The 66,828-nt window shown below is 40.8% G+C and overlaps 2 protein-coding genes and 1 long non-coding RNA gene across 3 annotated transcripts; all 3 read right to left on the bottom strand.

Moving 5' to 3' along the window:
• Window positions 1-37,347: 37,347 nt before the first annotated feature.
• LOC127532928 (uncharacterized) lies at window positions 37,348-38,207 on the bottom strand. The gene is made up of 2 exons (XR_007940575.1): window positions 37,789-38,207; window positions 37,348-37,685 (listed from the first exon to the last, which is right to left on the bottom strand). It is a non-coding gene; the product is annotated as an uncharacterized LOC127532928 (long non-coding RNA).
• A 4,169-nt stretch (window positions 38,208-42,376) lies between these two features.
• Window positions 42,377-44,079, bottom strand: LOC127532930 (TOG array regulator of axonemal microtubules protein 1-like). Its single transcript, XM_051944833.1, has 3 exons — window positions 43,842-44,079; window positions 43,571-43,729; window positions 42,377-43,451 (listed from the first exon to the last, which is right to left on the bottom strand). Exons 1-3 carry the CDS (start codon window positions 44,045-44,047, stop codon window positions 43,307-43,309), a joined length of 510 nt encoding a protein of 169 aa, XP_051800793.1. The 5' UTR covers window positions 44,048-44,079; the 3' UTR covers window positions 42,377-43,306.
• Window positions 44,080-56,174: 12,095 nt separating this feature from the next.
• Window positions 56,175-58,748, bottom strand: LOC127532929 (TOG array regulator of axonemal microtubules protein 1-like). The gene is made up of 5 exons (XM_051944832.1): window positions 58,386-58,748; window positions 58,018-58,123; window positions 57,640-57,881; window positions 57,369-57,527; window positions 56,175-57,249 (listed from the first exon to the last, which is right to left on the bottom strand). Exons 1-5 carry the CDS (start codon window positions 58,703-58,705, stop codon window positions 57,105-57,107), a joined length of 972 nt encoding a protein of 323 aa, XP_051800792.1. The 5' UTR covers window positions 58,706-58,748; the 3' UTR covers window positions 56,175-57,104.
• Window positions 58,749-66,828: the final 8,080 nt, after the last annotated feature.

Here is a 66,828-nt window from a genome sequence, read left to right as displayed (position 1 = left end):
GTATTTTTGTGTGTTTGAACTTAAAACAAAGACAAGTCATTGTAGTTATATTTAAATTTTACTGTATTTTCTGTGGAAAAATTTCAGAGAGCTATTTATTTAACCTTTTATTCAACTTTATAAGAGATGTTTCTGAGTCCAGGAAATTCAGGCGCTTCTGGAGCTATTATTTTCTATTTGTGTGATTCAATAAACATGCTTTAGGCATTTCAATGAAGTTCAGTGTTTGCATTATTCAATTTTTTTACGCCAATTTTTACACTTTTACTGCAAATGAATATCGGCTCCAAATATCGGTTATCGGCCTCCTCTAACTACTAATAATCGGAATCGGTATCGGTCCTGAAAAACCCATATCGGTCTATCTCTAGTTGAACGCTCTGCTTTAATTTCAATTTCTCAGTTAAAATGCGTAGATAAAAACATTCCTTTAAGTTCTTTGTATCACAGCATATCAATAAGAAACTCATTACAGTTTTCAATGATTTTGAATGTCTTTTATGAGTGTAGTTAGTATTTAGATCAGTGTATATGCTTGTATTTACCATATCGGAGGCTAGAAAATTGTATTGACGTACCTATTAAAAACCCATGGATATCTCACATAAAGCTGCCCCTTGTGCATGTCTATCATACAGGAATGGTTACTAGGGATATTGTCCTTAACAAAAATGCATATGAGAATTTGCCCCCCAAAGTGGTACCGATGACCCCAATTTTAGCCACTTGGCTCATGGACTAATATGCTACATGTATAACTCTACCAGCCCATCTATTCCGTATACGTTTTACATCCGGGTTGTCAGGTGGGTTTCTTGAAGGAAAATTATCTTGGACTTAAGCTCTTTAATTCTAGTCATGACCTGTTTTAGTTTCGTAACATTTTTTAGTCCCCTAACATTCCAGCTGGTGATTTTAAAGTCATAGTTTCTTTGTGCACCTGCCTGCTCCATATTTCTTAAAGGTAACATAGACAGGATAAATAGAAAACACTGCTGTTGTGCTGAGCACACGAAACGTAAATAGAAAAGAAACAATTAAAACATACATAATAATACACATATTGAACTATAAGTTCCCCTCGCTCCCTTACTCAGTAAAAACAACTGAGGGGCTTGTGCTGATCCACTCTTCTGGGGAGCAGCTAAACTATGGAAGCCTGCACCATTAAACATGTCACGTAATAAATGCTTCACCCTATTACTTCAACTCAAAAAAAGCCAACTGTTATCCGTCGTCATAAGTACTCATTCTTACATAACCTCCTCATAGAACTACTTAACAAAGAGAGGTGGTCACATCTACAGTATTTGAAGCTGCCAAGATGTATAAAGCAGAGATGAGAGGTAGACCGAGCAACAGGTGATCACCTCTAACAAGTACTTACATATATTAACTTATCAATCAGTCTGTCAACGTCCATTACTCATCCTAAATGTAAAGGTGAACCATTCTTACCACTGCTTTAGTTAGGATCTCTATCAAGTCCTCAAGAAAAGTCCTCTGCTTCTTTAGGTGTTGAAAAGAGACGTACTGTCCGTTGTGGAGGACCCTCATTCGGCATGGGTTGAACTGAAAACCGCGGATCATTCCTTTATCCGTGAATTTCTTCCTGACGGCGTTGAAGGCGCTGCGCTGTCTCACTGTTTCAGCTGAGAGATCCTGGGCAAGAAAAGTTTGCTTCCTTCATGTATGATATCACGGTACCTGGTCAACTCACTCCCCGGTTAGGTTTAGGGATAGGGTATTTCAGCTTTCAGTGTAAAAGGATATCATCCATGGATTTCAGCTAGTTATAGGTAAGTAACCTAAGCATATGGGGAGTGAGTTTTCTGGGGAGTGAGTTGACCAGTATCCGATATCACGCTGCTTAGCGGAGCGGAAAACCAACTCCCGGTCTTGAAGCTGTGAGAATCGGATCAGGACCGCTCTGCCCTGGTCTGGTTTCAGCGGAGCTAGGGTGTGATGAGCTCGCTCTAGTACGAAGGATCTCCTGGTGCCCAGCTCCAGCCATTTCAGTAGCATGGATTGTATGAACTCCGTCAGCAGCTGGCCTCCATCTGCCTCCTCGCGGAGACCAAACAGTCGCAGATTCTTCCGTCGGCCGTGGTTCTCCAGGTCCTCAGCCTTGGTTTCCAGGTATGCAAGTCGCGTCATCGCGCTTCTCAGTTCCGTTGCGGTCTTTCCCAATTGTTCTTCGGTTGACCTTATCCGGTTTTCAGCCTCATCCACCCTTGTAGTGTTAGAAGCCACATTCTTTTTCACTTCTGATGTTTTGCTTTCTAAAGCTGCAACAGAGTTGGCCACCTTGTCGAGGCGGTCGTCAATAGAGCTCAGTCTGGAGGACAATCCTCCAAACTCTGAGCGGAGTAGCTTTAGCTCAGCTAGCACCGCCGCTATGTCCGCCATGTTGCTAGCAGCCTCCTCGTTTTGTTGGGCTTGTGGAGAGTTAGTTCTCTGTTTTTGCGGGCCGTTCTTGCGAGAGAAAATATCGCAGTCTTTGACTGTTGTCGTTTTGGACATGGTCCATAGAAGATTCGTATGACCAAATTAGGGTTTAAAGGATATTCGGTGCAGGATGGTACGGAGCATTAACGCTGAGCAGACACCTCCTTCTGCGGCTCCGTAGCGCCCCCACCAGGGCAAAAGTTTTCCACATTTACCACCATTAACAAACACATTTATGGCAGATTCGTCCAGCTTTCTATTGGAGGGTTTATAAAGATAAACGACATGACAGCACAATGTGAAGACCAAATATCTTGATCCAACTCTGGTGGCTGGGTGCAGTATAAGTCAGAACAAACCTGTTTTCTCCAGCTGTACTGATGGAAATAGCATTTCAGTACAATTGTCAAGTAAATTTGAAAGTTTTAAAATATGAAAAAAATGTACAATAGAAAATGTAAGGTAGGTTTGCTTCCATCACCTGCTCTAAGGCGAATGAACTTGGCTCCATAGCGTTGTTAGAAGCTGTTGGAATTGGTAATGTCACATATAAACTGAATAGAAGTAGGCATAAACAAAAAACTTCAAAGAGGAAGAAGAAAGGAATCAAATTTTGCCCTTTTATGAGAAAAAAAATGGAGATAAGTCTTCAGGAACCATTTTAAATCAAGAAAGTTGGAGTTATTCTTTTGTGTCACCTGGTATTGGAGATGTTTGAAGCCGTCAGGGCCGGCCCAAGCCTTCAGTGGGCCCTAAGCGAAATGTACCTTGGGGGCCCCCACAAACGACTTCAGTGCAAATTCTGAATATATGTCAACAGTGTTTCCCCTTGGTTGAAATGGCTGTGAGGTGGTAGGTTGCGCTGGAGGCGCGAAGCAACTAGGGGGGTCCAGGGGCATGCCCCCCGTAGAAATGTTGAAAATCAAGATGCAAAATGGGGCATTCTGGCACAATTTGGAGCACATTTTGTTGTATTTGTAGCCATTTCCAAAAACTAAATGAAATAAAATTTTCATGTTTCTTTTCTAGAAATTAGTGATAGGGAGAAAATATGACAAATATAAACCCACTTGTCCTTGCGATCAAAACATGTCAACTAGTCCAGTCTGTTATTTTCTGGTCAGATTTCCACAAGCCATTCCAAAATGCCACATCAGTTCTTTTTACAAATTTGAAAAAGATGACAAAGGACTTGAATCTGGAATCAAGTGGTGACTTTTACTTTTTTTCTAAAAACAACTACATGTTAGGTACCAAATTCCCACTTCATTTTTATTTAGAATAAAAAGGTTATGTCATGACCTTCATTTTACTTAAAATGTGAAAGAAAACTTCAACTCTGGGTGAACAACTGGTTTTCTGAAGGAGTTAGTTCTGTTTTCAAAACTGTTACCTTTTTGAACACAGAACTAGAATTTGAACACAAAATTTGTTTTGCCATTGAATGATGTAATTTCGGGCACTCTATAAATCATTTTATCAAAAGAAACTAGGAACTTTATATTCCGTTGAAATCATTTGTCTTGTTCGTAAGAACGGGTTTTGTCGTGCCTAAATGTTTTAACGGGAGCCATTTTTGCAGTCACTGTCAATTCGTATCGCTGGTCAAGTAGTGATGGGCAGATGAGACCTCATCGTGTGTGTCACACTTTTCCCTCATTGTATCATTCATGTATCACGCAGTGTCGGTTTGACTAATTGGTGCCTCGAGTGGATTAAGAAATGTACTGCAGCCAATGAACAATAAAGTTTGAAACAATTTGTGACGAATGAGCTTGACTGAAGGTAATGCAACTATTTTTTAAACTGTATGTCTAAAAATAAATACAAATAGACTTGAAAGTGTTTTTGTTTGATAGAGAAAGTAGGCCTACATGTGATAAATTGAATGCTATATTATCATTAAAATGTAGGCTTCAGTGCTTTGTGCCTGTTGTGACCACAGTCAATGTCAAGTGTTGTTTATAATTTTCTCAATAAACCCAGTTGTGTTACCATGCAGGAAATCATACTGGTAGTAATTTTTAAGCCCCAAAATTATAATTCATAGCATGTATTTCAGCAGTTTTTATGCTTTTACTTTACAGCAAATGCCTCTTTACTTTCACTTCACTGAATTACTTTTACATTTATTGGGGTAAATTTTGACCCAATTTACTTTTACTCAAGTAATGTAATCAAGTTCTTTGATCATTACTGACTATGTTGATGTTGGAAGTTCATTTAGATGTTTTTTTTAAAGTTTCCTTTATCTTTTAACAGAAATTACCTGTAAGGTTGCTTAGCTTACTTTTTATTACAAATGATTGTAAAACAGAGTATAAAAGTACAGATTGGCATGCCAGAAAAACATATTTTCATATTTGAAAAGGCACATGACATGTTTATATGGTTTTATAACATACATAAAAAAACAAGTTCTCTAGAACACTAAAATCTTTGCTTTCTTTTTGCTTTTCTGCTCTCTTTCTCTTTTCATCTGTGTGTAATAATGAACCCGCAAATGTGAGTCGCGCTGTGTACGTTAAAGCCGTGTACAGAGAACGGAAGGATGGATATTGGTTGTTTGTTGGACAAATGTGTTTATATTTCCCGCTGTGGTAATCACATCTGAAAGTGGTTTATACCGGCGGATTCGTGAGAATTTAAGCTTTCCATCGGTGTATAATGTTTCTATCATCGAGTTGGCAGTGTTGTTCTATTTCGAAAAATGCTAATGTAAATATCAAAACGGCCCGCCCGCGGGCCGCTGAACCTTAACGGGTTTTAATTCCGGTTATGTTTAGAGTCGAGGATTTAGATCATTTTGGTTTAAGTGAAGGGATTTGTTATATATTAAAGGTTAGAAAATGTAATTGCAATTACCAAATATCCAACCGGAGGAGAAAAAGGCACCGTGGCAAACAAGACTCAGACTGAGCCCTAAACTTGATGCTCACAACATTTATCAAAACAAAAAAGTCATACAACCTACCTTTATCCTTGTTTTTCTTTTCCTGCTCCTCCAACCGTTTTCTCTTTCTTTTTTGTGCCCCTGAGAGGTACATTTTCTTGGACAGCAACATTTCTGTTTGCTTCTGTCCGCCATTGAGCAATGACACTGTCACTCTAACTGTCACTGAACTTGCGCAGCCGCTAAGGTATTCTGCCGCAGGAGTAACTAGGTCCACTTATTGATACCATCGAAGGTTGACATACTTGGCAGCCTAGCTGGCATTAGAAAATTATACCAAAATTATTGTTGTACAACCGGAACAATGGTTATTCATTGTTGTGTTTTTTTTTCTAAATTTTTTTACAATTACACTTGCTTTTTATTAAGGACTCTGGGGGGCCCCCTGGTGGTGGTGGGCCCTAAGCGACCGCTTAACTCGCTTATGCCTTGGGCCGGCTCTGGAAAGCTGTCCAGAGATGAAGACAACAAAAGAAGTGGAAAATTTAGTTGAAATGTTCCGCTGTATCAGAACTTACTCAAAAAAGCTGTATCCGTCTCTGATTCTACGCATCAGCTCTTCTTCAGAAAAATCAAAAAACACCTTGAGATGTGTGAAAATGGCGACTTTTAAAAATGTTTTTCTCCAAATTTTGCTGTTTCCATTTTCTATTGTGACACTTCCAACATGAAAAAAATGCATCACAGATGTGATTAATAATTCATATTGTGTTAGAATATGTGAATATAATGTTAAAATAACACAATATTATGTTAAAAATGTTGCACTATAGTAAAATACATGATAAAGTTTGCTAATGATAACTGCTACTTTCCATGTGGGAAATGAAAGTGTTTTTCTAATTATGATTTGACAGAACTGGTCTGGTGGTAATAAAACATTTTATTATTAACATTGATTTTGGTTTTTTATCGTAAAGCACCTTGTGATTTTGTAGCTGTGAAACGTGCTCTAGAATTAAATTTTACTTACAGCAAAAGTAATTGCAGTTAAAATGCTCACTATATCAGAACTCATTTAAAAAAAGCTCTTTCCAGCTGTCATTCTGTGCAACAACGCTTTCAAAAGAGTAAAAAAAAAAAAAAAAACACACCTCTGGCAAGTGTAAAACGGCAAATTTTTAAATGTTTTCTCAAATTTTGCTGTTGAAATATATTTGAAAACATATTATGTTAAAATAGCTGCGTATCAGTAAAAATATGACATTTACAAAGGCTGGTACTCATCTCCTATTACTCTAAGTAAAGCTTTTGTTCATTTTAATATTACAGAATATGGTCAGGTGGTAATAAACATTTTTAAGTTAACATGCACTGTTTTTATTATATTGGATCAGTTCTCTATAGCTGATGTGCAACAAGAATATCAAGTTGAGTTAATGTGGCATTTTAATTTACTTTTGCACCTATCTTACCAATAGCATAATCTAGAGCCAAGATGGATCCTATTCTGTCCTGCTGAGCTTGTTGGTGATGCAGCTGTAACGTCTGCAGCATTAGAGCTGCTGGTGCTCTGGCTGAAACTAACTTCACTGCCGTGCCGTGCACTGCCAAGGCATGCTTTGTTTTTAAAAAGTCTTCAAAATGCCACACTCTTTTTAGAGCCACAAACTGTAAAAATGGAAAGAGTGGTTCAACTTTCCGACTGTTTGTAATAAATCCATCAGTTTTGTGTGGTTACATAGAGAAAACCATTGAAAATAAGCTTAAAATTGTCAGATTTCATTGTAGTCACTTTCTTTAAAACGTCAATTTAAAAATTCACCAAAAATAACGATGGAAATTGTGAAAAAGAAACCCAAAGATTCTCTGCTCTGCACAGCACTGAGAGCCACGACTGACTCAGGGCAGATGTGAGCATCAACCATGTGACCAGAATCCAGACACTTTTGGGGTGAACCTTTCAGTTCATTTTCAATCAATTTTATTCACCAGTTCAAATGTGTGATCTCAAGAGACTTCACTTAGAAAAGTAAAGACAAAATTATAGAGAGAAATCCAACAAATCCAGTTTCCTTTGATTCCCTGTCTGAGCAAGCACTTGGCGACAGTGGGGAGGTAAAACTCCCTTTTTCAGGAAGAACCCTCCGGCAGAACCAGGCTCAGACAAGGCGGCCATCTGCCTCGACCGGTTGGGGTGAGGGGAAAGGGGGATAATAGATAGAGAGAATATGATAGTAGATAGAAAACAACTCATGAGATCAAAACACAAGAGAACAATCAAACCCAGCGAAGGATACTGAGGTCATGATGACTGACAGCAAGAATGAGGCTTTCTTGTTGTCCTGTGTGGTGAACAACACCCTGGATTCATATATGGATTTTGATATTCTTCACCACATTCCTCAGGACCTCTCCAGTGAGTGGCGATCTTTTCCGCCACATTTTTCTGCCACAGCTTCATGAAGTCCTGTGGAGGGCCAGTTTCTGAAGGATGGCACGTCCATGAGGCCTGTACAGATGCATGTTTCTTATTTAACACTTTAGTGAGTAAACACAAGACTGAACAAAGAGGAGACACAAACCAGAAAGCAGCAAGTCTGACCTCAGTGAGCTACAGTGATAACTGACCTGACTTCAGAAGCAGCATCCAGAGACATCTTACTGACAGCAGTGAGGAAGCGCTGGGTGAAGCTCTGCCTTGCCTGTCAGGACTTTAGTCGCTCCCAGTCTGTCAGCCAGCAGGTGGAGCAGACGAGCAGTGCTGGCTCTTACTGCAGGGCTCAGGTGGCTGACGAAGGACAAACACAACCAAATTCACTATGTGATGACGATTTGACTTCTTTTGATTGCTGGTGCTACTACACTTGTTCATAAACCATCATCCTCCACTGTGCTCTACCTCTGCCCTGTATTCAGCAGAACAGGCAGCACTCGACCAGGGCTGCAATTCTGCACCAGAGCCTCCAAGGCCTCACTGGCCTGCTGCTGGAGAAAGGCATTTCCACACGCCTGTGAGATTTTCAGCAGCAGAGCCTGACCTGTCCAATTTGCCTCAGTGTCCATGCCCTTCTGTAGGTGGACATAAAGACAGCGGATGGTGTCCATGGCTGCACAAGCCACTGAGGGGCGTAGGTTTTTTAACCTAGAAGACCAAGAATGACAGCAGTCAGTAATCATACTTGTAACACAATGGACTGATGTGCCGTGGACTCTTACAGACACATGTGGACAAAGACGAGCACAGGAAAAGAGACAGAGTGGAAAATGTTTTCAGTACCTCTTCTATCACAACCAGACAGACTTCATGCAGTTTCGGCATTAGTGTGTCTGGGGTGGTGTTGCGCCAGAGCTGGGATGCATCGCAGCCCTTTAACCTTCGTCATCCTGTGTTGGAAAAAAAAAAACAGTTCTCATGGTCCGACACTTTGAAGCTCCAGCACGTTCAGTGTCCATTACTGAGCTGTGTAAAGTAGCTGCTGGCAGTTGTCAATCACTGGACCAATTAAAGACCAAACTCAATCAGAGCTCTTTGACAATAAACCGTTTTGTTGTAGCCGACACACCTTAACACGGTAAAGTAAAAGTTGCTGTCATTGCAGGCAGAAATGTGTCTGCTGTCTGCAGTTAGAATCTTACCAGTCATCTGAGCTGAGCTGTTTGAAGCACAGAGACAACTCTCTGCAGGGTTAGAGAGCGGCTGCAGATCGTCCTGATTCTGACTTTCTGCTGTCTGGAAGCTGCAGGTAACATCTGTCCTCTGGTCCCTGCTGACTGTCTTTGCAGGCCGCACAGACCTCCCATGAGTTGCTCTCTTCTTTGGTAGGAGGGTTTTGGAGGAGGAGCTGGAGTGAGAGGTGCTACTACAGGTTTCCTTGTAGCTGGTGCTGGTGGTCGTGGCAACAGGGCCAGCAAGAGTTACCCTGTAGTTTCTTGACTTTTTCTGCGACCGCCTCCATATGATGTTGAGCGTCGTCAGGAGTCTGCGTCCACCAGCTACTTCTTTATCTGTTTAAATTAAGCCATTACGCATTTGTTTGTTTACATCTGAGAATGGACAAAGAATAAAACGGTACAAACTAAAAGAAAAAGAAATGTATGTTTGTCACTAAGTCAACTGACATTTTAGTGACAAGCAATATGTAATCACTGGTATCAAAACTGTAAAAGTGTCTGTCTGCACAGTGAAGGCTTTTAGTTCTGTACTGTAAGTACATATACATCAGTAATTGTAGTTAAAGCAAGAATTTGAAGGTATTAATCAAGGTGTAATAAGGTTTTCAACTGGTATTTCTACTTGTCCTAAAATAATCCATCAAACAATATGGACTTAAATCTGGTTAGAAACACATTTAGGTCGTTTGAGACTCAGTTGTAGCCTTAAATGTCTTCAGCTGTGTCGTTGTGACTTTCAGTTTGGTCTAATGATGAACTGACCTGGTCCCCTGAGCTTCGTCGTCATCACAGAGAGACGGTTTGCTCTTGTTTTGGGTAGAGGAGCTGATGGTGGTGGGGGAGGGGATGGGGTGTAGATGAAGCGGGATGTCTTCAGCCACGGGGAGTGTGAGCATCCACCATGCTGAGGGAGTCCTCAGAGCTCAAGAAGCTGATGGGCTGGAGATGTGGTCTCTGCCTGGATTCAGCTGTACCCCTCCCCGTACAGGGTGTCTGGACTCCTCTGACATCTCTTCATCTCCTCTGTGTCTCCTTCATCAAATTAGGAAGACTGACTGATGAAGCGGGTCTCATCCTCCTTCGTTGGAGCGGTGATGCAGGCCTGCATCTGAGAGCATCTGGGGGTGGAGGTGAAGGGAGGGGGTCCTGTTGGCTGCAGAGTCCCAGCCTCCGCAGCACAGAGTTGGTTCGTGCTAACTCTGCAGCACGCAGCCTCTGTGTTTGAAGGAGGAAAGCCTCCTTCTTAGCCTCATCCAAGTCCACAATTCTGGACTGGCTATTGACTCCAGGACACGCTGTACTCTGTGATTTAAAAAAAAAGATTAATTTCAAGTGTGAACTTAATTGAGGTTAAATATTATGACAGGATTTTGCTACTGGTTTGACTTGAGCTTGTTCAACAAGCTGAATTCTCAGCTTTAAGGGCAAATGTTACACTGTCACACTCGTTCCAACACAACACAGTTGAAATGCTTATCAGAGGATGTAAGAATCCCTGAATTAATTCAATATGAACTTCACATTTCTATTGCTGTTGGGTTTATTCAATGCTCATTTACTGTTTCATGCTCTCCGTCATAGTGGCGAGCTGCATGCTTTCATGGTTCAATCTATAACTATATGTTAGACGCAGAACCTGAAACAAAAACTGATAGAAAGCTATTTATTTTGCTTTGTATAAATGTAAGATGTGCCATTGTTATTCTACAGGATTTTATCTATAATGTCACATAAATTATAATACATTTCCATTCGGCACCATTCGGGCTCCTTTGTAGCCACGTGCTCTTCAGTGTTGTTTTCAACACATTCCAGCACTGTTCCATAGCTTCCACCTACCAGTTCTTTCACCAACGTGTAGTCTGTTGGGTCTCTGAAACGCTGCCTTGTGGTACTCCCCTCGGAGGAAGATGATGTGGATGAACTTTGAATGTTCATTTTTATCTTCTCACAGAAGACTGAAGGTGAAACAGACACAAAAGAGAGCCACAATCTATGGATGTCTTGTTAAACCATTGGTCATCTACCACACTGTTGTGATCTCACTTTTCTATCATATTTGCTAAATATTGAACCAATTATCATAAAACAACAGCACTGAGTGTTACAACCTGTTCTGACTCACGGATTTCATTACAAATTGGACAGAGTTGTAGAAAAATAGACTTTAAAACTTCCTTCTGAATGTTTCCTCTGGTGTTTGCTTCATCAAGCAGAGCAGTGAAGTCACTTACCTCAAAAATGTTGGCTTCTTTGGATTTTGATGAAAGGTTGATGGTTTTATCTCGATGTCCTGCTAATTTCAAGTAGTCCTGTTGTCCTCCTGAAATCCGTAAGACACTGTCCCCAACTGTCTGCACACTGACACTTATATGCAGCATGAATTCTAGAATGTCTCATTCTGAACTATTTTTAGGGGTGTTCATTCTGCATAGAAACCATTGCATATCTTGACAACGGTACTTCAGATCATGCTCAAACTTGGTAGGGGTATTGCAGGGGTCCTGAGGAAGTGCAGTGGGGAGTTTGAATCAGATTGGATGAATGGTGGCGGATTTTCAATGCAATGAAATCAAGGTAATCACATTCTGACAGCAGTCTGAGCACTACTTCGTTTAAATGTAAACAAAGCAGCAGTTATTTTTTAAACTTTTAACTGTCATATTTACTGTACAGAAAGCACACAGTGGATGGGTTTGGGTTCATGTCAAATGCTGAAACACTGGTGTACTCATTTTATATGAGGAATATGGCTTTCCAAAGGGAAAAAAAAAATGTTCTTGTCTCAACTTGGAGTTAGTTGAGCTTTGCAGAAAACATGTTGGGGGTAAATTATGTTCAAGTACAATTTAAAATGTTACATCTCATATAATGTAAGATCTGTCTCCATTTGTTCATGTATGACCTGATGGGCTGAAAAGTCCTTCTGTGGATCTTCATCTGCCACCTGACGTATGAACTGGCCCTTCTTTCTCCTACAGCTCTCTCCAAATCCTTCAGAGAAGCTGAAGTCCTGTCTGTCTTCCACTAGTCTCAAAATTAAAATGTCACATCATTTTGGTTCTAACATGTAAAAATACCAAATAAAAGTAATAATGTCATTATTTACCAATAATCAAATTTGCCTTCATCCACAAAAATACATCATCCAGGCGGTACTGGTGTGAAGCAATCCAGCACCGCCAGAAAGGCGTGAAGTGAGCAAGCGCTCGTATTTAGGGGAGCCTGTGCATACTTCACATTACGGTAATATGGAACTGCCGGGAAATCTGCCAGTTTCCACAGACTCATTCCACCTCACTCTTGAAGTAGACCAGTCCAGGAAGACCCCCACTCAATTGGGGGCATTCTGATGTGTCATTTTCAAAATAAAAGATCTCTAAATCTTCATATCTATAGTATTATTGAAAAATTATGATTCATATTACAGGAAAACTGCTAGTTTCCACAGACTCATTCCACCAAATCACTCCAGGAAGACCCCCACTCAATTAGGGGTCAAGCTGATGTGCCATTTCAAAATAAAAGACCTCTAAATCCCACATATCTAGGACTGTATTATGGCAAAATTATGATTCATATTACAGGAAAACTGCTAGTTTTCACAGACTCATTCCACCTCAGTCTTGTAGACCACTAAGGGTTATCCATGTAAGACAGCCAATAAGAAAAGAAAGAAAGAGAAAGAGAGAGCTGGGGGGTCAGTGGAAGACATGTAGTTTGAACTTGGAATGTGGTAATCTTAATGTATTAATGTTGTGGTTTTGCAGTTCAGGAGTGTGGGGTGCTGGGATGTGTAGTGTTTGTCTACATTCAGGAAGAAAGAGGTACAGCTAGACAGCCTTAAAAATGTTGCAGTTTTCCAACTGTGGGCCTCAGAGGGTTAAAGGATGTGCAAAACCATGGTGTGCAGGGGTTTAGTGAACGGTGGGTGAAGTGAGTGTCATGTGTGCTCAGTTGTTTAGAAGGTAGCTGTCACAAAGTGTCAATAATCTCTGTTCTATTATTTTAGTATGTATTTGTTCAGGTTTGTTGTTTTAGCTTTTACTCTGGTTCCTCATGGTCTCTTTTATGTAGCAGGTTCTTGTATTGTCTGGGTTCCAATGACATGGACTCTCTCAATTTCATTTTGTGTTTTGTGTATGTCTTAAATGTTCTGTCTTTTTAAAGGATCTTGTTCTTTGCTGTCTCTCTTGTGCTGTGATGCCTTCATGTTCCTGTCTGTGTCAAAGCACTATTTGTAAACCTCAGTTTTTAAAGGTGCTATACAAATAAAGTTTATTATTATTATTTATTATTATTATAAGGTAGCTGTCACAAAGTTCAAAAAATGCTCTGCGTCTGTGGTTCACATTTGTGATTTCCCATCTAACGTGTTTGGTTTGTGTAACTCATGTCCACTGGTTAGTACAGTTCATTTAAGCATGGTGTGAAAATGTCATGGAGAGCTTTTAGTTTCAGAGCAGAGAACACTAATTTACTTCTTTTTTTTTTTAAAGATTTTGAAACCTAACTTTATATACTTGGCTTTTTTTTCAGATTTGGCTGAGTGGTTAATAACAGGCTTCTTTGTAGTGTGACAGACTCAGAAGACTTTTTTTACTGGTGTAGACAGATTTTAAATCACTGCTGATAGATTTATCTCCTAACATCATCACAGCTTCTGTCTGAAGCTTTCTCTCTTTATTGTCATCGGTGTGTCACAGCAGGAGGACGTGGTGTGATTGGATGTGGAGGATTAGTTTGTGTAACAAGAAAAATGTTCTACTATATGTGCAGTTATCGTGCATTTGATCTGTGGCCACACTAAGTTTGTCAAGTTCATGAGTGAACACTTGCACCAAAGTCACATACACTATTGTTGTAGGCTTGTATTCTACTGAATTCCTTAATATAATGCTCTCATATAAATTATATTAGAAGCTTGAAGTTATGCATGTTTAAGGGTGAGGCTGACTGGAGTGACAGTAGATGTGTCCTAGAGATGTTTTCATGGCAAATCTTAGTTTGCGACTTTGTCATTTTGGATTAGCTGGAGTTTGGCGATGTCAAGTACTGCCAAGAAGGTTAAGGTTAAACTGCTCACAGGAAACATACAAACGGTTGTCACAGCGCTTCATCCATTATTATAGATATTGTTTATATCTGTCAAGTGGGGCCTAGTTATTTGAGATCCCAGGAGCAAACCACCACCTAAATAGAAGCTTTAAGCAAAACCAATGAAAAGTTTAAATGAGAAACTATATAAGTTAACCACATGATTATGCTTATGCTTGATGCAAGAATGATTTTAATAGGCTGATATATATTCTGGAAATGATGATTGCTATAGAAGAGAATTATTTAAAATAAGTTATTTGATCATGCTAAGAAAAATGATTTAAAGAAGTGATTCAGTGTAACTAAGTGAGTTTTGAATGGAAGTAATCTGTGCTGTTCTGAGCTGTGTGCAGACAGGATGGGAAAAGCAGAAGTCTCCTCAGAAATGAGGAACTTGGAGTTTCCACAGGATGACAGGATGGGCTCAGGCCTACATTGTCATGACAACTGAAGTGTGTGTAACAAGTGGATGTGTTAACAGAAAAGATTGAAAGAATGATGTATGCGTGATAGGAAGAAGGTTGTGTCTTAAACCTATGAATAATTACCTGGGCGTACCTATTAGTTAGAATTGTGTGTGAAAATGTGTATGTGCTAAGCTGAAGTCGAGCTATGGGTATAAAACCCAGAGACACAGACACTGAATTCGGAGTTCTCCCCCGGAGGGGAGAGATGCTGCTCGCCGGAGCTGCCGGGGAGCATCGCCAGAGTTCTGAAGAATCTTCACCGGACCTTTTGCCCAAGAGACGTGAAGACAACGCAGGACTTAGGCTCCAGAGTTCGCTGAGAACATCGTTGGAGGCAAAGTCTTTTTCTGACTTTGTTCAACAAGCGAGGACCACACTCTGCTGAAAGGAGAGTCCTGAGAGGTATACAGTTGTCCAAAGAGATGAAGAGAGGCAAGCACCCATGGCATCCAGAGAGGCACAGGAGGCAGCAGCAGAGGGCTGCTCCACTCCAGGGGCTGGAGGACCCAGTGACCCACCGCAGCCTGATGAGACGGGGGCTTTCCACCACCACCATCCGACTGAGAAGACAGCTGAGATGCCCGCACTTGTGTTCCAGCTGCTACTAAAGATAACTGCCAGACCAACGATTGGCTATCGGGACCTCTCCACTCCCCCTGCCTATGAAGAACACTCTCTGCCCACAAAGAAGACTTCGTACCGAGTCTGCTGGTCCACGGAGGAATTCAACCAGATGCAGGTCAAGACCGGACGTGGCAGCTAAGGGCCTGCTGTCCGCTCTCTCTCCTAAATTTACTAATTAGAGAAGATTCTTAGGTACGCTCAGCTTAGTTTAATTTAGTTAAGTTAGAAATAATCAGAAATAATTAAATTGTTTAATCATGAATTAATGCTGTGCCCCTGCTAATAATTGCTTAATAAAACGCTATATTGCATTTAAAGAGAAGTCTAATGAAATGATTATGATTCACCTATTCTGCATAGTGGTAAAAAGTTAAGTTGATTGTGTGCATTAAATCTAATGGTTCTTAAAGGTTACTTTAATCCAACTAGTTATTTAAACATTACCCCTGAGGTTAGTTATCCAAACCTCTAAAACGAACCTAGGAATATCAACAAGTGCCACAGTTTTAAGAGGAAAGCTGTCGTTAACAAACGTGTCAATAAATCAATTCTACTACTTAGGAGGCTGCTTAGTAAGCGAGTATTTATTGGAGTAAGAGGGGTAAGACGTTTGGAAGAAGACAGTTAGGACCTAGGCGAGTATTCCTCGACACCAGCTTAATTATTCTGCTGAAAACCTGTTAGGTGGAATACTAATAGGCAGATAGAATCTAACCCTTTAAACGGAGAGCTGGTCCTGATTTAACCTGAGGCAAGGGTTAAAGAAGGCTATACTGAACGACATTATCGAGCCAATGACTTCCATTCAGTCTATGGCTGTTCTAGAGTCAAGAGAAGCTCTGAGCTGAACATCCACATGCTTGTAATGATTATGCTAACATCCTAAAGTTTACCATGTATAGGTGTAGTTTAGCTTGGTAGCATTTGCACTGGCTAATCTGTAGCATACTTCATGGAAATCCATCCAATAGATGTTGAAGCATTTAGGGTGCTTTCACACATGCGCCTTTCGGACTGGAGTCCGCAACACCAGCAAGTACGGTTCGTTTGGGCTGGTGTGAAAAGCAGACCAGATGTTTTGTGGCGGACTAAAGAAGCAGACTGAGACCACCTCTCGAAGTGGTCTGGTCTGCTTCTATGTGAACTCCAATTCGGTTCGCTCGCTGGTGAGAACACACCCTGTCTTCATTCGGACCGGCTTGATGGCGCAGCAGACGTTTTGGTCTACGGGAGCTTTCCCGTCGCCAAAAACGACTGTGTAATGTTTTCGTACCGAATCCGAGCTTCATGCTGGAACAACAGCAGTATTGGGTGCTTGCTGCATAAAGCCATGATACGAATATATGGCAACAAGAACGAACAGGAGAGCATAGTTCGTTGTTTACGAATACCTCGATCCATGGAATGTTTTTCTTCCGGGATTTTTCCCTCTTCACATGCTGCGCCAATCAGCGTTCACTCGTTATCTAAAACACCTTATTTTTCTGAACAGCGCCGCCAACGACTGGGGGGAGATATAACATTCATCGTAGTTGGTTCAACTGCGAAAAACACTGGTGTGAATGCGAACGCGAACCAGTTGAAATTAGCAACATTGTACAACTTTTGGTCCAAACGAACCACTCTAACGGACTACAAGGTGTGAAGCACCCAACACAAATAAAAGGTTAAAGAAGCGTAATCACAAATATAAGACAAAGATGAATAAAAGGCCAAACAGACCAAAACACATAAAAGAGAAGACAAAAGACGATAAAAGATGAAAAGATAAAAGACGGCATCACATAAAAGCAATTCTATAAAAGTGAGTTTTTAAAAGTGACTTAAAGGAAGCTACAGACTCCGCACGCCTTATCTCCTCCGGCAGGTCGTTCCAAAGTCAAGGAGCTCTGATGGAGAAAGCTCTGTCACCTTTGGTTTTGAGCCTCGACTTTGGAAAGGACCAGGAGGCCTTCGCCAGAGGATCTAAGGCTGTGGGCTGGCTGATATGGAATTAAAAGCTCTGAAATATAGCTGGGGGCTAGGCCCATGAGAGCTTTAAAAGTTACCAATAAAATCTTAAATCAATTCTAAAACTGACAGGAAGCCAGTGAAGGGAGGCTCAGACTGGAGTGATGGGATGCCGTCTGCTAAAACCAGTTAAAAGCCTGGCTGCTGCATTCTGAAATAGTTGGAGGTGAGAAAGGATTTTTTTATTCAAACCGGGGAGGAGAGAGTTACAATAGTCCAGTCTAGAGAAAATGAAGGCATGGATTACTTTTTCGAGGTCTGGTGGGGAGAGTAATATGTTCTATTTTTGAAATAGAGCGCAGGTGAAGGAAACAGGACTGGATGGTTTTATTGATGTGTGACCTTCTCAAACAAACTGAGCACACATGACACTCACCACACCGTTCACTAAACCCCTGCACACCATGGTTTTGCACATCCTTTAACCCTCTGAGGCCCACAGTTGGAAAACTGCAACATTTTTTAAGGCTGTCTAGCTGTACCTCTTTCTTCCTGAATGTAGACAAACACTACACATCCCAGCACCCCACACTCTGAACTGCAAAACCACAGCATTAATACATTAAGATGTACCACATTCCAAGTTCAAACTACATGTCTTCCACTGACCCCCCAGCTCTCTCTTTCTCTTTCTTTCTTTTCTTATTGGCTGTCTTACATGGATAACCCTTATGGTAACCCTTAATACTTCCATGTCAAGGTCAAAGCCCAACCACAGAGGTGGGAAGGATGTTAAAAGTTGTAAAGACACATTTTCCCTTGCTCTATGTCACACTAAGATGTATTTCATAAAAGATGAATGTGTTGCAATCTACCAGAAGGATAATGACAAAAATTAGTGTTGAACGTAGAGATCGACCGATTATCGGTCGGGCCGATTACTGGCGCCGATATTTGGAACTTTGACGTATATCGGCATCGGCCTTTTTTTAATCCGACCGGCCGATATGAAGAAATCAATTTAAAACTGGGTTATTTCGGCTCAGATGCAGCCGCGCCTCTCTCTCTCCTGCCTGCTGTCTCTTGCACTATTCACCCCGTCCTCTGATTGGTTAAGCGGCAGAGGCGGAGCCTCCGAAGAAGAAGCTGTCCTCACACACACTGGAGAGTGAGAGGAAAAGTTTTCTTGTGTGAGAAGCTCCGGACAGAAAACACGTGTCAAAGGTAAATGCAGAAAGCTCTTCCGAAATTGTAATAAACATCCCAGTACTCTACATCTCACAACTACTACTAACGTTGCAGTGAGCTGCAGAATAGCGTAAGAGCAGAGTAACCTTAGCGGCAGCTCTGCTAACTCGTATTACGTCCCAACATGTCTGTGAATTATTTAACCCGTTGCGCTTCAGTTGCGCTTCAGTGTCCCGCCCGCGGTACACTTTGAGATCTGCATAAGCAATTTGCTAAATGTCTGAAACTGCAAACGCGATTATACAAACACTATATGTGGCTGGAAAGCTTAGATTCTCATGAATCCGCCGGTATAAACCACTTTCAGATGTGATTACCACAGCGGGTAATATAAACACATTTGTCCAACAAACAACAAATGTCCATCCATCCATCCGTTCTCTATACACGGCTTCAGTGTATAGTTTGTTTGTCTGTCTGTTTGTGTGTTTGTCTGTTAACAGCATAACCCAAAACGTAATGGACGGATTTAATTTAGTTTTAACAGTTTGTGCACAAAGCATAACATTCATGTACAGTGTAACAGCACAGTGTTTTGACGGCGGCGGCGCCGCACGCACGTAACGGTAGCGTTGCGCACGCACGTGACGGTACCGTACGCGTCGCCGCCGCTTCGTTTCGTCGGTCCCGACTCGCTCGGGCAGGCCCAACCGGCCGCGCGGAATTCGGCCGTCGCCTGAGATTGATCCGGCGACCTCTGTCTGTACAATTGAGAGATGGCCGTCCTTCGACCTTCAAAAAAATCCTGGATCCAGACGGTGATCCGGATCACCTCCAAAATCTAATCGATTGTTACTCTTGCTCTTCCGGACATCCTGTAAAAATTTGGTGAAAATCCGTCCATGACTTTTTGAGTTATGCTACTGCACGTATTTATTTTGAGATCCGAATATTCGGATCCTTATATTCAGGTGCGCTCAATAGTCTGGAAATCACGGTATGTAATGTGGAGAACAGTATGTAGTTAAAGTCACGTGAACAACTCTACAACTCAGACTACTAACGTTGCTATGAGCTTTCTGGTCCTATGATCTGAAAATGAACGGGAAGATGAGAGAGTAAAATTCAGAAATAATATTACTTTATAAAATCTCTGGAAGCAAGTTTTTATTTACATTTACTGGAGATACTGCTGAGCCTGAGAACTCCTGCACTTTTTGTTTGAAGTTAAAACAAAGTTAAATTATTTCAGTTATACTGAACTTTTACTTTATTGTGGAAAAATTCAGGGAGCTATTATTTAAGTTTTTATTTGCATTTACTAGAGATAATGCTGAGCCTGAGAACTCCTGCACTTTTTGTTTTTGTTTGAACTTAAAACAAAGTTAAATTATTTCAGTTATATTGAAATTTTACTTTATTTACTGTGAAAATAATTCAGGGAGCTATTATTTAAGTTTTTATTTAACTTTACAAGAGGTGCTGCTGAGCCTGAGAACTCCCTGTATTTTTGTTGTGTTTGAACTTAAAACAAAGACAAGTCATTGTAGTTATATTTAAATTTTACTGTATTTTCTGTGGAAAAATTTCAGAGAGCTATTTATTTAACCTTTTATTCAACTTTATAAGAGATGTTTCTGAGTCCAGGAAATTCAGGCGCTTCTGGAGCTATTATTTTCTATTTGTGTGATTCAATAAACATGCTTTAGGCATTTCAATGAAGTTCAGTGTTTGCATTATTCAATTTTTTTACGCCAATTTTTACACTTTTACTGCAAATGAATATCGGCTCCAAATATCGGTTATCGGCCTCCTCTAACTACTAATAATCGGAATCGGTATCGGTCCTGAAAAACCCATATCGGTCTATCTCTAGTTGAACGCTCTGCTTTAATTTCAATTTCTCAGTTAAAATGCGTAGATAAAAACATTCCTTTAAGTTCTTTGTATCACAGCATATCAATAAGAAACTCATTACAGTTTTCAATGATTTTGAATGTCTTTTATGAGTGTAGTTAGTATTTAGATCAGTGTATATGCTTGTATTTACCATATCGGAGGCTAGAAAATTGTATTGACGTACCTATTAAAAACCCATGGATATCTCACATAAAGCTGCCCCTTGTGCATGTCTATCATACAGGAATGGTTACTAGGGATATTGTCCTTAACAAAAATGCATATGAGAATTTGCCCCCCAAAGTGGTACCGATGACCCCAATTTTAGCCACTTGGCTCATGGACTAATATGCTACATGTATAACTCTACCAGCCCATCTATTCCGTATACGTTTTACATCCGGGGTTGTCAGGTGGGTTTCTTGAAGGAAAATTATCTTGGACTTAAGCTCTTTAATTCTAGTCATGACCTGTTTTAGTTTCGTAACATTTTTTAGTCCCCTAACATTCCAGCTGGTGATTTTAAAGTCATAGTTTCTTTGTGCACCTGCCTGCTCCATATTTCTTAAAGGTAACATAGACAGGATAAATAGAAAACACTGCTGTTGTGCTGAGCACACGAAACGTAAATAGAAAAGAAACAATTAAAACATACATAATAATACACATATTGAACTATAAGTTCCCCTCGCTCCCTTACTCAGTAAAAACAACTGAGGGGCTTGTGCTGATCCACTCTTCTGGGGAGCAGCTAAACTATGGAAGCCTGCACCATTAAACATGTCACGTAATAAATGCTTCACCCTATTACTTCAACTCAAAAAAAGCCAACTGTTATCCGTCGTCGTAAGTACTCATTCTTACATAACCTCCTCATAGAACTACTTAACAAAGAGAGGTGGTCACATCTACAGTATTTGAAGCTGCCAAGATGTATAAAGCAGAGATGAGAGGTAGACCGAGCAACAGGTGATCACCTCTAACAAGTACTTACATATATTAACTTATCAATCAGTCTGTCAACGTCCATTACTCATCCTAAATGTAAAGGTGAACCATTCTTACCACTGCTTTAGTTAGGATCTCTATCAAGTCCTCAAGAAAAGTCCTCTGCTTCTTTAGGTGTTGAAAAGAGACGTACTGTCCCATTGTGGAGGACCCTCATTCGGCATGGGTTGAACTGAAAACCGCGGATCATTCCTTTATCCGTGAATTTCTTCCTGACGGCGTTGAAGGCGCTGCGCTGTCTCACTGTTTCAGCTGAGAGATCCTGGGCGAAGAAAAGTTTGCTTCCTTCATGTATGATATCACGGTACCTGGTCAACTCACTCCCCGGTTAGGTTTAGGGATAGGGTATTTCAGCTTTCAGTGTAAAAGGATATCATCCATGGATTTCAGCTAGTTATAGGTAAGTAACCTAAGCATATGGGGAGTGAGTTTTCTGGGGAGTGAGTTGACCAGTATCCGATATCACGCTGCTTAGCGGAGCGGAAAACCAACTCCCGGTCTTGAAGCTGTGAGAATCGGATCAGGACCGCTCTGCCCTGGTCTGGTTTCAGCGGAGCTAGGGTGTGATGAGCTCGCTCTAGTACGAAGGATCTCCTGGTGCCCAGCTCCAGCCATTTCAGTAGCATGGATTGTATGAACTCCGTCAGCAGCTGGCCTCCATCTGCCTCTTCGCGGAGACCAAACAGTCGCAGATTCTTCCGTCGGCCGTGGTTCTCCAGGTCCTCAGCCTTGGTTTCCAGGTATGCAAGTCGCGTCATCGCGCTTCTCAGTTCCGTTGCGGTCTTTCCCAATTGTTCTTCGGTTGACCTTATCCGGTTTTCAGCCTCATCCACCCTTGTAGTGTTAGAAGCCACATTCTTTTTCACTTCTGATGTTTTGCTTTCTAAAGCTGCAACAGAGTTGGCCACCTTGTCGAGGCGGTCGTCAATAGAGCTCAGTCTGGAGGACAATCCTCCAAACTCTGAGCGGAGTAGCTTTAGCTCAGCTAGCACCGCCGCTATGTCCGCCATGTTGCTAGCAGCCTCCTCGTTTTGTTGGGCTTGTGGAGAGTTAGTTCTCTGTTTTTGCGGGCCGTTCTTGCGAGAGAAAATATCGCAGTCTTTGACTGTTGTCGTTTTGGACATGGTCCATAGAAGATTCGTATGACCAAATTAGGGTTTAAAGGATATTCGGTGCAGGATGGTATGGAGCATTAACGCTGAGCAGACACCTCCTTCTGCGGCTCCGTAGCGCCCCCACTAGGGCAAAAGTTTTCCACATTTACCACCATTAACAAACACATTTATGGCAGATTCGTCCAGCTTTCTATTGGAGGGTTTATAAAGATAAACGACATGACAGCACAATGTGAAGACCAAATATCTTGATCCAACTCTGGTGGCTGGGTGCAGTATAAGTCAGAACAAACCTGTTTTCTCCAGCTGTACTGATGGAAATAGCATTTCAGTACAATTGTCAAGTAAATTTGAAAGTTTTAAAATATGAAAAAAATGTACAATAGAAAATGTAAGGTAGGTTTGCTTCCATCACCTGCTCTAAGGCGAATGAACTTGGCTCCATAGCGATGTTAGAAGCTGTTGGAATTGGTAATGTCACATATAAACTGAATAGAAGTAGGCATAAACAAAAAACTTCAAAGAGGAAGAAGAAAGGAATCAAATTTTGCCCTTTTATGAGAAAAAAAATGGAGATAAGTCTTCAGGAACCATTTTAAATCAAGAAAGTTGGAGTTATTCTTTTGTGTCACCTGGTATTGGAGATGTTTGAAGCCGTCAGGGCCGGCCCAAGCCTTCAGTGGGCCCTAAGCGAAATGTACCTTGGGGGCCCCCCACAAACGACTTCAGTGCAAATTCTGAATATATGTCAACAGTGTTTCCCCTTGGTTGAAATGGCTGTGAGGTGGTAGGTTGCGCTGGAGGCGCGAAGCAACTAGGGGGGTCCAGGGACATGCCCCCCCGTAGAAATGTTGAAAATCAAGATGCAAAATGGGGCATTCTGGCACAATTTGGAGCACATTTTGTTGTATTTGTAGCCATTTCCAAAAACTAAATGAAATAAAATTTTCATGTTTCTTTTCTAGAAATTAGTGATAGGGAGAAAATATGACAAATATAAACCCACTTGTCCTTGCGATCAAAACATGTCAACTAGTCCAGTCTGTTATTTTCTGGTCAGATTTCCACAAGCCATTCCAAAATGCCACATCAGTTCTTTTTACAAATTTGAAAAAGATGACAAAGGACTTGAATCTGGAATCAAGTGGTGACTTTTACTTTTTTTCTAAAAACAACTACATGTTAGGTACCAAATTCCCACTTCATTTTTATTTAGAATAAAAAGGTTATGTCATGACCTTCATTTTACTTAAAATGTGAAAGAAAACTTCAACTCTGGGTGAACAACTGGTTTTCTGAAGGAGTTAGTTCTGTTTTCAAAACTGTTACCTTTTTGAACACAGAACTAGAATTTGAACACAAAATTTGTTTTGCCATTGAATGATGTAATTTCGGGCACTCTATAAATCATTTTATCAAAAGAAACTAGGAACTTTATATTCCGTTGAAATCATTTGTCTTGTTCGTAAGAACGGGTTTTGTCGTGCCTAAATGTTTTAACGGGAGCCATTTTTGCAGTCACTGTCAATTCGTATCGCTGGTCAAGTAGTGATGGGCAGATGAGACCTCATCGTGTGTGTCACACTTTTCCCTCATTGTATCATTCATGTATCACGCAGTGTCGGTTTGACTAATTGGTGCCTCGAGTGGATTAAGAAATGTACTGCAGCCAATGAACAATAAAGTTTGAAACAATTTGTGACGAATGAGCTTGACTGAAGGTAATGCAACTATTTTTTAAACTGTATGTCTAAAAATAAATACAAATAGACTTGAAAGTGTTTTTGTTTGATAGAGAAAGTAGGCCTACATGTGATAAATTGAATGCTATATTATCATTAAAATGTAGGCTTCAGTGCTTTGTGCCTGTTGTGACCACAGTCAATGTCAAGTGTTGTTTATAATTTTCTCAATAAACCCAGTTGTGTTACCATGCAGGAAATCATACTGGTAGTAATTTTTAAGCCCCAAAATTATAATTCATAGCATGTATTTCAGCAGTTTTTATGCTTTTACTTTACAGCAAATGCCTCTTTACTTTCACTTCACTGAATTACTTTTACATTTATTGGGGTAAATTTTGACCCAATTTACTTTTACTCAAGTAATGTAATCAAGTTCTTTGATCATTACTGACTATGTTGATGTTGGAAGTTCATTTAGATGTTTTTTTAAAAGTTTCCTTTATCTTTTAACAGAAATTACCTGTAAGGTTGCTTAGCTTACTTTTTATTACAAATGATTGTAAAACAGAGTATAAAAGTACAGATTGGCATGCCAGAAAAACATATTTTCATATTTGAAAAGGCACATGACATGTTTATATGGTTTTATAACATACATAAAAAAACAAGTTCTCTAGAACACTAAAATCTTTGCTTTCTTTTTGCTTTTTCTGCTCTCTTTCTCTTTTCATCTGTGTGTAATAATGAACCCGCAAATGTGAGTCGCGCTGTGTACGTTAAAGCCGTGTACAGAGAACGGAAGGATGGATATTGGTTGTTTGTTGGACAAATGTGTTTATATTTCCCGCTGTGGTAATCACATCTGAAAGTGGTTTATACCGGCGGATTCGTGAGAATTTAAGCTTTCCATCGGTGTATAATGTTTCTATCATCGAGTTGGCAGTGTTGTTCTATTTCGAAAAATGCTAATGTAAATATCAAAACGACCCGCCCGCGGGCCGCTGAACCTTAACGGGTTTTAATTCCGGTTATGTTTAGAGTCGAGGATTTAGATCATTTTGGGTTAAGTGAAGGGATTTGTTATATATTAAAGGTTAGAAAATGTAATTGCAATTACCAAATATCCAACCGGAGGAGAAAAAGGCACCGTGGCAAACAAGACTCAGACTGAGCCCTAAACTTGATGCTCACAACATTTATCAAAACAAAAAAGTCATACAACCTACCTTTATCCTTGTTTTTCTTTTCCTGCTCCTCCAACCGTTTTCTCTTTCTTTTTTGTGCCCCTGAGAGGTACATTTTCTTGGACAGCAACATTTCTGTTTGCTTCTGTCCGCCATTGAGCAATGACACTGTCACTCTAACTGTCACTGAACGTGCGCAGCCGCTAAGGTATTCTGCCGCAGGAGTAACTAGGTCCACTTATTGATACCATCGAAGGTTGACATACTTGGCAGCCTAGCTGGCATTAGAAAATTATACCAAAATTATTGTTGTACAACCCGGAACAATGGTTATTCATTGTTGTGTTTTTTTTTCTAAATTTTTTTACAATTACACTTGCTTTTTATTAAGGACTCTGGGGGGCCCCCTGGTGGTGGTGGGCCCTAAGCGACCGCTTAACTCGCTTATGCCTTGGGCCGGCTCTGGAAGCTGTCCAGAGATGAAGACAACAAAAGAAGTGGAAATTTTAGTTGAAATGTTCGCTGTATCAGAACTTACTCAAAAAAGCTGTATCCGTCTCTGATTCTACGCATCAGCTCTTCTTCAGAAAAATCAAAAAACACCTTGAGAATGTGTGAAAATGGCAACTTTTAAAAATGTTTTCTCAAATTTTGCTGTTTCCATTTTCTATTGTGACACTTCCAACATGAAAAAAATGCATCACAGATGTGATTAATAATTCATATTGTGTTAGAATATGTGAATAATAATGTTAAAATAACACAATATTATGTTAAAAATGTTGCATATTAGTAAAATACATGATAAAGTTTGCTAATGATAACTGCTACTTCCATGTGGGAAATGAAAGTGTTTTTCTAATTATGATTTGACAGAACATGGTCTGGTGGTAATAAACATTTTATTATTAACATGATTTTGGTTTTTATCGTAAAGCACCTTGTGATTTTGTAGCTGTGAAACGTGCTCTAGAATTAAATTTTACTTACAGCAAAAGTAATTGCAGTTAAAATGCTCACTATATCAGAACTCATTTAAAAAAGCTCTTTCCAGCTGTCATTCTGTGCAACAACGCTTTCAAAAGAGTAAAAAAAAAACAAAAAAAAACACACCTCTGGCAAGTGTAAAACGGCAATTTTTAAAATGTTTTCTCAAATTTTGCTGTTGAAATATATTTGAAAAACATATTATGTTAAAATATGCTGCGTATCAGTAAAATATATGACATTTACAAAGGCTGGTACTCATCTCCTATTACTCTAAGTAAAGCTTTTGTTCATTTTAATATTACAGAATATGGTCAGGTGGTAATAAACATTTTTAAGTTAACATGCACTGTTTTTATTATATTGGATCAGTTCTCTATAGCTGATGTGCAACAAGAATATCAAGTTGAGTTAATGTGCATTTTAATTTACTTTTGCACCTAATCTTACCAATAGCAGTAATCTAGAGCCAAGATGGATCCTATTCTGTCCTGCTGAGCTTGTTGGTGGATGCAGCTGTAACGTCTGCAGCATTAGAGCTGCTGGTGCTCTGGCTGAAACTAACTTCACTGCCGTGCCGTGCACTGCCAAGGCATGCTTTGTTTTTAAAAAGTCTTCAAAATGCACACTCTTTTTAGAGCCACAAACTGTAAAAATGGAAAGAGTGGTTCAACTTTCCGACTGTTTGTAATAAATGCCATCAGTTTTGTGTGGTTACATAGAGAAAACCAGTTGAAAATAAGCTTAAAATTGTCAGATTTCATTGTAGTCACTTTCTTTAAAACGTCAAATTTAAAAATTCACCAAAAATAACGATGGAAATTGTGAAAAAAGAAACCCAAAGATTCTCTGCTCTGCACAGCAACTGAGAAGCCACGACTGACTCAGGGCAGATGTGAGCATCAACCATGTGACCAGAATCCAGACACTTTTGGGGTGAACCTTTCAGTTCATTTTCAATCAATTTTATTCACCAGTTCAAATGTGTGATCTCAAGAGACTTCACTTAGAAAAGTAAAGACAAAATTATAGAGAGAAATCCAACAAATCCAGTTTCCTTTGGATTCCCTGTCTGAGCAAGCACTTGGCGACAGTGGGGAGGTAAAACTCCCTTTTTCAGGAAGAACCCTCCGGCAGAACCAGGCTCAGACAAGGCGGCCATCTGCCTCGACCGGTTGGGGTGAGGGGAAAGGGGGATAATAGATAGAGAGAATATGATAGTAGATAGAAAACAAACTCATGAGATCAAAACACAAGAGAACAATAAACCCAGCGAAGGATACTGAGGTCATGATGACTGACAGCAAGAATGAGGCTTTTCTTGTTGTCCTGTGTGGTGAACAACACCCTGGATTCATATATGGATTTTGATATTCTTCACCACATTCCTCAGGACCTTCTCCAGTGAGTGGCGATCTTTTTCCGCCACATTTTTCTGCCACAGCTTCATGAAGTCCCTGTGGAGGGCCAGTTTCTGAAGGATGGCACGTCCATGAGGCCTGTACAGATGCATGTTTCTTATTTAACACTTTAGTGAGTAAACACAAGACTGAACAAAGAGGAGACACAAACCAGAAAGCAGCAAGTCTGACCTCAGTGAGCTACAGTGATAACTGACCTGACTTCAGCAGCAGCATCCAGAGACATCTTACTGACAGCAGTGAGGAAGCGCTGGGTGAAGCTCTGCCTTGCTGTCAGGACTTTAGTCGCTCCCAGTCTGTCAGCCAGCAGGTGGAGCAGACGAGCAGTGCTGGCTCTTACTGCAGGGCTCAGGTGGCTGACGAAGGACAAACACAACCAAATTCACTATGTGATGACGATTTGACTTCTTTTGATTGCTGGTGCTACTACACTTGTTCATAAACCATCATCCTCCACTGTGCTCTTACCTCTGCCCTGTATTCAGCAGAACAGGCAGCACTCGACCAGGGCTGCAATTCTGCACCAGAGCCTCCAAGGCCTCACTGGCCTGCTGCTGGAGAAAGGCATTTCCACACGCCTGTGAGATTTTCAGCAGCAGAGCCTGACCTGTCCAATTTGCCTCAGTGTCCATGCCCTTCTGTAGGTGGACATAAAGACAGCGGATGGTGTCCATGGCTGCACAAGCCACTGAGGGGCGTAGGTTTTTAACCTAGAGACCAAGAATGAACAGCAGTCAGTAATCATACTTGTAACACAATGGACTGATGTGCCGTGGACTCTTACAGACACATGTGGACAAAGACGAGCAGCAGGAAAAGAGACAGAGTGGAAAATGTTTTCAGTACCTCTTCTATCACAACCAGACAGACTTCATGCAGTTTCGGCATTAGTGTGTCTGGGTGGTGTTGCGCCAGAGCTGGGATGCATCGCAGCCCTTTAACCTTCGTCATCCTGTGTTGGAAAAAAAACCAAACAGTTACTCATGTGTCCGACACTTTGAAGCTCCAGCACGTTCAGTGTCCATTACTGAGCTGTGTAAAGTAGCTGCTGGCAGTTTGTCAAGTCACTGGACCAATTAAAGAACCAAACTCAGATCAGAGCTCTTTGACAATAAACCGTTTTGTTGTAGCCGACACACCTTAACACGGTTAAAGTAAAAGTTGCTGTCACTGCAGGCAGAAATGTGTCTGCTGTCTGCAGTTACAATCTTACCAGTCATCTGAGCTGAGCTGTTTGAAGCACAGAGACAGACTCTCTGCAGGGTTAGAGAGCGGCTGCAGATCGTCCTGATTCTGACTTTCTGCTGTCTGGAAGCTGCAGGTAACATCTGTCCTCTGGTCCCTGCTGACTGTCTTTGCAGGCCGCACAGACCTCCCATGAGTTGCTCTCTTCTTTGGTAGGGAGGGTTTTGGAGGAGGAGCTGGAGTGAGAGGTGCTACTACAGGTTTCCTTGTAGCTGGTGCTGGTTGTCGTGGCAACAGGGCAGCAGAGTTACCCTGTAGTTTCTTGACTTTTTCTGCGACCGCCTCCATATGATGTTGAGCCGTCGTCAGGAGTCTGCGTCCACCAGCTACTTCTTTATCTGTTTAAATTAAGCCAATTACGCATTTTGTTTGTTTACATGTGAGAATGGACAAAGAATAAAACGGTACAAACTAAAAGAAAAAGAAATGTATGTTTGTCACTAAGTCAACTGACATTTTAGTGACAAGCAATATGTAATCACTGGTATCAAAACTGTAAAAGTGTCTGTCTTGCACAGTGAAGGCTTTTAGTTTCTGTACTGTAAGTACATATACATCAGTAATTGTAGTTAAAGCAAGAATTTGAAGGTATTAATCAAGGTGTAATAAGGTTTTTCAACTGGTATTTCTACTTGTCCTAAAATAATCCATCAACAATATGGACTAAAATCTGGTTAGAAAACACATTTAGGTCGTTTGAGACTCAGTTGTAGCCTTAAATGTCTTCAGCTGTGTCGTTGTGACTTTCAGTTTGTCTAATGATGAACTGACCTGGTCCCCTGAGCTTCGTCGTCATCACAGAGAGACGGTTTGCTCTTGTTTTGGGTAGAGGAGCTGATGGTGGTGGGGGAGGGGATGGGGTGTAGATGAGCGGGATGTTCTTCAGCTCACGGGGAGTGTGAGCATCCACCATGCTGAGGGAGTCCTCAGAGCTCACAGAAGCTGATGGGCTGGAGATGTGGTCTCTGCCTGGATTCAGCTGGTACCCCTCCCCGTACAGGGTGTCTGGACTCCTCTGACATCTCTTCATCTCCTCTGTGTCCTCCTTCATCAAATTAGGAAGACTGACTGATGAAGCGGGTCTCATCCTCCTTCGTTGGAGCGGTGATGCAGGCCTGCATCTGAGAGCATCTGGGGGTGGAGGTGAAGGGAGGGGGTCCTGTTGGCTGCAGAGTCCCAGCCTCCGCAGCACAGAGTTGGTTCGTGCTAACTCTGCAGCACGCAGCCTCTGTGTTTGAAGGAGGAAAGCCTCCTTCTTAGCCTCATCCAAGTCCACAATTCTGGACTGGCTATTGACTCCAGGACACGCTGTACTCTGTGATTTAAAAAAAAAGATTAATTTCAAGTGTGAACTTAATTGAGGTTAAATATTATGACAGGATTTTGCTACTGGTTTGACTTGAGCTTGTTCAACAAGCTGAATTCTCAGCTTTAAGGGCAAATGTTACACTGTCACACTCGTTCCAACACAACACAGTTGAAATGCTTATCAGAGGATGTAAGAATCCCTGAATTAATTCAATATGAACTTCACATTTCTATTGCTGTTGGGTTTATTCAATGCTCATTTACTGTTTCATGCTCTCCGTCATAGTGGCGAGCTGCATGCTTTCATGGTTCAATCTATAACTATATGTTAGACGCAGAACCTGAAACAAAAACTGATAGAAAGCTATTTATTTTGCTTTGTATAAATGTAAGATGTGCCATTGTTATTCTACAGGATTTTATCTATAATGTCACATAAATTATAATACATTTACCATTCGGCACCATTCGGGCTCCTTTGTAGCCACGTGCTCTTCAGTGTTGTTTTCAACACATTCCAGCACTGTTCCATAGCTTCCACCTACCAGTTCTTTCACCAACGTGTAGTCTGTTGGGTCTCTGAAACGCTGCCTTGTGGTACTCCCCTCGGAGGAAGATGATGTGGATGAACTTTGAATGTTCATTTTTATCTTCTCACAGAAGACTGAAGGTGAAACAGACACAAAAGAGAGCCACAATCTATGGATGTCTTGTTAAACCATTGGTCATCTACCACACTGTTGTGATCTCACTTTTCTATCATATTTGCTAAATATTGAACCAATTATCATAAAACAACAGCACTGAGTGTTACAACCTGTTCTGACTCACGGATTTCATTACAAATTGGACAGAGTTGTAGAAAAATAGACTTTAAAACTTCCTTCTGAATGTTTCCTCTGGTGTTTGCTTCATCAAGCAGAGCAGTGAAGTCACTTACCTCAAAAATGTTGGCTTCTTTGGATTTTGATGAAAGGTTGATGAGTTTTATCTCGATGTCCTGCTAATTTCAAGTAGTCCTGTTGTCCTCCTGAAATCCGTAAGACACTGTCCCCAACTGTCTGCACACTGACACTTATATGCAGCATGAATTCAAGAATGTCCCATTCTGAACTATTTTTAGGGGTGTTCATTCTGCATAGAAACCATTGCATATCTTGACAACCGTACTTCAGATCATGCTCAAACTTGGTAGGGGTATTGCAGGGGTCCTGAGGAAGTGCAGTGGGGAGTTTGAATCAGATTGGATGAATGGTGGCGGATTTTCAATGCAATGAAATCAAGGTAATCACATTCTGACAGCAGTCTGAGCACTACTTCGTTTAAATGTAAACAAAGCAGCAGTTATTTTTTAAACTTTTAACTGTCATATTTACTGTACAGAAAGCACACAGTGGATGGGTTTGGGTTCATGTCAAATACTGAAACACTGGTGTACTCATTTTATATGAGGAATATGGCTTTCCAAAGGGAAAAAAAATGTTTTCTTGTCTCAACTTGGAGTTAGTTGAGCTTTTGCAGAAAACATGTTGGGGGTAAATTATGTTGAAGTACAATTTAAAATGTTACATCTCATATAATGTAAGATCTGTCTCCATTTGTTCATGTATGACCTGATGGGCTGAAAAGTCCTTCTGTGGATCTTCATCTGCCACCTGACGTATGAACTGGCCCTTCTTTCTCCTACAGCTCTCTCCAAATCCTTCAGAGAAGCTGAAGTCCTGTCTGTCTTCCACTAGTCTCAAAATTAAAATGTCACATCATTTTGGTTCTAACATGTAAAAATACCAAATAAAAGTAATAATGTCATTATTTACCAATAATCAAATTTGCCTTCATCACAAAAATACATCATCCAGGCGGTACTGGTGTGAAGCAATCCAGCACCGCCGAGAAAGGCGTGAAGTGAGCAAGCGCTCGTATTTAGGGGAGCCTGTGCATACTTCACATTACGGTAATATGGAACTGCGGGAAATCTGCCAGTTTCCACAGACTCATTCCACCTCACTCTTGAAGTAGACCAGTCCAGGAAGACCCCCACTCAATTTGGGGTCATTCTGATGTGCCATTTTGAAATAAAATGCCTTTAAAATCTTCATGTCTATAGTATATTATTGCAGGCGATTGAAATTGCAGCATACTTTGACATTAATTTTCTCTAAAATTCTACAGTAAAATCAGGTGATATTGTACATGGTGGTAGCTGGGATGACCCCTGACAAGGCCACAATGAGAGATCTTTGTCACCGCCTAAGGATTTCCAGATATGGACAGTCAAAATCTGTATAACAGCATGTATTTGCAGCGGACGTCTCTCAGCCTGGCGGCTCAGCGTCTGTGATCGTATTACACGGAATAGCCGCGCAACGCCCAGAGTGCGGGCGCCTCACTTGACCGCAGTCTATTTTTCTGTCTGTCTCTCTACTTACCTGTCAAATAAAGCTAATAAAAAGGAGAAAAAAAATAACAATTATTCACAGCTATTGGTAGTCATAAGTATATATAAGTGGAAAGGTGTTCAGTCAAGAGGCAGTTTTTACTCTGAGAGGGAATCTGCAGATGGAACTTAGCGTGGAATAATCCAGCAAGATGATCTATTTGGTCTGTTTTTATTCATTCTTATTTTATTGTTTCACATCTTGAGTTGTGAGATCTTGTTTGAAACAGCAGCTAGCTATATAGTTCAAGGGTGGGCTCGTTAAGGTTTTGTAGAATAAATATAATAGTCTCTATTATTGTTCTACGTCTTTAGAAATAAAAAAACCTTTTTGTGTTCTGTAAAGTCAGTGCATTTAATTTACAATGCATTGATTCTATAGAATACAATGTTGATTAACTTGCAATGTCCCAGTAAAATAAATAAATCCTGAATATCGGGTGAAAAATTAGATGAAGCATATCGACGTTCTGAAGGCTGGAATGTGAAACCTCTGGTTAGAATGTGGTTAGATAGTTTATATGATGTCATTGTTTTATTTAAAGTCTGTTTAAAAGTAGAACAACTCAGGTCCAACTGGTTCATCGCAGTAAGCTTTGAAAACGGTATTAGAACTTCTCTTGGTGTTTTTGTCGGACTGAGGCCACAGACTGTCACCAGTTAATCTGATGGAGATCGTCACACTGCCGCAGTGAAGCGATATTTCCACTCCGTTAGGTGGAAGTCCTCATTAAACCGAGTATTTTACTGGTAGACGGAACAGCCGTGAGTCCAAACAGAGCAATAATGACAATGTTAAAGCTGACAACAAAAACATTTCGGAACAGTTTATTGACGTCTGTGTGTTTTGAACAGGCATCAGTACAGTCACCTATGCTATGTGTTGCTCACTGTCGCTCACTGAATATCACCAGTTGATGGGAACACCAGTTAATCTTGAACACCGGACTACTCGTCGCCATCTGCTTGCACGTCGAGTCTCCAATGGTCTCCAGTCAAATCGAGTTGTAGTTGGGGTCCGTGACGTCACTTACCCGCTCCACTTGAGATTGCTTTTGCGTTTGAATTATGAGACACATTTTGCGGGGTGAGCACGAAAACGAAAAAGCATTTCTGAGTTTGCTTTTGCTTTTTCATTTAGTCACAAAATGAGCAGTGTTGAAGAAGAAAATGAAATTGCATTTTGGAATATTGATTTTTAATTTCATTTTTGAGTCAAATAGTGCAGCCATGACTTTGAAATGCAAAAGCATTTCTGCTAATACTTTTGAATTTGAGTTTTGAGTCACATTCGCTTCCATAGAAAACTGCTAGTTTCCACAGACTCATAAAAGATTAAAGATGAATGTGTTACAATCTACCAGAAGGATAATGACAAAAATTGGTGTTGAACGCTCTGCTTTAATTTGAATTTCTCAGTTAAAATGCGTAGATAAAAACATTCCTTTAAGTTCTTTGTATCACAGCATATCAATAAGAAACTCATTACAGTTTTCAATGATTTTGAATGTCTTTTATGAGTGTAGTTAGTATTTAGATCAGTGTATATGCTTGTATTTACCATATCGGAGGCTAGAAAATTGTATTGACGTACCTATTAAAAACCCATGGATATCTCACATAAAGCTGCCCCTTGTGCATGTCTATCATACAGGAATGGTTACTAGGGATATTGTCCTTAACAAAAATGCATATGAGAATTTGCCCCCCAAAGTGGTACCGATGACCCCAATTTTAGCCACTTGGCTCATGGACTAATATGCTACATGTAAAACTCTACCAGCCCATCTATTCCGTATACGTTTTACATCCGGGGTTGTCAGGTGGGTTTCTTGAAGGAAAATTATCTTGGACTTAAGCTCTTTAATTCTAGTCATGACCTGTTTTAGTTTCGTAACATTTTTTAGTCCCCTAACATTCCAGCTGGTGATTTTAAAGTCATAGTTTCTTTGTGCACCTGCCTGCTCCATATTTCTTAAAGGTAACATAGACAGGATAAATAGAAAACACTGCTGTTGTGCTGAGCACACGAAACGTAAATAGAAAAGAAACAATTAAAACATACATAATAATACACATATTGAACTATAAGTTCCCCTCGCTCCCTTACTCAGTAAAAACAACTGAGGGGCTTGTGCTGATCCACTCTTCTGGGGAGCAGCTAAACTATGGAAGCCTGCACCATTAAACATGTCACGTAATAAATGCTTCACCCTATTACTTCAACTCAAAAAAAGCCAACTGTTATCCGTCGTCATAAGTACTCATTCTTACATAACCTCCTCATAGAACTACTTAACAAAGAGAGGTGGTCACATCTACAGTATTTGAAGCTGCCAAGATGTATAAAGCAGAGATGAGAGGTAGACCGAGCAACAGGTGATCACCTCTAACAAGTACTTACATATATTAACTTATCAATCAGTCTGTCAACGTCCATTACACATCCTAAATGTAAAGGTGAACCATTCTTACCACTGCTTTAGTTAGGATCTCTATCAAGTCCTCAAGAAAAGTCCTCTGCTTCTTTAGGTGTTGAAAAGAGACGTACTGTCCCATTGTGGAGGACCCTCATTCGGCATGGGTTGAACTGAAAACCGCGGATCATTCCTTTATCCGTGAATTTCTTCCTGACGGCGTTGAAGGCGCTGCGCTGTCTCACTGTTTCAGCTGAGAGATCCTGGGCGAAGAAAAGTTTGCTTCCTTCATGTATGATATCACGGTACCTGGTCAACTCACTCCCCGGTTAGGTTTAGGGATAGGGTATTTCAGCTTTCAGTGTAAAAGGATATCATCCATGGATTTCAGCTAGTTATAGGTAAGTAACCTAAGCATATGGGGAGTGAGTTTTCTGGGGAGTGAGTTGACCAGTATCCGATATCACGCTGCTTAGCGGAGCGGAAAACGAACTCCCGGTCTTGAAGCTGTGAGAATCGGATCAGGACCGCTCTGCCCTGGTCTGGTTTCAGCGGAGCTAGGGTGTGATGAGCTCGCTCTAGTACGAAGGATCTCCTGGTGCCCAGCTCCAGCCATTTCAGTAGCATGGATTGTATGAACTCCGTCAGCAGCTGGCCTCTATCTGCCTCCTCGCGGAGACCAAACAGTGGCAGATTCTTCCGTCGGCCGTGGTTCTCCAGGTCCTCAGCCTTGGTTTCCAGGTATGCAAGTCGCTTCATCGCGCTTCTCAGTTCCGTTGCGGTCTTTCCCAATTGTTCTTCGGTTGACCTTATCCGGTTTTCAGCCTCATCCACCCTTGTAGTGTTAGAAGCCACATTCTTTTTCACTTCTGATGTTTTGCTTTCTAAAGCTGCAACAGAGTTGGCCACCTTGTCGAGGCGGTCGTCAATAGAGCTCAGTCTGGAGGACAATCCTCCAAACTCTGAGCGGAGTAGCTTTAGCTCAGCTAGCACCGCCGCTATGTCCGCCATGTTGCTAGCAGCCTCCTCGTCTTGTTGGGCTTGTGGAGAGTTAGTTCTCTGTTTTTGCGGGCCGTTCTTGCGAGAGAAAATATCGCAGTCTTTGACTGTTGTCGTTTTGGACATGGTCCATAGAAGATTCGTATGACCAAATTAGGGTTTAAAGGATATTCGGTGCAGGATGGTACGGAGCATTAACGCTGAGCAGCCACCTCCTTCTGCGGCTCCGTAGCGCCCCCACCAGGGCAAAAGTTTTCCACATTTACCACCATTAACAAACACATTTATGGCAGATTCGTCCAGCTTTCTATTGGAGGGTTTATAAAGATAAACGACATGACAGCACAATGTGAAGACCAAATATCTTGATCCAACTCTGGTGGCTGGGTGCAGTATAAGTCAGAACAAACCTGTTTTCTCCAGCTGTACTGATGGAAATAGCATTTCAGTACAATCGTCAAGTAAATTTGAAGGTTTTAAAATATGAAAAAAATGTACAATAGAAAATGTAAGGTAGGTTTGCTTCCATCACCTGCTCTAAGGCGAATGAACTTGGCTCCATAGCGTTGTTAGAAGCTGTTGGAATTGGTAATGTCACATATAAACTGAATAGAAGTAGGCATAAACAAAAAACTTCAAAGAGGAAGAAGAAAGGAATCAAATTTTGCCCTTCTATGAGAAAAAAAAATGGAGATAAGTCTTCAGGAACCATTTTAAATCAAGAAAGTTGGAGTTATTCTTTTATGTCACCTGGGGCCTATTTCACGAAGCAGGTTTAGTGAAAACTCTGAGTTTGTTAACCCTGAAATGAGGGAAACTCAGAGTTTTCCATTTCACGAAGCGAGGTAACTCTAACCAGGGAATGCGGGGTAACTCGAGCCTGTTTCACAAAGAGGGGTAACTTCAACTCTCGGTCAGTTACCGCAGTAACAGACTCTATGAGTTGAACCTGGTCGCCAGCAGGTTTATCTGAGAAAACCTCGAGTTTCTTTCCGTCTCCGCCCTCTTTCAGCCACACATAGGCCTGCTGAAAGCCCGTTTCCAGAGCCTACGTCTCCTCAGGGTGACCCCTGAGAGGGCCTGTGATATTACTGTGGCATGTGTTGTTCTTCATAATATTACCACTATTAGAGGAGAGCAACACCCTGCCCTACAAACTGAAGACCCAGATGATGAGCCCATCCACCTGCAGCTATCCAGGACAGCAGAGCAGTCAGAGACACCGTATGCAATAATCACTTTAGAGTTTAAGTCACCATCATCATCACCACCACAGCAAATAAAGACATGATACACATTTCATTTGCTCTTCTTTATTTCCTACAAATAAACAGATAGTTCAGTTCATGTTCCAGTAGTTAACATAATTCACCTGTGACCATCACCACCTCTAACTTGTGCTCCAGTATTTCAATTTCCAGATCTGCCCTCCTAATCTGTTTTTGGATTTTTCTCAGCAAATGCAGTTTGTAAATCTGTTTTACTGATAACTGGGAATACATAGAGGACATTAAATTATACAGTTGCACATGAATTCCACAGAATGAAGCTCTGGTGTTTCCTGAACATCCATCTCACTGTGTCAGTCTGTGCAGTGGAAGCTGAGGAACCATCCTGCTGCTGTCCAGCCATGCTCTGTTAAAAAGGATGAGAATGTGCAACACTTCAGTGTAGGCTAAATGTCACACTCTATATTCCACCCAAAATGTGAATGAGAAGAGAACTATCAGTAACATACCTCTGTATGCCTTTCTGGATCCCCCTCTGTAAAGGCAGCAGACACAGTTTCATCCTCTTCATCCTAGATCAGTGACATGTTTCAGTACATTTAAACTACCATTTGGAGAAATCTTTGGAGTGTTGCCTACTTACAATTACAAGATGTGTGTGTGTGTATATATATATCTATATATATATGTGCATCCATGACCTTTTATACCACCGTTTTACAGGCATCTGCTTTCTTTCTGTTGGCTGAGCAGAAGTCTATGTTAGTTTAAATAGGCTTAATTATTTAACAGGACATGATATGGATGCAGACATTTAGGCTGTGTGTGGATAAAACAACTGCACAGTCAAACAGCCACTTAATATTTAGGCTACTTTACAATGTAAAACATGATCAACATGAAGTACCTCCATGAAATAATGCCGAGGTCTGACCTATTTGAACAGTGTTTTTATATTTCATCTTAAGCTGCTGCCCCGTCGGGATTTCACCTAAATGAAATAACTTACTCGGCTGCCATTCAGACAGTTATTCCCTGTAATATTATTACGATGACAAAGGACTACATTTAAACTTACGCATTGATCCAGGCAGCAGTGTTCTCCACGCCGTCTCTCTCTCTTTTACAGCTGCAGCGGTGTTGCACTTCTTTCTAAAAACGTGATCAAACTCGCCAGATGAGCGCGTTAAAAACTTCCAGTTCAAGAACGCAGCCTTGCGCTTCCCCGTTTCCATGGTGACTCGTCGAATCGGGGTTCCATTGATGCTGTCTTTTCAGACTTGCGGTGCACGCGCGTAACTCCGGGTCAAACTACTCCGAGTTGATTAACTCAACTCAAATCAGCCGTTGTGAAACCGAAAACTCAGAGTTTTCTATCTCAGAGTAGATCAACTCAGAGTTGTGGAAGAAACTCAGAGTTTGTAAAACCTGCTTCGTGAAATAGGCCCCTGGTATTGGAGATGTTTGAAGCCGTCAGGGCCGGCCCAAGCCTTCAGTGGGCCCTAAGCGAAATGTACCTTGGGGGCCCCCCACAAACGACTTCAGTGCAAATTCTGAATATATGTCAACAGTGTTTCCCCTTGGTTGAAATGGCTGTGAGGTGGTAGGTTGCGCTGGAGGCGCGAAGCAACTAGGGGGGTCCAGGGGCATGCCCCCCCGTAGAAATGTTGAAAATCAAGATGCAAAATGGGGCATTCTGGCACAATTTGGAGCACATTTTGTTGTATTTGTAGCCATTTCCAAAAACTAAATGAAATAAAATTTTCATGTTTCTTTTCTAGAAATTAGTGATAGGGAGAAAATATGACAAATATAAACCCACTTGTCCTTGCGATCAAAACATGTCAACTAGTCCAGTCTGTTATTTTCTGGTCAGATTTCCACAAGCCATTCCAAAATGCCACATCAGTTCTTTTTACAAATTTGAAAAAGATGACAAAGGACTTGAATCTGGAATCAAGTGGTGACTTTTACTTTTTTTCTAAAAACAACTACATGTTAGGTACCAAATTCCCGCTTCATTTTTATTTAGAATAAAAAGGTTATGTCATGACCTTCATTTTACTTAAAATGTGAAAGAAAACTTCAACTCTGGGTGAACAACTGGTTTTCTGAAGGAGTTAGTTCTGTTTTCAAAACTGTTACCTTTTTGAACACAGAACTAGAATTTGAACACAAAATTTGTTTTGCCATTGAATGATGTAATTTCGGGCACTCTATAAATCATTTTATCAAAAGAAACTAGGAACTTTATATTCCGTTGAAATCATTTGTCTTGTTCGTAAGAACGGGTTTTGTCGTGCCTAAATGTTTTAACGGGAGCCATTTTTGCAGTCACTGTCAATTCGTATCGCTGGTCAAGTAGTGATGGGCAGATGAGACCTCATCGTGTGTGTCACACTTTTCCCTCATTGTATCATTCATGTATCACGCAGTGTCGGTTTGACTAATTGGTGCCTCGAGTGGATTAAGAAATGTACTGCAGCCAATGAACAATAAAGTTTGAAACAATTTGTGATGAATGAGCTTGACTGAAGGTAATGCAACTATTTTTTAAACTGTATGTCTAAAAATAAATACAAATAGACTTGAAAGTGTTTTTGTTTGATCGAGAAAGTAGGCCTACATGTGATAAATTGAATGCTATATTATCATTAAAATGTAGGCTTCAGTGCTTTGTGCCTGTTGTGACCACAGTCAATGTCAAGTGTTGTTTATAATTTTCTCAATAAACCCAGTTGTGTTACCATGCAGGAAATCATACTGGTAGTAATTTTTAAGCCCCAAAATTATAATTCATAGCATGTATTTCAGCAGTTTTTATGCTTTTACTTTACAGCAAATGCCTCTTTACTTTCACTTCACTGAATTACTTTTACATTTATTGGGGTAAATTTTGACCCAATTTACTTTTACTCAAGTAATGTAATCAAGTTCTTTGATCATTACTGACTATGTTGATGTTGGAAGTTCATTTAGATGTTTTTTTTTAAAGTTTCCTTTATCTTTTAACAGAAATTACCTGTAAGGTTGCTTAGCTTACTTTTTATTACAAATGATTGTAAAACAGAGTATAAAAGTACAGATTGGCATGCCAGAAAAACATATTTTCATATTTGAAAAGGCACATGACATGTTTATATGGTTTTATAACATACATAAAAAAACAAGTTCTCTAGAACACTAAAATCTTTGCTTTCTTTTTGCTTTTTCTGCTCTCTTTCTCTTTTCATCTGTGTGTAATAATGAACCCGCAAATGTGAGTCGCGCTGTGTACGTTAAAGCCGTGTACAGAGAACGGAAGGATGGATATTGGTTGTTTGTTGGACAAATGTGTTTATATTTCCCGCTGTGGTAATCACATCTGAAAGTGGTTTATACCGGCGGATTCGTGAGAATTTAAGCTTTCCATCGGTGTATAATGTTTCTATCATCGAGTTGGCAGTGTTGTTCTATTTCGAAAAATGCTAATGTAAATATCAAAACGGCCCGCCCGCGGGCCGCTGAACCTTAACGGGTTTTAATTCCGGTTATGTTTAGAGTCGAGGATTTAGATCATTTTGGTTTAAGTGAAGGGATTTGTTATATATTAAAGGTTAGAAAATGTAATTGCAATTACCAAATATCCAACCGGAGGAGAAAAAGGCACCGTGGCAAACAAGACTCAGACTGAGCCCTAAACTTGATGCTCACAACATTTATCAAAACAAAAAAGTCATACAACCTACCTTTATCCTTGTTTTTCTTTTCCTGCTCCTCCAACCGTTTTCTCTTTCTTTTTTGTGGCCCTGAGAGGTACATTTTCTTGGACAGCAACATTTCTGTTTGCTTCTGTCCGCCATTGAGCAATGACACTGTCACTCTAACTGTCACTGAACTTGAGCAGCCGCTAAGGTATTCTGCCGCAGGAGTAACTAGGTCCACTTATTGATACCATCGAAGGTTGACATACTTGGCAGCCTAGCTGGCATTAGAAAATTATACCAAAATTATTGTTGTACAACCCGGAACAATGGTTATTCATTGTTGTGTTTTTTTTTCTAAATTTTTTTACAATTACACTTGCTTTTTATTAAGGACTCTGGGGGGCCCCCTGGTGGTGGTGGGCCCTAAGCGACCGCTTAACTCGCTTATGCCTTGGGCCGGCTCTGGAAGCTGTCCAGAGATGAAGACAACAAAAGAAGTGGAAATTTTAGTTGAAATGTTCGCTGTATCAGAACTTACTCAAAAAAGCTGTATCCGTCTCTGATTCTACGCATCAGCTCTTCTTCAGAAAAATCAAAAAACACCTTGAGAATGTGTGAAAATGGCAACTTTTAAAAATGTTTTCTCAAATTTTGCTGTTTCCATTTTCTATTGTGACACTTCCAACATGAAAAAAATGCATCACAGATGTGATTAATAATTCATATTGTGTTAGAATATGTGAATAATAATGTTAAAATAACACAATATTATGTTAAAAATGTTGCATATTAGTAAAATACATGATAAAGTTTGCTAATGATAACTGCTACTTCCATGTGGGAAATGAAAGTGTTTTTCTAATTATGATTTGACAGAACATGGTCTGGTGGTAATAAACATTTTATTATTAACATGATTTTGGTTTTTATCGTAAAGCACCTTGTGATTTTGTAGCTGTGAAACGTGCTCTAGAATTAAATTTTACTTACAGCAAAAGTAATTGCAGTTAAAATGCTCACTATATCAGAACTCATTTAAAAAAGCTCTTTCCAGCTGTCATTCTGTGCAACAACGCTTTCAAAAGAGTTAAAAAAAAAACAAAAAAAACACACCTCTGGCAAGTGTAAAACGGCAATTTTTAAAATGTTTTCTCAAATTTTGCTGTTGAAATATATTTGAAAAACATATTATGTTAAAATATGCTGCGTATCAGTAAAATATATGACATTTACAAAGGCTGGTACTCATCTCCTATTACTCTAAGTAAAGCTTTTGTTCATTTTAATATTACAGAATATGGTCAGGTGGTAATAAACATTTTTAAGTTAACATGCACTGTTTTTATTATATTGGATCAGTTCTCTATAGCTGATGTGCAACAAGAATATCAAGTTGAGTTAATGTGCATTTTAATTTACTTTTGCACCTAATCTTACCAATAGCAGTAATCTAGAGCCAAGATGGATCCTATTCTGTCCTGCTGAGCTTGTTGGTGGATGCAGCTGTAACGTCTGCAGCATTAGAGCTGCTGGTGCTCTGGCTGAAACTAACTTCACTGCCGTGCCGTGCACTGCCAAGGCATGCTTTGTTTTTAAAAAGTCTTCAAAATGCACACTCTTTTTAGAGCCACAAACTGTAAAAATGGAAAGAGTGGTTCAACTTTCCGACTGTTTGTAATAAATGCCATCAGTTTTGTGTGGTTACATAGAGAAAACCAGTTGAAAATAAGCTTAAAATTGTCAGATTTCATTGTAGTCACTTTCTTTAAAACGTCAAATTTAAAAATTCACCAAAAATAACGATGGAAATTGTGAAAAAAGAAACCCAAAGATTCTCTGCTCTGCACAGCAACTGAGAAGCCACGACTGACTCAGGGCAGATGTGAGCATCAACCATGTGACCAGAATCCAGACACTTTTGGGGTGAACCTTTCAGTTCATTTTCAATCAATTTTATTCACCAGTTCAAATGTGTGATCTCAAGAGACTTCACTTAGAAAAGTAAAGACAAAATTATAGAGAGAAATCCAACAAATCCAGTTTCCTTTGGATTCCCTGTCTGAGCAAGCACTTGGCGACAGTGGGGAGGTAAAACTCCCTTTTTCAGGAAGAACCCTCCGGCAGAACCAGGCTCAGACAAGGCGGCCATCTGCCTCGACCGGTTGGGGTGAGGGGAAAGGGGGATAATAGATAGAGAGAATATGATAGTAGATAGAAAACAAACTCATGAGATCAAAACACAAGAGAACAATCAACCCAGCGAAGGATACTGAGGTCATGATGACTGACAGCAAGAATGAGGCTTTTCTTGTTGTCCTGTGTGGTGAACAACACCCTGGATTCATATATGGATTTTGATATTCTTCACCACATTCCTCAGGACCTTCTCCAGTGAGTGGCGATCTTTTTCCGCCACATTTTTCTGCCACAGCTTCATGAAGTCCCTGTGGAGGGCCAGTTTCTGAAGGATGGCACGTCCATGAGGCCTGTACAGATGCATGTTTCTTATTTAACACTTTAGTGAGTAAACACAAGACTGAACAAAGAGGAGACACAAACCAGAAAGCAGCAAGTCTGACCTCAGTGAGCTACAGTGATAACTGACCTGACTTCAGCAGCAGCATCCAGAGACATCTTACTGACAGCAGTGAGGAAGCGCTGGGTGAAGCTCTGCCTTGCTGTCAGGACTTTAGTCGCTCCCAGTCTGTCAGCCAGCAGGTGGAGCAGACGAGCAGTGCTGGCTCTTACTGCAGGGCTCAGGTGGCTGACGAAGGACAAACACAACCAAATTCACTATGTGATGACGATTTGACTTCTTTTGATTGCTGGTGCTACTACACTTGTTCATAAACCATCATCCTCCACTGTGCTCTTACCTCTGCCCTGTATTCAGCAGAACAGGCAGCACTCGACCAGGGCTGCAATTCTGCACCAGAGCCTCCAAGGCCTCACTGGCCTGCTGCTGGAGAAAGGCATTTCCACACGCCTGTGAGATTTTCAGCAGCAGAGCCTGACCTGTCCAATTTGCCTCAGTGTCCATGCCCTTCTGTAGGTGGACATAAAGACAGCGGATGGTGTCCATGGCTGCACAAGCCACTGAGGGGCGTAGGTTTTTAACCTAGAGACCAAGAATGAACAGCAGTCAGTAATCATACTTGTAACACAATGGACTGATGTGCCGTGGACTCTTACAGACACATGTGGACAAAGACGAGCAGCAGGAAAAGAGACAGAGTGGAAAATGTTTTCAGTACCTCTTCTATCACAACCAGACAGACTTCATGCAGTTTCGGCATTAGTGTGTCTGGGTGGTGTTGCGCCAGAGCTGGGATGCATCGCAGCCCTTTAACCTTCGTCATCCTGTGTTGGAAAAAAAACCAAACAGTTACTCATGTGTCCGACACTTTGAAGCTCCAGCACGTTCAGTGTCCATTACTGAGCTGTGTAAAGTAGCTGCTGGCAGTTTGTCAAGTCACTGGACCAATTAAAGAACCAAACTCAGATCAGAGCTCTTTGACAATAAACCGTTTTGTTGTAGCCGACACACCTTAACACGGTTAAAGTAAAAGTTGCTGTCACTGCAGGCAGAAATGTGTCTGCTGTCTGCAGTTACAATCTTACCAGTCATCTGAGCTGAGCTGTTTGAAGCACAGAGACAGACTCTCTGCAGGGTTAGAGAGCGGCTGCAGATCGTCCTGATTCTGACTTTCTGCTGTCTGGAAGCTGCAGGTAACATCTGTCCTCTGGTCCCTGCTGACTGTCTTTGCAGGCCGCACAGACCTCCCATGAGTTGCTCTCTTCTTTGGTAGGGAGGGTTTTGGAGGAGGAGCTGGAGTGAGAGGTGCTACTACAGGTTTCCTTGTAGCTGGTGCTGGTTGTCGTGGCAACAGGGCAGCAGAGTTACCCTGTAGTTTCTTGACTTTTTCTGCGACCGCCTCCATATGATGTTGAGCCGTCGTCAGGAGTCTGCGTCCACCAGCTACTTCTTTATCTGTTTAAATTAAGCCAATTACGCATTTTGTTTGTTTACATGTGAGAATGGACAAAGAATAAAACGGTACAAACTAAAAGAAAAAGAAATGTATGTTTGTCACTAAGTCAACTGACATTTTAGTGACAAGCAATATGTAATCACTGGTATCAAAACTGTAAAAGTGTCTGTCTTGCACAGTGAAGGCTTTTAGTTTCTGTACTGTAAGTACATATACATCAGTAATTGTAGTTAAAGCAAGAATTTGAAGGTATTAATCAAGGTGTAATAAGGTTTTTCAACTGGTATTTCTACTTGTCCTAAAATAATCCATCAACAATATGGACTAAAATCTGGTTAGAAAACACATTTAGGTCGTTTGAGACTCAGTTGTAGCCTTAAATGTCTTCAGCTGTGTCGTTGTGACTTTCAGTTTGTCTAATGATGAACTGACCTGGTCCCCTGAGCTTCGTCGTCATCACAGAGAGACGGTTTGCTCTTGTTTTGGGTAGAGGAGCTGATGGTGGTGGGGGAGGGGATGGGGTGTAGATGAGCGGGATGTTCTTCAGCTCACGGGGAGTGTGAGCATCCACCATGCTGAGGGAGTCCTCAGAGCTCACAGAAGCTGATGGGCTGGAGATGTGGTCTCTGCCTGGATTCAGCTGGTACCCCTCCCCGTACAGGGTGTCTGGACTCCTCTGACATCTCTTCATCTCCTCTGTGTCCTCCTTCATCAAATTAGGAAGACTGACTGATGAAGCGGGTCTCATCCTCCTTCGTTGGAGCGGTGATGCAGGCCTGCATCTGAGAGCATCTGGGGGTGGAGGTGAAGGGAGGGGGTCCTGTTGGCTGCAGAGTCCCAGCCTCCGCAGCACAGAGTTGGTTCGTGCTAACTCTGCAGCACGCAGCCTCTGTGTTTGAAGGAGGAAAGCCTCCTTCTTAGCCTCATCCAAGTCCACAATTCTGGACTGGCTATTGACTCCAGGACACGCTGTACTCTGTGATTTAAAAAAAAAGATTAATTTCAAGTGTGAACTTAATTGAGGTTAAATATTATGACAGGATTTTGCTACTGGTTTGACTTGAGCTTGTTCAACAAGCTGAATTCTCAGCTTTAAGGGCAAATGTTACACTGTCACACTCGTTCCAACACAACACAGTTGAAATGCTTATCAGAGGATGTAAGAATCCCTGAATTAATTCAATATGAACTTCACATTTCTATTGCTGTTGGGTTTATTCAATGCTCATTTACTGTTTCATGCTCTCCGTCATAGTGGCGAGCTGCATGCTTTCATGGTTCAATCTATAACTATATGTTAGACGCAGAACCTGAAACAAAAACTGATAGAAAGCTATTTATTTTGCTTTGTATAAATGTAAGATGTGCCATTGTTATTCTACAGGATTTTATCTATAATGTCACATAAATTATAATACATTTACCATTCGGCACCATTCGGGCTCCTTTGTAGCCACGTGCTCTTCAGTGTTGTTTTCAACACATTCCAGCACTGTTCCATAGCTTCCACCTACCAGTTCTTTCACCAACGTGTAGTCTGTTGGGTCTCTGAAACGCTGCCTTGTGGTACTCCCCTCGGAGGAAGATGATGTGGATGAACTTTGAATGTTCATTTTTATCTTCTCACAGAAGACTGAAGGTGAAACAGACACAAAAGAGAGCCACAATCTATGGATGTCTTGTTAAACCATTGGTCATCTACCACACTGTTGTGATCTCACTTTTCTATCATATTTGCTAAATATTGAACCAATTATCATAAAACAACAGCACTGAGTGTTACAACCTGTTCTGACTCACGGATTTCATTACAAATTGGACAGAGTTGTAGAAAAATAGACTTTAAAACTTCCTTCTGAATGTTTCCTCTGGTGTTTGCTTCATCAAGCAGAGCAGTGAAGTCACTTACCTCAAAAATGTTGGCTTCTTTGGATTTTGATGAAAGGTTGATGAGTTTTATCTCGATGTCCTGCTAATTTCAAGTAGTCCTGTTGTCCTCCTGAAATCCGTAAGACACTGTCCCCAACTGTCTGCACACTGACACTTATATGCAGCATGAATTCCAGAATGTCCCATTCTGAACTATTTTTAGGGGTGTTCATTCTGCATAGAAACCATTGCATATCTTGACAACGGTACTTCAGATCATGCTCAAACTTGGTAGGGGTATTGCAGGGGTCCTGAGGAAGTGCAGTGGGGAGTTTGAATCAGATTGGATGAATGGTGGCGGATTTTCAATGCAATGAAATCAAGGTAATCACATTCTGACAGCAGTCTGAGCACTACTTCGTTTAAATGTAAACAAAGCAGCAGTTATTTTTTAAACTTTTAACTGTCATATTTACTGTACAGAAAGCACACAGTGGATGGGTTTGGGTTCATGTCAAATGCTGAAACACTGGTGTACTCATTTTATATGAGGAATATGGCTTTCCAAAGGGGAAAAAAAAATGTTTTCTTGTCTCAACTTGGAGTTAGTTGAGCTTTTGCAGAAAACATGTTGGGGGTAAATTATGTTGAAGTACAATTTAAAATGTTACATCTCATATAATGTAAGATCTGTCTCCATTTGTTCATGTATGACCTGATGGGCTGAAAAGTCCTTCTGTGGATCTTCATCTGCCACCTGACGTATGAACTGGCCCTTCTTTCTCCTACAGCTCTCTCCAAATCCTTCAGAGAAGCTGAAGTCCTGTCTGTCTTCCACTAGTCTCAAAATTAAAATGTCACATCATTTTGGTTCTAACATGTAAAAATACCAAATAAAAGTAATAATGTCATTATTTACCAATAATCAAATTTGCCTTCATCACAAAAATACATCATCCAGGCGGTACTGGTGTGAAGCAATCCAGCACCGCCGAGAAAGGCGTGAAGTGAGCAAGCGCTCGTATTTAGGGGAGCCTGTGCATACTTCACATTACGGTAATATGGAACTGCGGGAAATCTGCCAGTTTCCACAGACTCATTCCACCTCACTCTTGAAGTAGACCAGTCCAGGAAGACCCCCACTCAATTTGGGGTCATTCTGATGTGCCATTTTGAAATAAAATGCCTTTAAAATCTTCATGTCTATAGTATATTATTGCAGGCGATTGAAATTGCAGCATACTTTGACATTAATTTTCTCTAAAATTCTACAGTAAAATCAGGTGATATTGTACATGGTGGTAGCTGGGATGACCCCTGACAAGGCCACAATGAGAGATCTTTGTCACCGCCTAAGGATTTCCAGATATGGACAGTCAAAATCTGTATAACAGCATGTATTTGCAGCGGACGTCTCTCAGCCTGGCGGCTCAGCGTCTGTGATCGTATTACACGGAATAGCCGCGCAACGCCCAGAGTGCGGGCGCCTCACTTGACCGCAGTCTATTTTTCTGTCTGTCTCTCTACTTACCTGTCAAATAAAGCTAATAAAAAGGAGAAAAAAAATAACAATTATTCACAGCTATTGGTAGTCATAAGTATATATAAGTGGAAAGGTGTTCAGTCAAGAGGCAGTTTTTACTCTGAGAGGGAATCTGCAGATGGAACTTAGCGTGGAATAATCCAGCAAGATGATCTATTTGGTCTGTTTTTATTCATTCTTATTTTATTGTTTCACATCTTGAGTTGTGAGATCTTGTTTGAAACAGCAGCTAGCTATATAGTTCAAGGGTGGGCTCGTTAAGGTTTTGTAGAATAAATATAATAGTCTCTATTATTGTTCTACGTCTTTAGAAATAAAAAAACCTTTTTGTGTTCTGTAAAGTCAGTGCATTTAATTTACAATGCATTGATTCTATAGAATACAATGTTGATTAACTTGCAATGTCCCAGTAAAATAAATAAATCCTGAATATCGGGTGAAAAATTAGATGAAGCATATCGACGTTCTGAAGGCTGGAATGTGAAACCTCTGGTTAGAATGTGGTTAGATAGTTTATATGATGTCATTGTTTTATTTAAAGTCTGTTTAAAAGTAGAACAACTCAGGTCCAACTGGTTCATCGCAGTAAGCTTTGAAAACGGTATTAGAACTTCTCTTGGTGTTTTTGTCGGACTGAGGCCACAGACTGTCACCAGTTAATCTGATGGAGATCGTCACACTGCCGCAGTGAAGCGATATTTCCACTCCGTTAGGTGGAAGTCCTCATTAAACCGAGTATTTTACTGGTAGACGGAACAGCCGTGAGTCCAAACAGAGCAATAATGACAATGTTAAAGCTGACAACAAAAACATTTCGGAACAGTTTATTGACGTCTGTGTGTTTTGAACAGGCATCAGTACAGTCACCTATGCTATGTGTTGCTCACTGTCGCTCACTGAATATCACCAGTTGATGGGAACACCAGTTAATCTTGAACACCGGACTACTCGTCGCCATCTGCTTGCACGTCGAGTCTCCAATGGTCTCCAGTCAAATCGAGTTGTAGTTGGGGTCCGTGACGTCACTTACCCGCTCCACTTGAGATTGCTTTTGCGTTTGAATTATGAGACACATTTTGCGGGGTGAGCACGAAAACGAAAAAGCATTTCTGAGTTTGCTTTTGCTTTTTCATTTAGTCACAAAATGAGCAGTGTTGAAGAAGAAAATGAAATTGCATTTTGGAATATTGATTTTTAATTTCATTTTTGAGTCAAATAGTGCAGCCATGACTTTGAAATGCAAAAGCATTTCTGCTAATACTTTTGAATTTGAGTTTTGAGTCACATTCGCTTCCATAGAAAACTGCTAGTTTCCACAGACTCATAAAAGATTAAAGATGAATGTGTTACAATCTACCAGAAGGATAATGACAAAAATTGGTGTTGAACGCTCTGCTTTAATTTGAATTTCTCAGTTAAAATGCGTAGATAAAAACATTCCTTTAAGTTCTTTGTATCACAGCATATCAATAAGAAACTCATTACAGTTTTCAATGATTTTGAATGTCTTTTATGAGTGTAGTTAGTATTTAGATCAGTGTATATGCTTGTATTTACCATATCGGAGGCTAGAAAATTGTATTGACGTACCTATTAAAAACCCATGGATATCTCACATAAAGCTGCCCCTTGTGCATGTCTATCATACAGGAATGGTTACTAGGGATATTGTCCTTAACAAAAATGCATATGAGAATTTGCCCCCCAAAGTGGTACCGATGACCCCAATTTTAGCCACTTGGCTCATGGACTAATATGCTACATGTATAACTCTACCAGCCCATCTATTCCGTATACGTTTTACATCCGGGGTTGTCAGGTGGGTTTCTTGAAGGAAAATTATCTTGGACTTAAGCTCTTTAATTCTAGTCATGACCTGTTTTAGTTTCGTAACATTTTTTAGTCCCCTAACATTCCAGCTGGTGATTTTAAAGTCATAGTTTCTTTGTGCACCTGCCTGCTCCATATTTCTTAAAGGTAACATAGACAGGATAAATAGAAAACACTGCTGTTGTGCTGAGCACACGAAACGTAAATAGAAAAGAAACAATTAAAACATACATAATAATACACATATTGAACTATAAGTTCCCCTCGCTCCCTTACTCAGTAAAAACAACTGAGGGGCTTGTGCTGATCCACTCTTCTGGGGAGCAGCTAAACTATGGAAGCCTGCACCATTAAACATGTCACGTAATAAATGCTTCACCCTATTACTTCAACTCAAAAAAAGCCAACTGTTATCCGTCGTCATAAGTACTCATTCTTACATAACCTCCTCATAGAACTACTTAACAAAGAGAGGTGGTCACATCTACAGTATTTGAAGCTGCCAAGATGTATAAAGCAGAGATGAGAGGTAGACCGAGCAACAGGTGATCACCTCTAACAAGTACTTACATATATTAACTTATCAATCAGTCTGTCAACGTCCATTACTCATCCTAAATGTAAAGGTGAACCATTCTTACCACTGCTTTAGTTAGGATCTCTATCAAGTCCTCGAGAAAAGTCCTCTGCTTCTTTAGGTGTTGAAAAGAGACATACTGTCTCGTTGTGGAGGACCCTCATTCGGCATGGGTTGAACTGAAAACCGCGGATCATTCCTTTATCCGTGAATTTCTTCCTGACGGCGTTGAAGGCGCTGCGCTGTCTCACTGTTTCAGCTGAGAGATCCTGGGCGAAGAAAAGTTTGCTTCCTTCATGTATGATATCACGGTACCTGGTCAACTCACTCCCCGGTTAGGTTTAGGGATAGGGTATTTCAGCTTTCAGTGTAAAAGGATATCATCCATGGATTTCAGCTAGTTATAGGTAAGTAACCCAAGCATATGGGGAGTGAGTTTTCTGGGGAGTGAGTTGACCAGTATCCGATATCACGCTGCTTAGCGGAGCGGAAAACCAACTCCCGGTCTTGAAGCTGTGAGAATCGGATCAGGACCGCTCTGCCCTGGTCTGGTTTCAGCGGAGCTAGGGTGTGATGAGCTCGCTCTAGTACGAAGGATCTCCTGGTGCCCAGCTCCAGCCATTTCAGTAGCATGGATTGTATGAACTCCGTCAGCAGCTGGCCTCCATCTGCCTCCTCGCGGAGACCAAACAGTCGCAGATTCTTCCGTCGGCCGTGGTTCTCCAGGTCCTCAGCCTTGGTTTCCAGGTATGCAAGTCGCGTCATCGCGCTTCTCAGTTCCGTTGCGGTCTTTCCCAATTGTTCTTTGGTTGACCTTATCCGGTTTTCAGCCTCATCCACCCTTGTAGTGTTAGAAGCCACATTCTTTTTCACTTCTGATGTTTTGCTTTCTAAAGCTGCAACAGAGTTGGCCACCTTGTCGAGGCGGTCGTCAATAGAGCTCAGTCTGGAGGACAATCCTCCAAACTCTGAGCGGAGTAGCTTTAGCTCAGCTAGCACCGCCGCTATGTCCGCCATGTTGCTAGCAGCCTCCTCGTTTTGTTGGGCTTGTGGAGAGTTAGTTCTCTGTTTTTGCGGGCCGTTCTTGCGAGAGAAAATATCGCAGTCTTTGACTGTTGTCGTTTTGGACATGGTCCATAGAAGATTCGTATGACCAAATTAGGGTTTAAAGGATATTCGGTGCAGGATGGTACGGAGCATTAACGCTGAGCAGACACCTCCTTCTGCGGCTCCGTAGCGCCCCCACCAGGGCAAAAGTTTTCCACATTTACCACCATTAACAAACACATTTATGGCAGATTCGTCCAGCTTTCTATTGGAGGGTTTATAAAGATAAACGACATGACAGCACAATGTGAAGACCAAATATCTTGATCCAACTCTGGTGGCTGGGTGCAGTATAAGTCAGAACAAACCTGTTTTCTCCAGCTGTACTGATGGAAATAGCATTTCAGTACAATTGTCAAGTAAATTTGAAAGTTTTAAAATATGAAAAAAATGTACAATAGAAAATGTAAGGTAGGTTTGCTTCCATCACCTGCTCTAAGGCGAATGAACTTGGCTCCATAGCGTTGTTAGAAGCTGTTGGAATTGGTAATGTCACATATAAACTGAATAGAAGTAGGCATAAACAAAAAACTTCAAAGAGGAAGAAGAAAGGAATCAAATTTTGCCCTTTTATGAGAAAAAAAATGGAGATAAGTCTTCAGGAACCATTTTAAATCAAGAAAGCTGGAGTTATTCTTTTGTGTCACCTGGTATTGGAGATGTTTGAAGCCGTCAGGGCCGGCCCAAGCCTTCAGTGGGCCCTAAGCGAAATGTACCTTGGGGGCCCCCCACAAACGACTTCAGTGCAAATTCTGAATATATGTCAACAGTGTTTCCCCTTGGTTGAAATGGCTGTGAGGTGGTAGGTTGCGCTGGAGGCGCGAAGCAACTAGGGGGGTCCAGGGGCATGCCCCCCCGTAGAAATGTTGAAAATCAAGATGCAAAATGGGGCATTCTGGCACAATTTGGAGCACATTTTGTTGTATTTGTAGCCATTTCCAAAAACTAAATTAAATAAAATTTTCATGTTTCTTTTCTAAAAATTAGTGATAGGGAGAAAATATGACAAATATAAACCCACTTGTCCTTGCGATCAAAACATGTCAACTAGTCCAGTCTGTTATTTTCTGGTCAGATTTCCACAAGCCATTCCAAAATGCCACATCAGTTCTTTTTACAAATTTGAAAAAGATGACAAAGGACTTGAATCTGGAATCAAGTGGTGACTTTTACTTTTTTTCTAAAAACAACTACATGTTAGGTACCAAATTCCCACTTCATTTTTATTTAGAATAAAAAGGTTATGTCATGACCTTCATTTTACTTAAAATGTGAAAGAAAACTTCAACTCTGGGTGAACAACTGGTTTTCTGAAGGAGTTAGTTCTGTTTTCAAAACTGTTACCTTTTTGAACACAGAACTAGAATTTGAACACAAAATTTGTTTTGCCATTGAATGATGTAATTTCGGGCACTCTATAAATCATTTTATCAAAAGAAACTAGGAACTTTATATTCCGTTGAAATCATTTGTCTTGTTCGTAAGAACGGGTTTTGTCGTGCCTAAATGTTTTAACGGGAGCCATTTTTGCAGTCACTGTCAATTCGTATCGCTGGTCAAGTAGTGATGGGCAGATGAGACCTCATCGTGTGTGTCACACTTTTCCCTCATTGTATCATTCATGTATCACGCAGTGTCGGTTTGACTAATTGGTGCCTCGAGTGGATTAAGAAATGTACTGCAGCCAATGAACAATAAAGTTTGAAACAATTTGTGACGAATGAGCTTGACTGAAGGTAATGCAACTATTTTTTAAACTGTATGTCTAAAAATAAATACAAATAGACTTGAAAGTGTTTTTGTTTGATAGAGAAAGTAGGCCTACATGTGATAAATTGAATGCTATATTATCATTAAAATGTAGGCTTCAGTGCTTTGTGCCTGTTGTGACCACAGTCAATGTCAAGTGTTGTTTATAATTTTCTCAATAAACCCAGTTGTGTTACCATGCAGGAAATCATACTGGTAGTAATTTTTAAGCCCCAAAATTATAATTCATAGCATGTATTTCAGCAGTTTTTATGCTTTTACTTTACAGCAAATGCCTCTTTACTTTCACTTCACTGAATTACTTTTACATTTATTGGGGTAAATTTTGACCCAGTTTACTTTTACTCAAGTAATGTAATCAAGTTCTTTGATCATTACTGACTATGTTGATGTTGGAAGTTCATTTAGATGTTTTTTTTTAAAGTTTCCTTTATCTTTTAACAGAAATTACCTGTAAGGTTGCTTAGCTTACTTTTTATTACAAATGATTGTAAAACAGAGTATAAAAGTACAGATTGGCATGCCAGAAAAACATATTTTCATATTTGAAAAGGCACATGACATGTTTATATGGTTTTATAACATACATAAAAAAACAAGTTCTCTAGAACACTAAAATCTTTGCTTTCTTTTTGCTTTTTCTGCTCTCTTTCTCTTTTCATCTGTGTGTAATAATGAACCCGCAAATGTGAGTCGCGCTGTGTACGTTAAAGCCGTGTACAGAGAACGGAAGGATGGATATTGGTTGTTTGTTGGACAAATGTGTTTATATTTCCCGCTGTGGTAATCACATCTGAAAGTGGTTTATACCGGCGGATTCGTGAGAATTTAAGCTTTCCATCGGTGTATAATGTTTCTATCATCGAGTTGGCAGTGTTGTTCTATTTCGAAAAATGCTAATGTAAATATCAAAACGGCCCGCCCGCGGGCCGCTGAACCTTAACGGGTTTTAATTCCGGTTATGTTTAGAGTCGAGGATTTAGATCATTTTGGTTTAAGTGAAGGGATTTGTTATATATTAAAGGTTAGAAAATGTAATTGCAATTACCAAATATCCAACCGGAGGAGAAAAAGGCACCGTGGCAAACAAGACTCAGACTGAGCCCTAAACTTGATGCTCACAACATTTATCAAAACAAAAAAGTCATACAACCTACCTTTATCCTTGTTTTTCTTTTCCTGCTCCTCCAACCGTTTTCTCTTTCTTTTTTGTGCCCCTGAGAGGTACATTTTCTTGGACAGCAACATTTCTGTTTGCTTCTGTCCGCCATTGAGCAATGACACTGTCACTCTAACTGTCACTGAACTTGAGCAGCCGCTAAGGTATTCTGCCGCAGGAGTAACTAGGTCCACTTATTGATACCATCGAAGGTTGACATACTTGGCAGCCTAGCTGGCATTAGAAAATTATACCAAAATTATTGTTGTACAACCCGGAACAATGGTTATTCATTGTTGTGTTTTTTTTTCTAAATTTTTTTACAATTACACTTGCTTTTTATTAAGGACTCTGGGGGGCCCCCTGGTGGTGGTGGGCCCTAAGCGACCGCTTAACTCGCTTATGCCTTGGGCCGGCTCTGGAAGCTGTCCAGAGATGAAGACAACAAAAGAAGTGGAAATTTTAGTTGAAATGTTCGCTGTATCAGAACTTACTCAAAAAAGCTGTATCCGTCTCTGATTCTACGCATCAGCTCTTCTTCAGAAAAATCAAAAAACACCTTGAGAATGTGTGAAAATGGCGACTTTTAAAAATGTTTTCTCAAATTTTGCTGTTTCCATTTTCTATTGTGACACTTCCAACATGAAAAAATGCATCACAGATGTGATTAATAATTCATATTGTGTTAGAATATGTGAATAATAATGTTAAAATAACACAATATTATGTTAAAAATGTTGCATATTAGTAAAATACATGATAAAGTTTGCTAATGATAACTGCTACTTCCATGTGGGAAATGAAAGTGTTTTTCTAATTATGATTTGACAGAACATGGTCTGGTGGTAATAAACATTTTATTATTAACATGATTTTGTTTTTTATCGTAAAGCACCTTGTGATTTTGTAGCTGTGAAACGTGCTCTAGAATTAAATTTTACTTACAGCAAAAGTAATTGCAGTTAAAATGCTCACTATATCAGAACTCATTTAAAAAAGCTCTTTCCAGCTGTCATTCTGTGCAACAACGCTTTCAAAAGAGTTAAAAAAAAACACACACACACCTCTGGCAAGTGTAAAACGGCAATTTTTAAAATGTTTTCTCAAATTTTGCTGTTGAAATATATTTGAAAAACATATTATGTTAAAATATGCTGCGTATCAGTAAAATATATGACATTTACAAAGGCTGGTACTCATCTCCTATTACTCTAAGTAAAGCTTTTGTTCATTTTAATATTACAGAATATGGTCAGGTGGTAATAAACATTTTTAAGTTAACATGCACTGTTTTTATTATATTGGATCAGTTCTCTATAGCTGATGTGCAACAAGAATATCAAGTTGAGTTAATGTGCATTTTAATTTACTTTTGCACCTAATCTTACCAATAGCAGTAATCTAGAGCCAAGATGGATCCTATTCTGTCCTGCTGAGCTTGTTGGTGGATGCAGCTGTAACGTCTGCAGCATTAGAGCTGCTGGTGCTCTGGCTGAAACTAACTTCACTGCCGTGCCGTGCACTGCCAAGGCATGCTTTGTTTTTAAAAAGTCTTCAAAATGCACACTCTTTTTAGAGCCACAAACTGTAAAAATGGAAAGAGTGGTTCAACTTTCCGACTGTTTGTAATAAATGCCATCAGTTTTGTGTGGTTACATAGAGAAAACCAGTTGAAAATAAGCTTAAAATTGTCAGATTTCATTGTAGTCACTTTCTTTAAAACGTCAAATTTAAAAATTCACCAAAAATAACGATGGAAATTGTGAAAAAAGAAACCCAAAGATTCTCTGCTCTGCACAGCAACTGAGAAGCCACGACTGACTCAGGGCAGATGTGAGCATCAACCATGTGACCAGAATCCAGACACTTTTGGGGTGAACCTTTCAGTTCATTTTCAATCAATTTTATTCACCAGTTCAAATGTGTGATCTCAAGAGACTTCACTTAGAAAAGTAAAGACAAAATTATAGAGAGAAATCCAACAAATCCAGTTTCCTTTGGATTCCCTGTCTGAGCAAGCACTTGGCGACAGTGGGGAGGTAAAACTCCCTTTTTCAGGAAGAACCCTCCGGCAGAACCAGGCTCAGACAAGGCGGCCATCTGCCTCGACCGGTTGGGGTGAGGGGAAAGGGGGATAATAGATAGAGAGAATATGATAGTAGATAGAAAACAAACTCATGAGATCAAAACACAAGAGAACAATCAACCCAGCGAAGGATACTGAGGTCATGATGACTGACAGCAAGAATGAGGCTTTTCTTGTTGTCCTGTGTGGTGAACAACACCCTGGATTCATATATGGATTTTGATATTCTTCACCACATTCCTCAGGACCTTCTCCAGTGAGTGGCGATCTTTTTCCGCCACATTTTTCTGCCACAGCTTCATGAAGTCCCTGTGGAGGGCCAGTTTCTGAAGGATGGCACGTCCATGAGGCCTGTACAGATGCATGTTTCTTATTTAACACTTTAGTGAGTAAACACAAGACTGAACAAAGAGGAGACACAAACCAGAAAGCAGCAAGTCTGACCTCAGTGAGCTACAGTGATAACTGACCTGACTTCAGCAGCAGCATCCAGAGACATCTTACTGACAGCAGTGAGGAAGCGCTGGGTGAAGCTCTGCCTTGCTGTCAGGACTTTAGTCGCTCCCAGTCTGTCAGCCAGCAGGTGGAGCAGACGAGCAGTGCTGGCTCTTACTGCAGGGCTCAGGTGGCTGACGAAGGACAAACACAACCAAATTCACTATGTGATGACGATTTGACTTCTTTTGATTGCTGGTGCTACTACACTTGTTCATAAACCATCATCCTCCACTGTGCTCTTACCTCTGCCCTGTATTCAGCAGAACAGGCAGCACTCGACCAGGGCTGCAATTCTGCACCAGAGCCTCCAAGGCCTCACTGGCCTGCTGCTGGAGAAAGGCATTTCCACACGCCTGTGAGATTTTCAGCAGCAGAGCCTGACCTGTCCAATTTGCCTCAGTGTCCATGCCCTTCTGTAGGTGGACATAAAGACAGCGGATGGTGTCCATGGCTGCACAAGCCACTGAGGGGCGTAGGTTTTTAACCTAGAGACCAAGAATGAACAGCAGTCAGTAATCATACTTGTAACACAATGGACTGATGTGCCGTGGACTCTTACAGACACATGTGGACAAAGACGAGCAGCAGGAAAAGAGACAGAGTGGAAAATGTTTTCAGTACCTCTTCTATCACAACCAGACAGACTTCATGCAGTTTCGGCATTAGTGTGTCTGGGTGGTGTTGCGCCAGAGCTGGGATGCATCGCAGCCCTTTAACCTTCGTCATCCTGTGTTGGAAAAAAAAAACAAACAGTTACTCATGTGTCCGACACTTTGAAGCTCCAGCACGTTCAGTGTCCATTACTGAGCTGTGTAAAGTAGCTGCTGGCAGTTTGTCAAGTCACTGGACCAATTAAAGAACCAAACTCAGATCAGAGCTCTTTGACAATAAACCGTTTTGTTGTAGCCGACACACCTTAACACGGTTAAAGTAAAAGTTGCTGTCACTGCAGGCAGAAATGTGTCTGCTGTCTGCAGTTAGAATCTTACCAGTCATCTGAGCTGAGCTGTTTGAAGCACAGAGACAGACTCTCTGCAGGGTTAGAGAGCGGCTGCAGATCGTCCTGATTCTGACTTTCTGCTGTCTGGAAGCTGCAGGTAACATCTGTCCTCTGGTCCCTGCTGACTGTCTTTGCAGGCCGCACAGACCTCCCATGAGTTGCTCTCTTCTTTGGTAGGGAGGGTTTTGGAGGAGGAGCTGGAGTGAGAGGTGCTACTACAGGTTTCCTTGTAGCTGGTGCTGGTGGTCGTGGCAACAGGGCAGCAGAGTTACCCTGTAGTTTCTTGACTTTTTCTGCGACCGCCTCCATATGATGTTGAGCCGTCGTCAGGAGTCTGCGTCCACCAGCTACTTCTTTATCTGTTTAAATTAAGCCAATTACGCATTTTGTTTGTTTACATCTGAGAATGGACAAAGAATAAAACGGTACAAACTAAAAGAAAAAGAAATGTATGTTTGTCACTAAGTCAACTGACATTTTAGTGACAAGCAATATGTAATCACTGGTATCAAAACTGTAAAAGTGTCTGTCTTGCACAGTGAAGGCTTTTAGTTTCTGTACTGTAAGTACATATACATCAGTAATTGTAGTTAAAGCAAGAATTTGAAGGTATTAATCAAGGTGTAATAAGGTTTTTCAACTGGTATTTCTACTTGTCCTAAAATAATCCATCAACAATATGGACTAAAATCTGGTTAGAAAACACATTTAGGTCGTTTGAGACTCAGTTGTAGCCTTAAATGTCTTCAGCTGTGTCGTTGTGACTTTCAGTTTGTCTAATGATGAACTGACCTGGTCCCCTGAGCTTCGTCGTCATCACAGAGAGACGGTTTGCTCTTGTTTTGGGTAGAGGAGCTGATGGTGGTGGGGGAGGGGATGGGGTGTAGATGAGCGGGATGTTCTTCAGCTCACGGGGAGTGTGAGCATCCACCATGCTGAGGGAGTCCTCAGAGCTCACAGAAGCTGATGGGCTGGAGATGTGGTCTCTGCCTGGATTCAGCTGGTACCCCTCCCCGTACAGGGTGTCTGGACTCCTCTGACATCTCTTCATCTCCTCTGTGTCCTCCTTCATCAAATTAGGAAGACTGACTGATGAAGCGGGTCTCATCCTCCTTCGTTGGAGCGGTGATGCAGGCCTGCATCTGAGAGCATCTGGGGGTGGAGGTGAAGGGAGGGGGTCCTGTTGGCTGCAGAGTCCCAGCCTCCGCAGCACAGAGTTGGTTCGTGCTAACTCTGCAGCACGCAGCCTCTGTGTTTGAAGGAGGAAAGCCTCCTTCTTAGCCTCATCCAAGTCCACAATTCTGGACTGGCTATTGACTCCAGGACACGCTGTACTCTGTGATTTAAAAAAAAAGATTAATTTCAAGTGTGAACTTAATTGAGGTTAAATATTATGACAGGATTTTGCTACTGGTTTGACTTGAGCTTGTTCAACAAGCTGAATTCTCAGCTTTAAGGGCAAATGTTACACTGTCACACTCGTTCCAACACAACACAGTTGAAATGCTTATCAGAGGATGTAAGAATCCCTGAATTAATTCAATATGAACTTCACATTTCTATTGCTGTTGGGTTTATTCAATGCTCATTTACTGTTTCATGCTCTCCGTCATAGTGGCGAGCTGCATGCTTTCATGGTTCAATCTATAACTATATGTTAGACGCAGAACCTGAAACAAAAACTGATAGAAAGCTATTTATTTTGCTTTGTATAAATGTAAGATGTGCCATTGTTATTCTACAGGATTTTATCTATAATGTCACATAAATTATAATACATTTCCCATTCGGCACCATTCGGGCTCCTTTGTAGCCACGTGCTCTTCAGTGTTGTTTTCAACACATTCCAGCACTGTTCCATAGCTTCCACCTACCAGTTCTTTCACCAACGTGTAGTCTGTTGGGTCTCTGAAACGCTGCCTTGTGGTACTCCCCTCGGAGGAAGATGATGTGGATGAACTTTGAATGTTCATTTTTATCTTCTCACAGAAGACTGAAGGTAAAACAGACACAAAAGAGAGCCACAATCTATGGATGTCTTGTTAAACCATTGGTCATCTACCACACTGTTGTGATCTCACTTTTCTATCATATTTGCTAAATATTGAACCAATTATCATAAAACAACAGCACTGAGTGTTACAACCTGTTCTGACTCACGGATTTCATTACAAATTGGACAGAGTTGTAGAAAAATAGACTTTAAAACTTCCTTCTGAATGTTTCCTCTGGTGTTTGCTTCATCAAGCAGAGCAGTGAAGTCACTTACCTCAAAAATGTTGGCTTCTTTGGATTTTGATGAAAGGTTGATGGGTTTTATCTCGATGTCCTGCTAATTTCAAGTAGTCCTGTTGTCCTCCTGAAATCCGTAAGACACTGTCCCCAACTGTCTGCACACTGACACTTATATGCAGCATGAATTCTAGAATGTCCCATTCTGAACTATTTTTAGGGGTGTTCATTCTGCATAGAAACCATTGCATATCTTGACAACGGTACTTCAGATCATGCTCAAACTTGGTAGGGGTATTGCAGGGGTCCTGAGGAAGTGCAGTGGGGAGTTTGAATCAGATTGGATGAATGGTGGCGGATTTTCAATGCAATGAAATCAAGGTAATCACATTCTGACAGCAGTCTGAGCACTACTTCGTTTAAATGTAAACAAAGCAGCAGTTATTTTTTAAACTTTTAACTGTCATATTTACTGTACAGAAAGCACACAGTGGATGGGTTTGGGTTCATGTCAAATGCTGAAACACTGGTGTACTCATTTTATATGAGGAATATGGCTTTCCAAAGGGGAAAAAAAAATGTTTTCTTGTCTCAACTTGGAGTTAGTTGAGCTTTTGCAGAAAACATGTTGGGGGTAAATTATGTTGAAGTACAATTTAAAATGTTACATCTCATATAATGTAAGATCTGTCTCCATTTGTTCATGTATGACCTGATGGGCTGAAAAGTCCTTCTGTGGATCTTCATCTGCCACCTGACGTATGAACTGGCCCTTCTTTCTCCTACAGCTCTCTCCAAATCCTTCAGAGAAGCTGAAGTCCTGTCTGTCTTCCACTAGTCTCAAAATTAAAATGTCACATCATTTTGGTTCTAACATGTAAAAATACCAAATAAAAGTAATAATGTCATTATTTACCAATAATCAAATTTGCCTTCATCACAAAAATACATCATCCAGGCGGTACTGGTGTGAAGCAATCCAGCACCGCCGAGAAAGGCGTGAAGTGAGCAAGCGCTCGTATTTAGGGGAGCCTGTGCATACTTCACATTACGGTAATATGGAACTGCGGGAAATCTGCCAGTTTCCACAGACTCATTCCACCTCACTCTTGAAGTAGACCAGTCCAGGAAGACCCCCACTCAATTTGGGGTCATTCTGATGTGCCATTTTGAAATAAAATGCCTTTAAAATCTTCATGTCTATAGTATATTATTGCAGGCGATTGAAATTGCAGCATACTTTGACATTAATTTTCTCTAAAATTCTACAGTAAAATCAGGTGATATTGTACATGGTGGTAGCTGGGATGACCCCTGACAAGGCCACAATGAGAGATCTTTGTCACCGCCTAAGGATTTCCAGATATGGACAGTCAAAATCTGTATAACAGCATGTATTTGCAGCGGACGTCTCTCAGCCTGGCGGCTCAGCGTCTGTGATCGTATTACACGGAATAGCCGCGCAACGCCCAGAGTGCGGGCGCCTCACTTGACCGCAGTCTATTTTTCTGTCTGTCTCTCTACTTACCTGTCAAATAAAGCTAATAAAAAGGAGAAAAAAATAACAATTATTCACAGCTATTGGTAGTCATAAGTATATATAAGTGGAAAGGTGTTCAGTCAAGAGGCAGTTTTTACTCTGAGAGGGAATCTGCAGATGGAACTTAGCGTGGAATAATCCAGCAAGATGATCTATTTGGTCTGTTTTTATTCATTCTTATTTTATTGTTTCACATCTTGAGTTGTGAGATCTTGTTTGAAACAGCAGCTAGCTATATAGTTCAAGGGTGGGCTCGTTAAGGTTTTGTAGAATAAATATAATAGTCTCTATTATTGTTCTACGTCTTTAGAAATAAAAAAACCTTTTTGTGTTCTGTAAAGTCAGTGCATTTAATTTACAATGCATTGATTCTATAGAATACAATGTTGATTAACTTGCAATGTCCCAGTAAAATAAATAAATCCTGAATATCGGGTGAAAAATTAGATGAAGCATATCGACGTTCTGAAGGCTGGAATGTGAAACCTCTGGTTAGAATGTGGTTAGATAGTTTATATGATGTCATTGTTTTATTTAAAGTCTGTTTAAAAGTAGAACAACTCAGGTCCAACTGGTTCATCGCAGTAAGCTTTGAAAACGGTATTAGAACTTCTCTTGGTGTTTTTGTCGGACTGAGGCCACAGACTGTCACCAGTTAATCTGATGGAGATCGTCACACTGCCGCAGTGAAGCGATATTTCCACTCCGTTAGGTGGAAGTCCTCATTAAACCGAGTATTTTACTGGTAGACGGAACAGCCGTGAGTCCAAACAGAGCAATAATGACAATGTTAAAGCTGACAACAAAAACATTTCGGAACAGTTTATTGACGTCTGTGTGTTTTGAACAGGCATCAGTACAGTCACCTATGCTATGTGTTGCTCACTGTCGCTCACTGAATATCACCAGTTGATGGGAACACCAGTTAATCTTGAACACCGGACTACTCGTCGCCATCTGCTTGCACGTCGAGTCTCCAATGGTCTCCAGTCAAATCGAGTTGTAGTTGGGGTCCGTGACGTCACTTACCCGCGCCACTTGAGATTGCTTTTGCGTTTGAATTATGAGACACATTTTGCGGGGTGAGCACGAAAACGAAAAAGCATTTCTGAGTTTGCTTTTGCTTTTTCATTTAGTCACAAAATGAGCAGTGTTGAAGAAGAAAATGAAATTGCATTTTGGAATATTGATTTTTAATTTCATTTTTGAGTCAAATAGTGCAGCCATGACTTTGAAATGCAAAAGCATTTCTGCTAATACTTTTGAATTTGAGTTTTGAGTCACATTCGCTTCCATAGAAAACTGCTAGTTTCCACAGACTCATAAAAGATTAAAGATGAATGTGTTACAATCTACCAGAAGGATAATGACAAAAATTGGTGTTGAACGCTCTGCTTTAATTTGAATTTCTCAGTTAAAATGCGTAGATAAAAACATTCCTTAAAGTTCTTTATATCACAGCATATCAATAAGAAACTCATTACAGTTTTCAATGATTTTGAATGTCTTTTATGAGTGTAGTTAGTATTTAGATCAGTGTATATGCTTGTATTTACCATATCGGAGGCTAGAAAATTGTATTGACGTACCTATTAAAAACCCATGGATATCTCACATAAAGCTGCCCCTTGTGCATGTCTATCATACAGGAATGGTTACTAGGGATATTGTCCTTAACAAAAATGCATATGAGAATTTGCCCCCCAAAGTGGTACCGATGACCCCAATTTTAGCCACTTGGCTCATGGACTAATATGCTACATGTATAACTCTACCAGCCCATCTATTCCGTATACGTTTTACATCCGGGGTTGTCAGGTGGGTTTCTTGAAGGAAAATTATCTTGGACTTAAGCTCTTTAATTCTAGTCATGACCTGTTTTAGTTTCGTAACATTTTTTAGTCCCCTAACATTCCAGCTGGTGATTTTAAAGTCATAGTTTCTTTGTGCACCTGCCTGCTCCATATTTCTTAAAGGTAACATAGACAGGATAAATAGAAAACACTGCTGTTGTGCTGAGCACACGAACGTAAATAGAAAAGAAACAATTAAAACATACATAATAATACACATATTGAACTATAAGTTCCCCTCGCTCCCTTACTCAGTAAAAACAACTGAGGGGCTTGTGCTGATCCACTCTTCTGGGGAGCAGCTAAACTATGGAAGCCTGCACCATTAAACATGTCACGTAATAAATGCTTCACCCTATTACTTCAACTCAAAAAAAGCCAACTGTTATCCGTCGTCATAAGTACTCATTCTTACATAACCTCCTCATAGAACTACTTAACAAAGAGAGGTGGTCACATCTACAGTATTTGAAGCTGCCAAGATGTATAAAGCAGAGATGAGAGGTAGACCGAGCAACAGGTGATCACCTCTAACAAGTACTTACATATATTAACTTATCAATCAGTCTGTCAACGTCCATTACTCATCCTAAATGTAAAGGTGAACCATTCTTACCACTGCTTAGTTAGGATCTCTATCAAGTCCTCGAGAAAAGTCCTCTGCTTCTTTAGGTGTTGAAAAGAGACATACTGTCCCGTTGTGGAGGACCCTCATTCGGCATGGGTTGAACTGAAAACCGCGGATCATTCCTTTATCCGTGAATTTCTTCCTGACGGCGTTGAAGGCGCTGCGCTGTCTCACTGTTTCAGCTGAGAGATCCTGGGCGAAGAAAAGTTTGCTTCCTTCATGTATGATATCACGGTACCTGGTCAACTCACTCCCCGGTTAGGTTTAGGGATAGGGTATTTCAGCTTTCAGTGTAAAAGGATATCATCCATGGATTTCAGCTAGTTATAGGTAAGTAACCTAAGCATATGGGGAGTGAGTTTTCTGGGGAGTGAGTTGACCAGTATCCGATATCACGCTGCTTAGCGGAGCGGAAAACCAACTCCCGGTCTTGAAGCTGTGAGAATCGGATCAGGACCGCTCTGCCCTGGTCTGGTTTCAGCGGAGCTAGGGTGTGATGAGCTCGCTCTAGTACGAAGGATCTCCTGGTGCCCAGCTCCAGCCATTTCAGTAGCATGGATTGTATGAACTCCGTCAGCAGCTGGCCTCCATCTGCCTCCTCGCGGAGACCAAACAGTCGCAGATTCTTCCGTCGGCCGTGGTTCTCCAGGTCCTCAGCCTTGGTTTCCAGGTATGCAAGTCGCTTCATCGCGCTTCTCAGTTCCGTTGCGGTCTTTCCCAATTGTTCTTCGGTTGACCTTATCCGGTTTCAGCCTCATCCACCCTTGTAGTGTTAGAAGCCAACTTTTTTCACTTCTGATGTTTGCTTTCTAAAGCTGCAACAGAGTTGGCCACCTTGTCGAGGCGGTCGTCAATAGAGCTCAGTCTGGAGGACAATCCTCCAAACTCTGAGCGGAGTAGCTTTAGCTCAGCTAGCACCGCCGCTATGTCCGCCATGTTGCTAGCAGCCTCCTCGTTTGTTGGGCTTGTGGAGAGTTAGTTCTCTGTTTTTGCGGGCCGTTCTTGCGAGAGAAAATATCGCAGTCTTTGACTGTTGTCGTTTTGGACATGGTCCATAGAAGATTCGTATGACCAAATTAGGGTTTAAAGGAGATTCGGTGCAGGATGGTACGGAGCATTAACGCTGAGCAGCCACCCCTTCTGCGGCTCCGTAGCGCCCCACCAGGGCAAAAGTTTTCCACATTTACCACCATTAACAAACATTTATGGCAGATTCGTCCAGCTTTCTATTGGGGGTTTATAAAGATAAACGACATGACAGCACAATGTGAAGACCAAATATCTTGATCCAACTCTGGTGGCTGGGTGCAGTATAAGTCAGAACAAACCTGTTTTCTCCAGCTGTACTGATGGAAATAGCATTTCAGTACAATTGTCAAGTAAATTTGAATGTTTTAAAATATGAAAAAAATGTACAATAGAAATGTAAGGTAGGTTTGCTTCCATCACCTGCTCTAAGGCGAATGAACTTGGCTCCATAGCGTTGTTAGAAGCTGTTGAATTGGTAATGTCACATATAAACTGAATAGAAGTAGGCATAACAAAAAACTTCAAAGAGGAAGAAGAAAGGAATCAAATTTTGCCCTTCTATGAGAAAAAAAATGGAGATAAGTCTTCAGAACCATTTAAATCAAGAAAGTTGGAGTTATTCTTTTGTGTCACCTGGGGCCTTTCACGAAGCAGGTTTAGTGAAAACTCTGAGTTTGTTAACCCTGAAATGAGGGAAACTCAGAGTTTTCCATTTCACGAAGCGAGGTAACTCTAACCAGGGAATGCGGGGTAACTCGAGCCTGTTTCACAAAGAGGGTAACTTCAACTCTCGGTCAGTTACCGCAGTAACAGACTCTATGAGTTGAACCTGGTCGCCAGCAGGTTTATCTGAGAAAACCTCGAGTTTCTCTCCGTCTCCGCCCTCTTTCAGCCACACACTCTGTTTCATTTCCTCATTCATTCAGTCAGTAAGCAAGCGAGTTTTGGCGTAGAACAGCTTTTATTAACGATCCAGTGGATAAAGGAGCAGCATTACTGCACAGATAATTAAATATTCGTCGGTAGATTGTTATCAGACCGCGCATAAATGTTCTCGCATTTCCGGACAGTTATCGTTTCGAGCGGTACCGTTTCGTAATTGTTTTAAGTCCATAATCTACATAAACACCTAATCCGTCCTTACATTTAC

Source organism: Acanthochromis polyacanthus, unplaced genomic scaffold (assembly GCF_021347895.1).
Source record: "Acanthochromis polyacanthus isolate Apoly-LR-REF ecotype Palm Island unplaced genomic scaffold, KAUST_Apoly_ChrSc contig4, whole genome shotgun sequence".
In the NCBI taxonomy this organism is placed as follows: Eukaryota; Metazoa; Chordata; class Actinopteri; family Pomacentridae; genus Acanthochromis; species Acanthochromis polyacanthus.
The sequence above is the reverse complement of the archived record's forward strand: the minus strand, read 5'-3'. Positions and strand labels throughout refer to the sequence as shown.

What these genes read in the sequence shown, in the direction of transcription:
- LOC127532929 (XM_051944832.1), bottom strand. Translation starts at nt 58,705, where the DNA reads ATGGAGGCGGTCGCAGAAAAAGTCAAGAAACTACAGGGTAACTCTGCT. An exon ending in GTCTGGTTGTGATAGAAGAG is followed by an intron (nt 57,882 to 58,017) that starts GTACTGAAAACA and finishes CTTGGTCTCTAG; the next exon opens with GTTAAAAACCTACGCCCCTC. An exon ending in GATGCTGCTGCTGAAGTCAG is followed by an intron (nt 57,250 to 57,368) that starts GTCAGTTATCAC and finishes GCATCTGTACAG; the next exon opens with GCCTCATGGACGTGCCATCC.
- LOC127532930 (XM_051944833.1), bottom strand. Translation starts at nt 44,047, where the DNA reads ATGGACACCATCCGCTGTCTTTATGTCCACCTACAGAAGGGCATGGAC. An exon ending in CTGCTGAATACAGGGCAGAG is followed by an intron (nt 43,730 to 43,841) that starts GTAAGAGCACAG and finishes GTCCTTCGTCAG; the next exon opens with CCACCTGAGCCCTGCAGTAA. An exon ending in GATGCTGCTGCTGAAGTCAG is followed by an intron (nt 43,452 to 43,570) that starts GTCAGTTATCAC and finishes GCATCTGTACAG; the next exon opens with GCCTCATGGACGTGCCATCC.